This window comes from Cucurbita pepo, chromosome LG11 (assembly GCF_002806865.2).
Source record: "Cucurbita pepo subsp. pepo cultivar mu-cu-16 chromosome LG11, ASM280686v2, whole genome shotgun sequence".
NCBI classification, from domain to species: domain Eukaryota; kingdom Viridiplantae; phylum Streptophyta; class Magnoliopsida; order Cucurbitales; family Cucurbitaceae; genus Cucurbita; species Cucurbita pepo.
The window spans coordinates 5,801,017-5,861,964 of NC_036648.1; the positions used below are offsets into that span (position 1 = coordinate 5,801,017).

Here is a 60,948-nt window from a genome sequence, read left to right on the forward strand (position 1 = left end):
TCAATCTCCCATCCAANTGTATTATCTTTAAAGTTGGAGCATAATATATGTATATATATAAATAGATATATGATAATAAAGAGCGTAAAAATGTAGTGTTACAAGTATATTCAAATCTTTCTAAAAATAAGACGACAATGAGAATAAGGTAACTTACAATTAGTTATCAGTTCAACACCTTTAATTTCAATCAGTTAGCTAAACCTTAAACCATCCTTTGTTGGCACTTTGTGTAATGCCTCAGAATGGACTAATCAAGAAAAAAAAAATCCATAAGCAGCAAAATTAAAAGAATGAAAACAAATTAAGACGCTCAAATTGAATTATTTTTCTAATTTCCATAATTATCTTACAAGATTCAATATACGCTTACAATATTGCTTATTCTACTAGAAATTTCACTCATATATCCCTAGAAAGCTACAAATATTTTCCTTACAAGAGGATATATCTATTTTTGTAGCAGAATAATCATTGATAGAGTAGTGTGTGTTTATCGGCTCCAAATATATATTAGTATAAGTATGTGTTTTTTCCCTCAAAATGTTGCTACTCTAGTGATGTCGAGTGGAAAGTCACCGTAACAACAAATTTCAGCAACAAAAAAAATTAAATATGGAGTATGTGTTTATATACATTAGTATGGTCATTACAGCAGCAAAAAAAACTCACTCATACACTCATACATCACTAGATTGAGAGGAAAAATTACTATAACACATTGCAGCAGCAAAAAAATTCATTCATACACTCATACATCACTAGATTGAGAGGAAAAATTACTATAACACCTCAATCTCCCATCCAAACCTCATAATACTAAACAAAATCTAAAAAAGAAGGGAGGTAGAGAGAGAGGGGGGGATGAAAACTGGCATAAGATTTTAAACCAACGGGGGATGAAAACTACATGGACATAAGATTTTAAACTAACCCATACCTAAGAACCAGTTCACGCTTGCCCAAATAGTGGGAGAGTGATTTTTGATGAGATAGTCTTGCCCAAATAGGTGGGAGAGAGTTGCAAGGTCTTACTGAAAGAAGGGAGAGAGTTGTTTGCTCCTGCCCCNAATAAGACGACAATGAGAATAAGGTAACTTACAATTAGTTATCAGTTCAACACCTTTAATTTCAATCAGTTAGCTAAACCTTAAACCATCCTTTGTTGGCACTTTGTGTAATGCCTCAGAATGGACTAATCAAGAAAAAAAAAATCCATAAGCAGCAAAATTAAAAGAATGAAAACAAATTAAGACGCTCAAATTGAATTATTTTTCTAATTTCCATAATTATCTTACAAGATTCAATATACGCTTACAATATTGCTTATTCTACTAGAAATTTCACTCATATATCCCTAGAAAGCTACAAATATTTTCCTTACAAGAGGATATATCTATTTTTGTAGCAGAATAATCATTGATAGAGTAGTGTGTGTTTATCGGCTCCAAATATATATTAGTATAAGTATGTGTTTTTTCCCTCAAAATGTTGCTACTCTAGTGATGTCGAGTGGAAAGTCACCGTAACAACAAATTTCAGCAACAAAAAAAATTAAATATGGAGTATGTGTTTATATACATTAGTATGGTCATTACAGCAGCAAAAAAAACTCACTCATACACTCATACATCACTAGATTGAGAGGAAAAATTACTATAACACATTGCAGCAGCAAAAAAATTCATTCATACACTCATACATCACTAGATTGAGAGGAAAAATTACTATAACACCTCAATCTCCCATCCAAACCTCATAATACTAAACAAAATCTAAAAAAGAAGGGAGGTAGAGAGAGAGGGGGGGATGAAAACTGGCATAAGATTTTAAACCAACGGGGGATGAAAACTACATGGACATAAGATTTTAAACTAACCCATACCTAAGAACCAGTTCACGCTTGCCCAAATAGTGGGAGAGTGATTTTTGATGAGATAGTCTTGCCCAAATAGGTGGGAGAGAGTTGCAAGGTCTTACTGAAAGAAGGGAGAGAGTTGTTTGCTCCTGCCCCAAATAGGTGGGAGAGGGAGAGACTTCTTTGCTAAAATAGTGTTGCACGCCAAGTGAGAGAGAAGGAAGATGATTTCTTTGTCAAGACAGTGTTGCCAGCAGTGAGAGAGGGTTGAGGGATGAGGTAGATGGATTCTTAGACAGTGTTGTTGAGAGAGGAGAGGGTTGAGGGAGATGGTTTCTGTGTTGCTGAGAGAGGAGAGGGTTTATTGGAGATGTTAGGGTTTTAATGGGATGGACTGGGCTTTTTCCATTTATTTTCTTTCCCTCCACTTTTTCTTTTTTTTTCTTTTTCTCATTGCATTAAATACAAAATGCTATCTTCAATTGCTATGGAAAGCCTTTATTCTTGTAGTGAGTATTTTTAGATATTTAGTTTATCATATTTATTGGTCATATTTGTGTTAGTTTCTATTTTCATTGTTATTTGTAAGCTATAAAAGCCAAGTTTAGTACTCAATAATATATCAGTTACTGTTATTCTTCTATCAAAACCTAACAACAAAGTCACCTTTGTAAAGTAGCAATTTTTTAGTGATCAATTACAGAGAATATGAGTGAAGACAACTTTAATGGAGAGAATATGAGTGAAAACAAAACTTTAATGAAGACAAAACTTTAATGAAGATCCCTCACTTTGATGGCCACTGTGATCACTAGAGTGAGCTGATAGAAAATTTGCTCAGAGCAGAGGGTCTATGGAGTGTGGTAGAGATTGGTTTCTCAGAACCGAGGAAGAAAAAATGTTGACTGAGGCACAAAAGGGTCACCTTGATGATGCTGGGCTCAAAGATCACCAAGTAAAGCATTACCTCTTTCAGGCAATTGATCGTACTGTTTTTGAACAAATCTTGAATCGTCGCACAACTAAGATTGTCTAGGACTCAATGAAGCGAAAGTTTGGTGGAAACCAAAAAGGGAAGAAATCTCTTCTTAATGCATTAAGAAGAAAATTTGAGATTCTAGAGATGAAGATTATGAAAGTATCACAGATTACTTCACAAGAGTAATGATAATCTCCAACAAGATGAGAAGTATCCAACAACATGAGAAGTAATGGAGAAGATATGTCAGATAAGAAAATTGTAGAAAAAATTATGAGTACCCTACTGAAAAAAAATTATTTATGTTGTAGTATCTATTGAGAAATCAAAAAATATTGATAACATGTCCATTGATGAATTACAAAGTTCAATAGTGGTGCATGAACAAAAATTTTGAGATCCAGTGTTAGATAAAAGCCGGTGGTTTAGTTTATTTAGGTTATTCACATTTTCCTGTGGTTTAGTTGATTTAGGTTATTCACGTTTTCATTAAAATTAGTTAGTTGAATCTTGTGTTTAGGTAATCTAAATTGACTTATACACGGGTAGGAATGAAGAATATTTTTATCTGGCCATTTGGGTTAGCTGGCCATTTGGGTCATGTTTAGGAGCAAGATTTGTTGGCCACTTCGGCCACTTTAAGAGTGTAAACAAGATTTGTTGGCCACCTCGGCCACTTTAAGAGTGTAAGCAAGATTTGTTGGCCACTTCTGCCACTTTTAGAGTGTAAGCAAGATTTGTTGTCCACTTCGGCCACTTTTAGAGTGTAATTTGTTTTAAATAGTCCAATCAAATGAAAAACATCGGACCGTGTTTCAACAACAACAAATTCCTCCGGTTATTTTCTTGCGCTTTCTGTTTTTTTTTTTCTTTTTTTTTTCTTCTTCCAACAATCATCTTTGGCTGGTTTTTCTCCGTTTAAGGATTTCCTCTCACCCGTAGGCTCAGTCCAACTAATGGAGAGGAGCAAGTTCTAAAAGTTGAAAGTCGAACGAAAATAAGTAACAGAGGGAGAGAAACTTACAGGGGCAGAGGACGAGGAAGAGGAAGGGCAGAGGACGAGGAAGAGGAAGATCAACTTTCAACAAAGCATCTGTTAAATGTTATAGGTGTCATGAGATAGGTCATTTTCAATATAAATGTCTAAAGATAAATAAGGAATAGAATTATGCAGAGCTAGAAGAAGAGTATGAAATGCTGTTAATGGCTCATATGAAAAGACATGGAGCAAAAAGTAGTGATGCTTGGTTCTTAGATTATGGCTGCTCAAACCAAATGTGTGCAAATGAAGGTATATTTTTAAGTTTAGACAAGACACTTTTCCACACTTTCAAGCTTGGAAATAATATAAGTATGAAAGTTACTTAGGGTGCATTTAAATTAACTTTGCGTGGGGTTTGTTACACTATTAGTAACGTGTATTGGGTACCTGAACTAAAAAATAATCTCTTGAGCGTTGGATAACTACAAGAAAAAGGAGTAGAAGTACTGTTCAAAGATGGTGTATGTAGCATTTATCATCCATAGAAAGAAAAAATGGCAGAGTCAATTATGAGTGCAAGTCGGTTGTTCATTTTGCTTGCTTAACCATTTGCCACAACAAATGAAGGAAGATGCCTCCAAGTTTCAAACACGAATCAGTCAACACTTTGGCACCATTGTTATGGTCATCTCGGCTACAAAGGCTTGTGCACCTTGAAACACAAAAACATGGTGAAAGACCTGCCTTAAATTGTAGCTCCAAACACCACCTGTGAGCTATGTATAAAAGACAAACAATATCGGACTTCATTTCAAAAAATAGGTAAATGGAGAGCAACAAAAAAAATTGGGCCTTGTTCATACAGATATATGTGGTCCTATTTAACCCCCTTCAAGTAGCCAAAAAAAAGTATTTGTTGTGCTTTCTAGATGATTTCTCAAGGAAGGCAAGTAGTTATTTTCTTGTAGAAAAAATCACAAACATTTTATCATTTCAAATGTTTCAAAATAATGGTGGAAAAGGAAATTGCAATGCCCTATAAAATGTTTAAGGACAGATAGAATTGGAGAATTCAACTCAGCAGAATTCATCGATTTTTGCAAACAGCATGCAGTGAAGAGACAATTGACCACAGCCTATACCCCATAGCAAAATGGAGTGGCCGAACGCAAAAATCGCACCTTGATGAACTTGGTAAGAGCTATGCTGACAGAGAAGAAAGTGCCTAAAAATTTCTTGCCTGAAACAGTCAGGTGGCATTTTGAATCGATCACCCACTCTTGCAATAAAAGACATGACACCGGAAGAGGCTTGGAGCGGAGAGAAACCATCAGTAGATTATTTAAGAGTTTTTGGATGTATGGGACATGTTCATATTCTAGATGCCAAGAGAAGCAAACTTGAAGATAAAAGTGTAACATGTATTTTATTTAGAGTCAGCGGTGAATCCAAAGGTTATAGAATGTTTGATCCAGCTACAAATAAAATTATAGCAAGTCGTAATGTAGCTTTCGAGGAACATCCTGAAGGGATAGGAAAAAATTTGAAGGTGAAAAGAAATTTGACTAGAGGAAAATATTGAAATTGATGAGAACACAACCGAAGAAAAAGAAATCACGGAGGAAACGACTGAACCGGCTGTTGAAACAATTGAACCAGTTGCTAAAAACGAAGAAGAAGAAATCACGGAGGAAACGATTGGACCGGTTACTGAAATAATTAAACCAGTTGCTGAAAGCAATTTTTAGTAGCTGTTGCACCAGATTTGACAACAAGGGAGGGGAGAAATTGACATCCACCTGTATGGTTAGCAAATTATAATTTTGGTGAAGGCTTATCTGAAGATGATGAAGAAAATATGGCATTTTTGATGATTTTAGATACTGTGAATTTTGAGGAGGTGGTCAAAAGCCTAAAATGGAGATTGGCTATGGATGAAGAAATCAAATCCATTGGGGAAAAAAAAAAATTAAACATGGAACTTGGTGGTTCTACCCGCTAGAGCAAAGAAAGTAGGAGTAAAATGGATTTATAAAACCAAGCTAAATGAGTCGGGAGAAGTTGATAGATACAAAACAAGATTGGTGGTAAAAGGCAACACACAAGAGCATGGAATTGATTATACGGAAGTGTACGCACCTGTGGCCAGAATGGATACTCTGAAAATGATCATTGCTTTTGCAGCCCAAAAATGTTGAAAACTCTATTAATTAGATGTCAAATCAACTTTTCTATGTGGCTGAGTTAAAAGAAGATAATTTTGTTAGACAACCAAAGGCTATGAGAAAAGGGATGTGAGGAGATGATGTACAAACTTCAAAATGCTCTCATACAAATTAAAACAAGCACCTAAAAACCTGGTTAGTCAAATAGAATCCTACTTCATCAACGAAAGATTCGAAAGCAGTTCTAAACACTCTTCATCAAGAGGAAGGGATGTAAAATTCTTATTGTAAGCATTTATGTTGATGATCTTTTATTTACGGGAGATGATGAAAAATTATTGGAGGAGTTTAAACGTTCCATGAATAAAGAGTTTGATATGACTGACTTAAGTTAGATGAGATTTTTCCATGGAATAGATGTAATACAAAGATTAGATGGTATTTTTAAATGTCAAAGAAAGTGTGCGGCTGAAGTTTTAAATCGATTTGGCATAGAGAATTACAATTCTGTTTGTTATCCCATTGTTCGAGGACAAAAAAAATTGGCAAAAATGAAAATGGTGTAAAAGTGGATGTAACTTTGTATAAAGAAATAGTGAGAAGTCTGATGTATCTTACAGCTACTCGTTCTGATCTCATGTTTGTTGTAAGTTTGATTAGTCGTTTTATGGCATGCCCAACATAACATACTTTTGCAGCAGCTAAAAGGGTTTTAAGGTATTTGAAAGGTACTAAAGATTATGGTGTATTTTATAAAACAAGGAGGAGTTAGTGATTTAATGGGATTTACTAATAGTGACTATGCCGGAGATATGGAAGATAGTAAGAGTACATTAGGCTATGTGTTTATGATGAGTGGAGGAGCAGTAGCTTGGTCTTCTCGTAAGCAGCCTATAGTCACCTTATCAACCACAGAAACTGAGTTTGTTGCTGCTAATGCCTATGCATGTCAAGCTATTTGGATTAGGAGGATACTCAAAGAGATTGGTCACTCGCAAATAGAAGAAACAAAGCTAATGTATGATAATACCTCAACTATTAAGCTATCCAAAAATCCAATTCTATACGGGTGTTTCGAACACATAAGAGTAAGATTTCACTTTTTTAGAGATCTTACAAAAGAAGGAACCGTTAATTTATTATTTTGTGGTACCCGAAATCAACTTGCTAATTTGTTGACAAAGCCTCTCAAATTAGAAGCATTTCAAAAGTTGAGTGAAGAATTTGGTGTGCAGAGTTTTTCTAACTTGAACTAATTCTTGAGAAACAAGAATAAGTTCAAGGGAGGGATTCTTACCAGAATTTTGATCATGTCACCACCGTTGTTAGAAGAATAAGTTAGAGTCTTTTTAGCTATTTAATACTCAATAAAATCATCACTCTAAACTTTAATTGATTAGGTTTCTGGCTTAGTCATTCTCCTTTCAAAACCTAACCATCCCTCTTCTTGTTTCCTCTCCATCACCCAATATTTTAGATCCAAAGATGAAAGCAGCAAATGATTTCATTCAAGACATCTGCAAAAATTTTAAGGGTGGAATGATCTTTGCAATTTTTTTGATGGGATGTAATCGTCATGAACATTTAAAAAGCATTGTAGGAATCAACATCTGCAAACGTAACCCTTGCTAGGACTTGGTTAGAATATTGGCACGTTGCTCTCTAGTGCATACGAACTCCACAAAGATTTTTCTCTTCTCAATACACTCACATATGAAGTAGAAGCGAGTGTCTGCGTTTGCTGCGTCCATGAAATACCGGATTCTTCATTAGTGCAATTGCAGATTTGTTATCGACGTAGAAAGTTACTGGCTTTAGTTTACTTCTAATACCTTCGCTCAACAAATTTTTCAACCACAATGCTTGGCACGACCCCGCAGTTGCTACCATGAACTCGGCATCACAGGAAGATGGTGTCATAGTTCACTACTTCTGAGATTGCCAAAAGATCAAATTTTTGTTAAGACAAATTTTTGTTAACACACTCACGGATGAAGTGGAAGCGGCAAATTTCCCTTCTCGCCATGAACAAGGCACTAATCGAGCACCAAACCCTGGACTTTACTTTAGGCTCCAGGTAGAGGGCTCTTGTTGTTCATAGACTTGGGTAGCTATTTTAGCCTATGCAAATGTAATAGTATATGATGTTGAGGCGTTACTTCAAAAAGCTCTCTATTAGGTGAGAGCCACATAGTGAGTGCTAGCCTGCTCGTCATTCCTGGAAGGTTAGCTGGCAAACCTGTCCCACAAGCCTTGTAATCACCCAAGGTTGGGGGGAGCTACCCCTTTGTACGTGCTATCTTTGCTTACTACCTGCATGATCAATGCACACCCACAACACAGATCCACCATGCAAGGTAATATAGCAAAATATCATGCCACACATCTCTAACAAATCTCACGCCTAGCTCGATTATACCATACTAGAGTGGAAAGGAAAGTGGAAGCTCCAAAGATATTGTACCAGCTGCTATCGGCCTACGTACTACCTTTGTCTACTAGAGTTGTTGTAATAGTCTTCTAGGTCTCTAGGCAATTGTAGGTGTTTCATTCTAAGTCATTGTCTAGCCAAAATAATGCTCATATACATTCTATCACCTAGAGTTATTCTATAGTAAATCATGCACACGGTCACACATACAATGTTTTGAATATGGGTGTTAGAAATGTAAACAATTATCAATTATTATAATAACACTAAAGGATGAAGGTTTATGCTGGTCAAATTTAGAGTCACATTTAAGGAAAAAATATCAATGCGAAAAGAGTTTCAATACATTATATATAGAAGTGTTTATATTCAAATATCAATACAACATATCAAACAAGAAACATTCTCAGCTCCAAAACCTAGTCAATTGGCCCTTAAGTAGAACAGCTCCAACCATACAATGACAAATGTCACCTCCTCTCAAACCCTAAACTACCACGTGGCATGCAACCTTCACGTGTCAAGCAATGCTTGGATCAAACTACTCTATAAAATCACAACGAAGAGTGTTCAGAATCAACAAATACAATTTTATTCACCAAAATCCTTTCAGGTTTCCAACTCTTTGTGTGCTTTTTGAATTCAATGGCAGACAGCTCTCAAAGTCTGAGCTACCAAATTGGAGAAGCTAAAGGCCAAGCACAGGTTCACTTTGCCTCTATTTTCTAAAATGATTCATGACTCATAATCATATGACCAAATATAAGATTAAGGAGTAATTGGTAACGTATTTATGGATGTGATTATGTAGGAGAAGGCGAGTAATTTGATGGACAAGGCAAGTGATGCAGCCCAATCAACCAAGGAATCAATACAAGAGGCAGGACAACAGATACAAGCCAAAGCGCAAGGTGCAGTTGATGCTGTCAAAGATGCCATTGACACGAAGAAATGAAACTTTTCTATTTCCGAATAAGGATTTAAATTAAATTCTCATTTGGATTATAATGTTTCACTTTTGTATTTGGTTGGTTTCTTATTTCTTCTTTTTGTTTTCGATAAAAATGCTTAAGTATTATTGTTTTGAAGTATTATTGTAGTAATATATAATCATCGATTATGATGGTGCGATTCGTCCTATTGGTAGTTGCTATGATTAGAGTATTGTATAAGGTTATTATAATATAAAGGCTTTAAAAATAAATTGTTGTTCGTTTTCATTTTGATTTTTATTTAGACAAAAATACACTAGTTAGAATTTTTTTATTTTATTTAATTTATATTTTTATTCATATTTTTAACAATTCAATTGGGCACGTGTGGGCGACCTCCAACCACGCGTGAGGTGCATGAGCAATCTTTGTTTGACTATTTTTCGTTTCGATTTCAATACGGACATTAATATGACTTGAATTATGACCTACTATAGAAATTTAAAAAAATTTAGAGCTCATAACACATAGAAAAGATAGCTCGGGAAAGCACGTGCTATCTATAAGTAGCCTTTCAATTCATAATCTTGCTTAGATGTTAGAATATTCATGGTTAAAACTCAGAATGGATAATTAGGATGAGATTGACATACATGTTATGGATAATTATCGATTTTAATGATTATTGTTGTGTGAAAATGGAGGATGAAAAATTGTGGTATGTAATTCGAGTGATTGATAGATAATATCTCCCTATTGAGTTTGTATTTATGCATGATATAGTATGTTTAGCTCCAAGCTTGTAAAACGTGTTTGCGGCACAAAACAAAGACGAGGTGCTAAAGTCAGCCTAACTAGATGATGACCTAAGTCAAGACGCCTCTAGTAGACTTAGCACCTTAAGATCGTGAATAGTAATCAAGGGGTCTAGACCCTAGTGCTCCCAGACTAAGAAATACTAGAGGAGTCGGAACAAAGGACGTTAAATTCGAAAGTCTATGTCAAGCCACTTATCTGCCTTAAGGACCTAGTAGATCTCCTCGGCACCTAAGGATGACTTAGGTGATTTGTTAGAGGTGTTCCAGAAATGTCTGCGATCGAGAAATCGAAATTCTTGATCAATGGAGAAAGTACTCCCCAATTTGACCCCACCTTATGAGGTATGGACCAATAAAAAAATGATTTTTATATTCGAAACCCCTTCCCTTTTTGGCCGGTTGTGGGCGAGCCGGCTATCGGAATCGAACCGATGGGACGATGAAAGAAATAACTANGCTAGACAGACTAATCTCATCCCTTCCCAATGTCTGAAAGATCAAGGATGTATACACCTTCTTTCTAAACGTCTGGTTTATTTGCCTGAAAAGAAGAGAAAGAGTTTGTGATGGTCTCAATGGCAAACTAATTCAGTCCCTTTACATGAGATATATGGTAATCAAAGATTCGCTATGTCATGTGATATAGTTCTTCAACTATACTATAGGTAGATAGGATTGCTATAATTTATGGTTGGAAAGATTCCCTAATCAGCAGCTTGGGTTACTTCAGCATCAGATCGGGATACTTTAGTTTGGATTTAGGGAGTATACACTAAATTCTATTATACCTCATAAGGTGGGGTCAAATTGTAGAATATGTTTTAGGTTCTTTTGGTAATCGATAGGAATCTCTCCCTACTAAAACATGCTTGAGAAAACCAAGTTAAGATTAGGGTGCTAGAGCCAGAGCAGTTTACATGCTGACCTATGTTAATATGTTTTTAGTAGACCGTGCACCCTAGGATTGTGAACGGTCATCAGAGGTTTAGACTTGAGTGCACCAAGAGATTTGATTAGCACGAGGAGATCATCTTGAGCGTCAAGAAAATGCGAGAAGAGATTTAGATGGCTTATATAAACCTAGTAAACCTCAATGACAAAGACGCCTAAGAAAGCTCGACAGGCCTGGTAGATGTGTGATGGTATCATAGAGTCTTCACCTCTTATCTTCTCTGGTACACCCTTTCGTGTTCCTTACCAAGAAATAGTACTTCAGGTACCATTAAGTTGAAGTCTAGATCAAATTATGTAGTGGGTTAAGGAAACAAGGTCCCACTATCGAGTAGGGGTCTCTTAAACAAGACTTTTGCGCAATAAACCTATCTTGAGAGAGGATGTAGGACCAAGTAGATAACTTAGTAGTTGGTTGAGAGATGAGGGTTGCTCCCTCAAGATTCAAAGTGACTCCATCATCTCGTGGAAGGGTTGTCAACTAAGTCAACTAACTTTTAATGGATGAAGATGATGTTCAAACCAGCTAGATGTCCTATTGTCTTAACTGATTTTTTGTTGGAAATAAAATGAGGGAGAGAGAAAAAGAAGAAAGTAACTATTAATTTTTTTTTTAAATTAGGTCAAAAGCCATACTAATGTAAGAAAAAAGTGGCTTATGGGTGACAAAAATTATGGGGCAGTTAGGGTCAATTTTGGCCTTATAAAAAGGCTATACCTATGGATGTAATAGCAGAGAACAGGAGAAAACAATAGAGAGAACAAAAAGAGTTTAAAAAAAAAAAAAAAAGGCAGAATAGAAAGTGTAATTTTAAAAGGTTTTGAGAATTTCTTTGTCTCCTTGTCTCTCCCCTCTCGACACCCCCCTTTAAAGTTTTGTGAGAGTTATCTAAACGACTTAGTTTCAGAGCGAGCACCTATTTTCTACAAGTTGGTATCGGAGCGGCTTTATTTTCTACAAATTGGTATCAGAGCAAATTTATTTTCTACAAATTGGTATCAGAGCCGATGGCGAACATGGTGGGACAAATGCCGCTACCACGATTGAAGAAGACGAACTACGAGAATTGGAGCATCCAAATGAAATCTCTTCTCAGTTTGCAAGACGCATGGGAGGTGGTTGAAGACGGTTTGGAAGAACCGAAGGATACCACGGGTTATACGGCAGCGCAAAACAAGGCGCTAAAGGAAGCACGTTCAAAGGATAAGGCAGCATTATACATGCTTTCCGGGCTATTGACGAGTCGGGCTTTGAGAAGATTGCAAGGGCAACTATTTCAAAAGAAGCGTGGGAAACTCTAGAAAAGGTGTTCAAAGGCNTAAAGGAAGCACGTTCAAAGGATAAGGCAGCATTATACATGCTTTCCGGGCTATTGACGAGTCGGGCTTTGAGAAGATTGCAAGGGCAACTATTTCAAAAGAAGCGTGGGAAACTCTAGAAAAGGTGTTCAAAGGCACCGACCGAGTCAAGCAGGTGCGTTTCCAGACTCTGCGTGGCGAGTTGGAGAGCATGAAGATGAAGGAGTCAGAAAATGTATCTGACTATATTACACGTATACAGACCGTGGCGAATCAGCTCAATCGAAACGGAGAAATGTTACCCGAGACGCGGGTTGTGGAAAAAATCTTGAGGTCGTTAACAGACAACTTCAAGAATGTCGTATGTGCCATAGAAGAGTCAAAGGACCTGACGAAGTTCACAGTCAATGAGCTTGTCGATTCTCTCGAGGCACACGAGCAACGCAATAAAAAGAAGAAGGAGCCACTCAATCAAGCACTTCAGACGAAGGCAACAATAAAGGATGGAAAAGTTCTCTACTCACAAAATTTTCGAGGTAGAGATCGTGGAAGCCGTGGAAATGGTTGAGGTAGTCAAGGCAATAGTTACGAAGAAAACTACCAGGAGAAGAGACTGTCGAGCCAAGCAAATTGGCGTGGAAGAGGACGCAATCAAGAACGCGGTCAAGGATACAATTCCAACATCCAGTGCTTTAAATGTCAGAAATATGATCACTATGCGAATAGTTGTAACTCCGACAGATGTTACAATTGTGGCAGAATGGGTCAATTTGCGAAAGATTGTCGAGCTGAAGAGAAAGTGGAAGAAACCATCAACCTAGCCTTGGATGACGCAACAAGTGGAGGCATCCTCTTGATGGCTCAAAACGAAGAGTTGAACACAAAAGGAGACGGCGGCGCGAAAGATGATGGCGGTAGTCTTGAGGTGGTAGAAACTGTTAGAAATGAAGTGATACGCAGCGGATTTGGTGAAATCGTGGTAGCGGATTTGGTGAAATCGTGGTATTGGAGACGAAAAAATTGAATAAAGATGAACAACCGAAGAACAGAGAGCCTGAGCTCAAAGAGAGAGAGCTCTAATGGCCGGAAAAGCAATTCGAGGAAGAAAGAAGAAAGAGGATGAAAATTGAAGAAGAAAAGAAAGAGCTGGAAACAAAAGTTGAAAGGTTAGAGAAGAAAATTGCTGAGCTGAATGAGAGTTTCGCCTATCTCAAATAGGAGAAGGAAGAGAATGGGCAGGTAATCTCTAAACTTGCGAAGAAAGTTGAAGAAGGTGTGAAGAAAGAGAATGACCTGTTAATGGAGATCGAGGGTCTAGTGGACGAGCTAGTGAAGGAGAAGAAAGATATAGAGATACTGACTCAACAAAGAAACTCACTCGACGCGAACCTGAATCAAGTCCAATAGGAGACAGTGAATTTACGACACACTCATGATAAAACCAAGATATAAAGATACTGACTCAACAGAGAAACTCACTCGACGCGAACCTGAATCAAGTCCAACAGGAAACAGTGAATTTACGACACACTCGTGATAAAACCAAACTGGAGGAAACAAGAATGCTAGCTGTAAAATTCGCTGTGGACTTACANCGCGAAAGATGATGGCGGTAGTCTTGAGGTGGTAGAAACTGTTAGAAATGAAGTGATACGCAGCGGATTTGGTGAAATCGTGGTAGCGGATTTGGTGAAATCGTGGTATTGGAGACGAAAAAATTGAATAAAGATGAACAACCGAAGAACAGAGAGCCTGAGCTCAAAGAGAGAGAGCTCTAATGGCCGGAAAAGCAATTCGAGGAAGAAAGAAGAAAGAGGATGAAAATTGAAGAAGAAAAGAAAGAGCTGGAAACAAAAGTTGAAAGGTTAGAGAAGAAAATTGCTGAGCTGAATGAGAGTTTCGCCTATCTCAAATAGGAGAAGGAAGAGAATGGGCAGGTAATCTCTAAACTTGCGAAGAAAGTTGAAGAAGGTGTGAAGAAAGAGAATGACCTGTTAATGGAGATCGAGGGTCTAGTGGACGAGCTAGTGAAGGAGAAGAAAGATATAGAGATACTGACTCAACAAAGAAACTCACTCGACGCGAACCTGAATCAAGTCCAATAGGAGACAGTGAATTTACGACACACTCATGATAAAACCAAGATATAAAGATACTGACTCAACAGAGAAACTCACTCGACGCGAACCTGAATCAAGTCCAACAGGAAACAGTGAATTTACGACACACTCGTGATAAAACCAAACTGGAGGAAACAAGAATGCTAGCTGTAAAATTCGCTGTGGACTTACAAAGGAAATTGAGTAAACTGAACGAAGCCGTGATGTCTAAGTCAAGCGTCTTAAACGAACACGACTCTCCACAATGATATGATATTGTCCACTTTGAGTATAAACTCTCATGGCTTTGTTTTGGGCTTCCCCAAAAGGCCTCATACCAATGGAGTTAGTATTCCTCACTTATAAACCCATGATCATTCCCTAAATTAGCTGATGTGGGACTTCCATCATCCAACACCTCCTCTCGAACAAAGTGCGCCTCCCCTTAATCGAGGCTCGACTCCTTTGGAGTCTTAGTCATTTTTTACTGCATTTGAGGAGGCTTGGCTCCTTTTCTTTTGGAGTTCTTTATTCGATATTTGAGAATTTACCAATCTATTGGCACGACTAAGTTTAGGGCATGACTCTGATACCATGATAGACGAACACGACTCTCCATAATGGTATGATATTGTCCACTTTGAGCATAAGCTCTCATGGCCTCACACCATGATATTGTAAAAAATGACTAAGACTCCAAAGGATTCGAGCCTCGATTAAGGGGAGGCGCACTTTGTTCGAGGGGAGGTGTTGGATGATGATGTTGACTATGGCAATCCGGAAGAAAATGTCGACGAAAAACTGGCCGAAGGTTTCTTCGAAAGAAAAAATAGCGGAAGTAAAAGGAGAGAGGGAGAGAGATTCGCTGAGATTTGCTGAAGACTCGATGTTTTATTTTTCTTCAGTTGGATTGTTTAAAAAACAAATTTAATTACAAAAATAGAAAAACTAATTACACAAAAATAGAAAAGTGGGCGAAGACTTCTCCCAAGTTGGCCAAAAAATGGCAGATAGAATTTCCATTGGCCTGAATTCAGAAGTTTTAAGAGTCAAAACAACCTAACTAAGTAAGGAACATCGCTTTTATTTAACAATCTCCTCCTAAAAGTGTACCTTATTATTTGAACTCCCATCTTTGAGCGTAGTTCTTCAAATTTTACCCGCGCTAGGGACTTGGTGAAAATGTCTCCAAGTTGTTCCTCTGTTCGGATGAAATCAATCTTGAGGAGCCCTCGATCTGCACATTCTCGAATGTAGTGGAACCTGATTTCTATGTGCTTGCTCCGGTCGTGCAAAACTGGATTTTTGATCAGGGAGATCGTAGCTTTGTTGTCTAGTATAGCATTGGTGGATCGCTTTCTCTCCCGATGAGTTCTTCCATTAGTCGCGCAAGCTAGACCCCTTGTGTTGCTGCCATCGAAGCAGCGATGTATTCTTCTTCGCAGGAAGACAAAGCAACTACCTTCTGTTTTGTTGATTGCCAGCAGATCGCGCCGCCTGAGAGGAAGTAGATCATTCCGCTGGTGCTGTTACGATCATCAACGTCACCTACCATGTCACTATCACTGTAGCCGACCAGCTTGAGTTTCTCCTTTCCACTCCCTGTGCAGGATGCACTTGACAGCCACTAGATGCTTCCATAAACCTGCTCACATATCCAACAGAATAAGCAAGATCAGAACGAGAGTTTACCAGATAGCGCAGACTCCCGACAATGCTGCGGTAATTGGTGGAGTCGACTGTCGACGTAGTGCCGGCCTTCCTTAGTTGGAGTCGGGCCTCCATTGACGTCCTTGTAGGATTACTATCCACAAGCCCAGTTGTGTCCAGCAGCTTCTTCGCGTATGCACTTTGGCAGATGGAGATGCCGGGAGAACCAAATCAGGACCTGATCCGCTACCCACTTCGAATTGAACCGACTGTTCTGACTCAAACTACCGGTGCTTCGCTCGATTTAACATAGAAGCTCCAGTCAATGAATGCCTAGACTGTGTTTGTATGTGCACCTAAACTGTGTGTCATGATCGTACATTTTTAACCATGTGGCATTATGATCTTGACACGCTCATGACAATCCTTAAAGAGAATTCAACCCTCATAATCACTTTCGCCCATCTTTGTGGCTTCGTCGAACCTTAGACGAGGTTTGCCTTTACCAACTCAACACAATTCATGTTGAATCTAAGCTTGTTTGGCCACACATGCCACCCATGCATGCATGTTCTATCATCTGCAACTTTATCTAACTTGCCTCTATACTAAGTCAATTTGTCTGGCTTGACCTTGTCTCTACTCGAGGCCAAGGTCTCTCATGCACAACTTCGTATCTTATACTCTCATCTTGGTTCCTAATTAAAATCGCCCACATTTCTTTATTTGATCCCAAGTCCTAGGATCTCATCAACCATCATAGCTCCTCGATTATATCCATCAATAATGGGCCCATGTTTCATTTATATTTTCAGGGCCTCCCAAACATCCATCATTCGGGTTCTATCGAGGCATTGGACCATTTTGTGTCCATGTCATATCATTTACGGATTCCATATCGGAAAGCGGGTGCATATACTAACCTCCAACACATGGGCGAAGGCACAATGTCGGTACACCCATGTCGTCTAACACTGTCTTTTAAAGACCCATTTCAAAGGAAGTCGCCTGAGACACTCGTTTCGTAACACTTGCTCTACTTGTGACACATGTATGTGCCACAAGGTAGCTCACTTAGGTCATAGGGCCCTAAGTGGTGGAGAGTTGACATCATGCCTCCCTTTAAGGTACATTTTAAGGCGTTCCTAATATTTATGGAGTACATATGATTTTTGTGAATGGTCACCCAGTCTTGTATGCATTTCCAATCTTTCTAGAGTACATGTAATTTTTGCAAATGAACTTTGTTTGTGCTTCACTGATGGTTAGAACACCCCTCATTAGTGTGTCACAACTGTTCTATCAAAACTTGCTCTCTTGACGCACTTGTGATGCATTCATTTGACCCTTGATTTTTTTTTTTTTTTTTTTTTTTTTGNCCAGAAACTGAGTAGCTACCATATTGGTATGAATCCACCCACATACAAATTTTATTGTTCTTCATAGCTTGTTTTATGGGGAAAGCATATGACTTAACACAAGTTGATATTTGTTTTGATTGCTTAAACACACAATGATCTAATCATGCAACTAATACAAAATTAGGACATTAATCATTAAACATGTGCCTCACATGCCCACCACACCTATTCAAAATAGTCAAACCCATACCATTTTTTTTTTTTTCATTTTCTTCCTTTTTTTTTTTTTTTTTTTTTTTTTTTTTGGGCTCGGTCTATCTTGTCTAACTAGACCACAAAGTGTGACTCTAATACCAACTATCACGGTCGTAAATTTTCGATCGTGTCATGCCGTGTCATGATTTTAACATGTTCATGTCAAGCTTTAAGGAAAAACCAAGTCCATATTCACTTTTTACCCATCTTTGTGGCTTCGTCGGACCTTAGGGGAGGTTTTTCTTCATCAACCAAACACAACCCATGTTGAGTCTAAGCTTGTTATGCCACATGCATTGTCTGTGCGTGCATGTTCAATCATCTTCGACTCTATCAAACTTGCCTCTACACTAAGCCAATTCATCTGTCTCGACCTTGTCCCTACTCGGGGCTAAGGTCTCTCATGTGCAACGTTGCAGCTCATATCCTCAACGTTGTTCCCAATTAACACAACCCACATGGCTTAGTGTCATCGGCCATCATAGCTCACTCGGTTATATCCATTGAGAATGGACCCACATGTCGTTCATATTCTATGAGCCTCCTAAACATCCATCCATTTAGGTTTTATCGAGGCACTAGACGCTCCTGTGTCCATGTCATATCATTTATGGATTCCATATCTGATAGCGGATGCATATACCATCCTTTGACACATGGGAGGGGGCAAAATATTGGCACACCTGTGCCATCCGACACTGTCTTTGAAAGACCCATTTCAAAGGTAGTCACTTGAGAAACTCGTCATGTAATACTTAACCTCATAGTGACACATGTATGTGCCACAAAGTAGCTTGGTTAGGTTACAAGACCAAGGGATGGTAGAGAGTTGGCACCATTCCTCCCCCTAAGGTACATTTTAAGGCATTTCAATCTTTCTAGAGTAGGCGAGATTTTGGTGAACAGTTACACGGTCTCGTGGAGAATCAATTTGGTGTTCGCTCGACTCCAAATTTGACGAGAATGCATATTTCCTATGGACGGATATAACTCCAAAGCCCAATGCTCAAACTCCTTCCGACCTGACTTTCGAGGCTGAGGCTTAGGGCCTTACCCGACCCTTTATCAAGCCTATCTTTGTCCCTCTTGTCTACTTGTGGTCTTCATCTTGCTTATTCTCATCTTGGCTTCAATGCCCATCTCTTTGTTTTGTTAGATGATGCATTGTTCTCCTCAATCGCATCATTGCACTTGTCTATCTAGGTTCTCAAGTGGCCATGGGCGCCACTTGAGCGTCGCCGCCTTCTATGTCTGCATGTGAAGGTCCCAACCTATTCTCTTCTTAGTATTGTTGTGAAACTCTCCCCCACTTGAAATAATCATTGTTCTTAATGAATTTCTCAAGAACACAATCGCTCGATGGATTGTGACACTACGCATGCGGGTGACCTCTAGTTGCGAATGGAGGTATGTGAACTAGGTATTTTGCCCCGTTTGACTTGAACTACGACCTACTAAAAAAAAATTAAAAATTTTAAAAATTTTGGAACTCTTAACACACGGGAGAGCTAGTTTGAGAAAGTAAACGTCATCCATGTAAGTAGCAATTCAAACTTTTTTCAAGAAATAATTGTACGAATGGCTACAACGTGCTAGCATGCGAGTATATAATCAAATTGTTATGCATGTTATAAAAAAATTATGAAAATGTCCCATAGGATGAGAATATACTATGCATATCGATTTTATGTTTTTTGTTATGTTAGAATGGAGGATGAAAATTTGTAGTCTATTCTCCTAACGATTGATGGATGTTATCTCGCAGTTGAGCTTATCTATATTCATGATATAGTGTGTTTAGCTCTAGGTCAATAATTGTGTGTTCTCCTTATAGAGTGTGTTTATCTTCACAAAGCTAGGATTAGGGCGCTAGAGCCAAGGGCTAGACGATGACCTAGGTCATGACGTCTTCAGTTGACTAAGCACCTTAGTATCTTGAGTGACAACCAGGGGATCTACACCCTAGTGCTCACAGATTAAGAAAGACTAGAGGAGTCATAATAGAGTACTTTAGAGTCGAAAATCTGTGTCAAGCCACCTAGCCACTCTATGAATCTAGTAAATCTCCTCTGCATCCGGCATAAGTGATATTTAAAATATGTTTTCATGCTTTAAGTGATCTAAGTGATCGATAAGAATATCTCCCTAACAAAACATGCATGAGTGAACTAAGTTAAGATTAGGATGCTAGAGCAAGAGTGATTTATACGTTGATCTAGGTCAGTATGTTTACATTACACCATTCACCTCAAGATCGTGAGCGACTGATCATAAGTTTAGACGTGTGTGTACCGTTAAAATTAATTAAATAATAAAATGTAATTAATAGTAGAGTTATTTTACCTTTATTGAATAATTTAATTATCGAAAAAACAAAATAGAGGTGAAAAATATATGTAATTAATATTCAATAAACATTGCTCTAGTTGGTAATTAGATAAAGTAAATAAAATGTTAATAAATTTGATGATTAACGTTATACTTAAATTACTTGTTTGAAATAAAATTGAAAAAATAATTGATAATAAGGCATTTCTAAAATAGTATATACATGGTAAGCTAATAATGATACATGCAAATGCTAACAATTTTAAATTGACTTTTCTTCGCCTTTTCATTGAATATATATATATATGGTAAGGTAATAATAATACGCCAAATTCTAACCTATGTAACAAAATTCAAAANGGAGTGGGGCCCACTGCAGGCCCATGAGATGGCAGGACAACAGTGCTTCATGAAATGCCAGGACAACATTTGTGGGGACCACTCGATTTCACTTTTTTTTTCCAAAGATATTTTTGTATTTTTTTTTTTTAATGTATGATTATAACTTTTCAATATAAATTTTATTTAAAAAAAAACATATATATCATAATAAATTTAATAATATTTCATAACTAAAAATATAATACAATTTCTAAAAACTCAAATTTTGATATATATACATATACATACCTATACGTATACATATATGTATATATATACGTATATATATATAGTATACATATTCATAAATAAAAAAGTGATCTAGGCAGGAATTTTGGTTGGGTCAAGGGTAGGAATGGGATGAGAAATATAATCTCGGTCTCCAACCAGTGTAGTTAATCGAGAGAAATTTCTCCCCACTCCCTTTTAAACCGGGATTTACCATCCAATTTAAGGTGAGTCTCTCGAAGTTTTAAATGGACCGACAAAAAAATAATAATAAGGAAAGGTTATCAGCCACTCAAAAAGGCTTACATAGAAAGTTTATATACATGGTAAGGTGATGTTTAAAGGTGATAAAGATGAACAATATTTTATATTCTTCATTACAAATCAAATGAGTAAATGTTTGATTACTTTACTTGTAATCACGTAGGTGTAAACATATATACATATATATATATATATATATATATATATATATATATATATATATATATATATATATATATATAGCATGTGTGTATATGTACTAGTGTTCTTCATAGTAGAAGATTGATGCGAGAGAGATCAATATGAATAAATCATTTGTTATTGTCTTAGTCATTGTTCTTGTTTCCTCAGCAAGCGCCAATCTCTTAGATCCAAAGATGAAAGCGCCAAATGATTTCATTCAAGACACTTGCAACAAGACCGAAGATTTTAAAGATCTTTGCATTTCCGTGATAGACTCTGATTCTCGTGAAGATTTAAAGTCAAATTCAATGGGCTTTCTCGTCATTTTCATCAATCGAACGCTTCAGGTTATCATCGATGACCATTCGTATCTTTTGAATCAAACGCTAAATGAAGAATTGGATAATCGAACAAGACAAATCTTTATGGGTTGCATGACGCTATACCAAATGAGCAAACATTCTTTACGAGTTTTATTGAATGAGGAATTGCTAAAGCGACGTAATGCAGATTTGAATATGAAATTGCAACAAATCGATGGCTATTTAGATCTTTGTCAAAATGATTTTGAAGGATTTACACCAGCACCCTCAGCTTGGACGTCCCGATACGATTATGTGATCTCCCTCTTGATTCTTTCGTTTCGGATGATGAATCTCATTAAATGTAATCGTATACGTGCTTGCTAGATATGTCCACTATTTTTTAATTTATGTATTTTCATGTATTATAACCGCTCAAGCCCACCACAAGTAGATATTGTCTTTGGGCTTTTCTTTTCAAGTTTCTCCTCAAGGCTTTAAAACGCCTCTCGTAGGGGAAGGTTTCCATATCGTTATAAATGGAGTTTTGTTCTCCTCCCAACGACATCACATATATGATTGTACCCTTTTGTATTCCTTTTGTATTACAATTCAATACAATTCATCAATATAATAAATTGTTTGTAGTTATTGTAATTGTTCTTCCATTTAGTATCTATTTGGAATGACGGTATCGAAAAACGTTATTCCAAATAAGCTACCTTCAATTATTTGTACTCCGCATGAAACTTGTTTAATGGTATTCTCGAACACCTCGACCATCATTTAGGTAGAGCCATGTCCTCAAGAAATGAATCAATGAAAACGACCATTGAATAAATTTATCATGACGGTAAAAAAAAAACTCGTTTTACCTTAGCCCTACCTGATGCTATCGCCTGCGACAAGGTCACATTGAAGTCATTTTTAGATTATCTAAATTTGCTTTCGACTGTGCCATCTTTGTACTTAGGATACCAAATTCTCGAGCGTATATATTACCGTCTTGAAATACGACAAGCCCATTTTACAAAATGAAGTCGACGCTTCCGTATATATCGTACCCTTTGACGAATTGTGCGTGGCCCTCGTTTGGTCCAGCAGAGATTTGAAGAGTCAAGAACACCATATACAGCTGCAAAATGAAACATGTCTTGGTATTAACACAAATTTAAGTGGTTGGTGGAGAATTGAAGCATACTAAGAGGTGTCGAAGTTGGTGCGGAGAAAATTGAAGAGCAGCAACTAGCAAATAGACTATAAAGAGCACAGCTTTGAAAATAGGAGAAACCTTGTATTTATAGGAGGGTGGGCATGCCATTGTTTTGGTTTAATAAGCAAAATAATTCTCTTTTGTTTACCATGTATATAATATCTATCCAAGAAAACAAAAAGAGATATATAAGAGAAAAGTTAAAATCTAACTTATGCGGAATATTCATTTAAGACAGTTTTATAAAACGACATAGACTTATACGTTTGCATAAGAATTTTAAAGTAAAACAACGAAAATGTACCATGCAAAATAAANAAAAAAAAAAAAAAAAAAAAAAAAAAAAAAAAAAAAAAAAAAAAACGATGCCCTAGACTAACCTAAGATCTACAAAATAAAATGCAACTACTCGACGCGACCGTCAAGTGTATAGGGTGTCTTGCCTCTATCTGAATTATAAGAATAACACATGGTCTGAGTATTCAAAGAAATATTCAGTAAGTTACCCCACTATTGGGTAAGGGAATGCAAACACATGCAACATCAATGAGATCTATCATTTAAAACTGTATTCTATTAGTTGGCCTTCTAGTTAGGGTCATCGGATATGTATTTACTACTCTACACATGGCTCATACGCACGAATATGGACCCACCAGACGGTTTGCACACCCCCTAATTCTCGTGTTGGTCGGGCTAGCATCTCTAGTGTTGTTGCCAAACACCCGAAAGGAATAGCTACCGTTGTAGAATCATGATAAACATGATGATCATTTTTCTTTTCATAACGTACATGTCCGTACTCATCATAAAGAGAAATATCCCGATGCAAGTGAACATACATTTATTCATGAGATCTCAACAATTTTTTATGGTACACAAATCATGCAAGACAACCCCTTTCAATTTCATTTCATTCCTAGCATAACTTTTAAAACATATCTTGGTTGAGATGGTACATCATAGATCTCCTTGTCTCAAACATTTCATTGCATGTCATATATATTATGACCAATGTATGTCACATTATGTTATGGCATTTCATAGCATATTGTAATTGATGATGACATAATATGATATCCATTCATTTTCTAATGTTATTTGGTATATCTGGACACATTTTATTACAAACTATATCATATCTTCACAACATATCATATTATTGAGACATATCATATCATCACAATATATCATATCTTTGAAACATATCATATTATAATACATAACAAGCATATCATATGAAACGTGTAGGGCCACTGAGCACGTGTGATCGTACATAAGACAACTTTTCCAACTATACCGATAGTAGAGCCACTTACTTGGTTGGCCTAAGCTGAAGCTACTACGACCCCTTTATGCTAGCTTTGCTGTTCTCTAAAATTTAATTCTACCCAAGGAATGCCCCAATCATAAATTAGAATTCTAATGTGTGAAATTGACTCACCTAATTTTGGATAAAATAATTTAAACTTACTCCTCATCACTTAAACGAACTAAACCTAATTTTGCATAAAATAATTTAAACTTAGACTCCAAATAATTTAAACTCCTTAAACCTAATTTTACATAAAACAATTTAAACTTAGACTCCAAAAATTTAAACTAGTTACAAGATAGTCATACTAATCTTAAACCCTTCCGAAAAGTTGAAATTAGGAGGGAAGGGTCCGAGCGTATCATACCCAAGTTAGATAGCCGAAATGCCAGCCTAAAGTCGTTAGAAAAATATATTCTTCGACCAGCTTCGAACCGTTGAAGTGGGATGAAAAAAAGGAAGACCAAGGGACCTCCTTTTTATAGTGGAGTCCAACTCACCACTTTCCGAACATATATGATGTGGGACGACTTTCTTCTTCTTCCTTCCTTCTTTATTTTTTTTATTTTTTATTTTTTTTTTTTATTTTTTTTTTTTGGTTATTACAAATGGATAGGAAAAGAACACAAATCCTTTCGCTTGAAAACTTTTGGCTGCACTCTACTTTTTTCAACTGTGCGGTGTCATGATTTTGACATGCTCGTGACAAGCCATAAGGGAAACTGAAGTCTCATTCACATTTTTTGTCCGGCTTTGTAGCTTCTTTAAACTTTAGGTGAGACTTGCCTTCACCAACCGAACATAACCACACACCAACCGTGCGTGTGTGTTCAATCGTCTGTGGTCTTAACCGACTTGTTTCATCCATAGGTCAAGCCCTCGGCTCGACCTTACCTCCACTTTAGGTCAAGGTCTCTCATATGCAAGTCAAATCTCATCTCATCATCTAAGTTCCCAATAACACGACCCAATATCATGATACCATCTCAAGTCCTAAGATATCAATTGCTATCATAATTTGCTCGGGCATGTCTATATACAGCCAGCCCATGTGTCAATATCATTGAGGCATCCCCGATTAGCCATCCATTTAGGGTCTGTCGAGGAATGAACTCTCCAGTGTCCATGTAATTTCATTTACGAATTTTGTATCGGTTATTAGGTGCATATATCAACCTCTGACACAATGGCTGTGGCGCAACGTCAGCACTCCCATGCCATCTAACACTAATCTTGACAAACCTATTTCAAAGGAAGTCAACCAAGACACTCATCTTACAATGATTGTCCACATTGTGACACACGTACCTATCATAGGATAGCTCACTTAGGCCATAGGGCTGGGTGGTGGAGTGCTAACATCATGTCTTCCCTATAGTACATTTTGAGGCATATTTGGTCTAGTAAGAGTAGACATGATTTTAACAAACAGTCGTATGGTCACATGGAGTGTCCATCAACGGTCCGATCAACACCAAATTTAGCAAGCACTCATATTTTGTTAGAGAATTTGCACCTTGAAAAAATTGATGTACAAATAATGTGTTTTGATGGAGACCTAGATGAGGAGATCTACATTTAGCAACTGGAAGGGTTTATAGTTCCAAGCAAGGAACACATGGTGTAAAAGCTTAACCGGAGTTTGTATACATTAAAATAGACACTGAGACAATGATATAAAAAGTTTGACACTTTCATGTGCAAGAGTGATCTCCATAGTAGTGAAAAGAATCAATGTTATTACTTTAAGAAATATACTAGTTCTCATGTATCTCTGCTCTCCATAGCATAGGAGTGAAAAGAATCAATGTTGTTACTTTAAGAAATATACTAGTTCTCATGTATCTCTGCTCTTATATTTGGATGATATATTGATGGCATAATTGAGAAAGAGGAAAATAAACAACTTGAAGGCAAGCATGTCTTAAATATTTGAAAGAAAAGATTTGGGTGCAGTGAAACACATTCTTGGGATGAGAATTTTTCCAAATAGATACGTTGGCCCATTAAATCTATACAGAAAGAGTACATTGAGAACGTGTTGTCCAAATTCAGGATGAATGATGTTAAACTCAGGACTATCTTTTTTGAAAATTGTGTTAAATTTTCTAAGGGGCAATCTCACAAGACAACTAAGAAGCATGGACACATGATATTAGTTCCATGTGCTTCTGTAGTGGGTATTGTTAGTAGCTACGATCGCCCTCAATATGACACACGTATGTGTCACAGGATAGCTCACTTAGGTCACAGGGTCCAGGGGTTGTGGAGAGCTGACACCATGTGTCCCCCTATAGTATACTTTGATGAATTTTCAATGTTTCTCAGGTAGATGCATTTTGGTGAACGGTCATACGGTGTCGTGGAGCATCCGTCTTGTGTTCGATTGATACCAAATTTGGGAATCTTTCATATTTCATATGAATAGACTTGACTCTAGAACTACATGTCTAAATTTCTTTCGAAACTCCAACTTTCAAGGTTAAGACTCAAAGCCCTGCCTGACCCTTCAATAAGCGTATCTCTGACACTCAAGTCGACGTCGTCGCCTCTGCTATGCCTATGCCTTAGCTTATCTTTCATGTGCATCTTTGTTGTGTTTTAGAGGATACACCGTTCTCCTCGGTTGCATTATGGCACTCGTCTAAGCCTTCGCATGACTAGATGGGTGCCACTTGAGGGTCGCAGATTTGCTTGCCGCAATGTGAGGGTCACAACCTACTCTTTTCATATTATGGTTGTGACATGTAGCTACAAACGCGTAATCTTCCTTCCAGCTTTATGGGAGCGCATGGGATTTTTCTTTTTTTCTTGCTCGACCTTCGCTTGATTATTTTTTTACTCCGATTTAAATACTCATCCTCATTATGACTTGAATTAAGACCTACCGCAAAAATTATAGAAATTTTGGAGCTACTAAAACACGAAAAATTTAGCATGTTATGGCATATATCATCCATTTAAGTAGCCCTTCATATTTTTCAAAAGTAATACTTGTAGGGATTACAAAAACGTGCTAGCATGCAAGCATATCTTACTTTAGGGTGTTAGAATATGCATGTTAAGGACTACAAAAGAGAATCTTTGGATGAGAAAGTAATGTATGTTATAGAAAATTATTGAAATGCCCCTAAGATAAAAATTTAAGATGTATGTTGATTTTATTGTCTTGTGTTTGAATGAAATATTGTGATCTGTGCAATATTATCTCCTTGTTGAACTTGTATCTATGCATGTTATAATATATTTATCTTAAGGTGATTGAGTGTGTGTTCTCCCTGTGGAGAGTGTTTATTTGCATAGAGCTAGGACTAGGGCTCTAGAGTCTGATTGCCTAGACGTTGACTTAGGTTAGGACACCTTTAGTAGTCTAAGCACTTTATGATCATGAGCAGCGTTCAAGGGGTCTAGACCCTAGTACTCTCAAACTAAGAAAGACTCGAAAAGTCATAATAGAGTACCCTAGTGTTGAAAATCCACATCAAGCCACTTGTCACCCTGAACCTTGTTGATCTCCTCGACGCCTAGAGATGACCAAGGTGATATATAGTATATATATGTGTTCTGAGCTTTAGGTGATCAATAGGAATATATCCCTAACAAATTATGCATGAGTGAACCAATTACGATTAATGCCCTAGACCTAAAGCAATATATATATTGACCTAGTTCTGTACGTTTCTAGTAGACCTACACTCATGATCATGAGTGGTAATCAAGGTCTAAACTCAAGTGCACCCAGAGATTAGATTAACCTTAAAGGAGATACCTAAGAACTTAATAAACCTCCACAACATCCATAAATGACTCTAATAGCTTCATAAATGACTCTAGTAGCTTTCATATGAATGGTATCAATAGAATCTCCACCACCCTACCCCTCTAGGTGCACTTGGGATTACAACCAAATTTATTTTTTTCTATCATAAATTATTTTACTATTTCAATAATATAAAAGTTGGTGATTCAAATTTGTGTATCTTAATCAAGAGTACATATTCTATTTCAGCTAAGTAACATTTACTTTGACTATATCATAAATTAATTAAAACATATCCGAGAGTAAGGCAATAATGATACATGCATATAAAATTGCACATACAATATATACAAAAATGAAAGGTATTCATAAAAGCATATTTGGCAGGACAACTATCCAATGACACCAAAGAGAATAAGGTTGAGACATTATCATAACTTACACTCAAATTTGATTCGAAACCCTAATGGCCATTTGTTTGTTTTATAGGTTGACTTAAAAAGTCAATACAACAATATACTAAATATGTGTTTTTAGTTTCATCATGAGGCTGTGATTTATAAGGAAAGGAATGATATTACAAAAAATATTACTATTATTGCGAAGTGATTTAAATAAATTATTGTTGGTTAGTAGCTGGCATATGAAGATAGTGAAATATATACCATATTTGAAAGAAATTATCTTTAAAGAGAATTAATGCTTACTATCACTTATTTATGTTTGTTTTATAATTAGCTACATTAATATTCACCAACACAACTAGATTTGACTTCTCTCGTGCAAAAAAATGTAATAAGAAGTGCTATATTCATTGGCAAAAGTTTTGTCGATAAAAGAAATTGTGTTGGCATGAACGTCCGTCTTATACCGTTGGGAGAAAGTTTCTCCCCGTGCAAATTCAAATGTGCCTCCATGCAAGGCCTTGTGTCGACATTTGTGATTTGCGTTAGGAGAAGTGGTGTAACCATCTGACTTTCTTAAACACTCATATAGTTTTAGAAAACTAAATAAACATACTCTAGGTTTGGAGGTGGTGGTTCACCCTTACTGGGTGTTGCGGATCTGCGGAGTGATAAGTCCTATCTTTGGGATGAACTACCTTCATGTTCTTTGACTTAGAGTAGCTTGTTGTACTTATGCAGTGAATCAATGACATCCTGGAATGAGGCATTGTCTCATAAAGATGCTAATGGGACAGTATGGTGTGAGCTAATATAAACATGATCTATGAAAAGTTAGTTGATGGACCCTCCCACACGACCATAAAATCACTAAAGGTTTGGGGGTGTAATCCCACGTGTGCCAGTTGTAACAACCATATTATGAAAAGAGTAGGTTGTGACCCTCATGTCGAGACATGCAAAGCGGCGACCCTCAAGAGGTGCCCATTCGGCCACGTGTGGACCAATATTGAAGAATGCCATGAGTTGATCGAGGAGGACGGTGAATCATCCAACACACCATATAACGTGTGCACTGAAGAGGAAATGAGACATAAGCAAGATAGGGACAATGAGTAGATATGAACATCACATATGAGGTTGTTGAAGGTTCGGTAGGGTCCCGGACCTTAACCTAGAAAGTCGAGGTTTCGGAAGGAATTTGGACTTGTGATTCTAGAGTTAAATCTGTCCATATAAAATATGAAGGCTCGCCAAATTTTGTGTCAATCAGACATCGAACGGATACTCCATGACACCGTATGACCGTTCGCCAAAATCATGTCTATACATGGAGTATTGAAAATAGCTCAAAATGTATTAGGGGAGGCATGGTGTCATCTCTCCACCACTCCAGGGCCCTATGGCCTAAGCAAGCTACCATGTGGCACATGTGTGTGCCACAGTGAGGGCGAGCATGCTGAGACAAGTGTCTGGGGCAACTTCCTTTGAAATGAGTTTTTTAAGGATCGTACCGAGCAGCACGAGTGTGCCGATATGCCTCAGCTCGAGTGTCGGAGGTTGCATTACACACCCGCTATCTGGTACAGTATCTGTAAATGACATGACATGGGCACGGAAGGATCGATGCCTCGATAGAACCCAGATGGATGGACGTTTGGGATGTCTCGATGAGATGAGCGACACGAGGACCCATTCTCGATTGCATGAGAGAGTGAATTGTGATGGCCGACGACATCCCGAGACTTAGGATGACATCCAAACATATCAGCCATGTCGATTGGGAACCAAAATGACAAGATGAGATGCAATGTTGCATTGAGAGACTTTGACCTGACTAGAGGCAAGGTCGAATCGATAGCTAGGTCTAATGTAGAGGCAAGTCGGTTGTATTGCAGACGATTGAACATGCTTGGATTTTACACAAGCGATGTTCGGTTGCCGAAGACAAACCTCATCTAAGGTCTAATAAAGCTACAAAGTCGGGGCAAACATATATATGGGGCTTGGTTCTCCTTAAGGCTGGTCGTGAGCATATTAAGATAACGACGCCGCACGATTGAAAAAGTAGGACAGTGATAGTTGGTATTAGAGCCACACTTTGTTTGTCTAGTCGAACAAGACAATCAGAGAAATGAGTCTGAGGGTCGAACGAAAGGCATCACAATTGCGTCAAGTGTCGGTGTCAACAACACAATTGTGCTAACAAAACATTAGTGACAGTATTGGGCCAAAGCCAGGACCCCTCCAAGCTCAAGAGTGTCGATTAAGACACATTAACTAGGGGATATGCGTACCCATCAAAGCAAGAACCAAGCTCGTTTGCCAAGGGTTTAGGGTTCGTATAATAGGTAAAACAAATGAAACAAAAGGTGCACTAGGTCAATGTCTTCCAAAGAGTCATTCGCATGAGAGGAATAATGGCAATGGTTGCAAGCAAAGAAGTCGGGGTCAAATACAGCATGCGTCAGCCAAGTGCCGAATGTACACAATGCAAGTTCTTATGAGGGGAAGACATTGCTACAAGAGAGGTAGTCAGTATTGAGTGGATGAGAGCCCGTAAGAATGGGTTGCTCACCCCGAGAGAATGATCCGAGAAGTGAGCACAAGTGAATTCCTTGAGTCATCCCCTCCTACCTAAGATGGATAACTTCACATGAGGATCAAGACCAGCATCAGCTGAAGAGGTGAGCATCAATTCGATGAAGGCAACAAAAGAACAAAGCTGCAAGAAGACCAAGAGAAGGTTTTGACTTTGCTTCAATAGGAAGTGGCCTCGATGAGTAAATGTCATAGTTTGCTTCAAAACAATATGCATCTCGAAATTTTATTCTAGAGGCATACAATAATTTTTTATATCATACAAATAAAGCATTCTTATTTAAAATTATCCTTCAGTACTTCTAAACATGATTATTCTAACCACCTAATATAAGAAATGCTCACATGTTTGAACGTCTTAGCTATCCCTACAAATATTACTTGTCTAAAGTTTGAACGGCTACTTACAAGAATGAAGAAAAAGCTCTGAGACCAAATGATAAGGAATCAACCCAGAAAAAATTATAATATCAATTGAAAAATAATCAACTAAAAAAAAGTTTTGATACTAGATGATAACGAAACACTACAATGCGTAGATGCGCAGATGCATATGAGAATTATTCCCTAAGTTTAATCCACTCTTTATCCCTTCTTAACTATGCTCTTCAAATCAACTCATTTGTAACCATTTAAAACTTGCATAATTTAGACAATAAATTGGATTAAAACTTTAGGTTTCGTTAATAATAAAAATACTCTTTTAACTTTTGGCCTTGAGACTTACCCAATCTAATAAACTACCCTTCTTACAGTGGCCGTGAGAGCTTGAAGGCCCAAAATTAGAGGATGGTTTTTTTGCGTTCCCTTTAGTTTAGGCGTTACTTTTAATTTGCTCTTCTCCCTGCAAACAGCTATAGGTTCCTCATTGTGGCAAGGAGAGGCTAAACTAATAAAGAAAAAATTGTGAACAACATGGCCATTACAAGCCACAACAGAAGACTTATTTTAACTGGAATCATTGGAGAAATAGGAAGTAGCTAAGATGAAGGTCTCGGTGGACTTGTTGATGCTCAAGAGATGATCCATTCAGCATTGCATAACTGGAAGGATATAGGACCTGTACGAGTTCAAATAGAACTGTGAAAAGCATAAAGACCAGGGGGAAAGTCATTGAGAACAGATATCAACATTTCCTCATCATCACCTACAGCACTAATATTAGCAAGACAATCTGTTAACTCTTTAGCATGCTAAATATAAGAATCTACAGACATCAGATTTCTTAGGAAGAGGTGGCAGCCAAGCAAAGAGGGTACCTGGACCAAAAGGGTGGGGTTCATCATAAGCACAGAATTGCGGGATCTCGAGCAACCCAATCGATCTGGAACGATATAGATTCCATCGACGAACCCAACAAGTTTGTGATCTGTAGGCGTATGTCACGTAGGCTCTGATATCATATAACAACGTAATGGCAGAGTATTCTCTAAGTATTCTTGATGATTTACAAAGCTAAAGGAAGCTCACTTCAATAGATGAGCCATGGGAAATAACAAAAAGGAACTACTCTGCAACTTACATAACACAAATAATTACAATAGCTCATAACCAAAAGATCTAACCGAGCTTACTAATTTACAGCAATGCTAACATAATTTAATAGAAGGCAGAAACAAGTTGCTCATTGATTTACAGTTATAATGATTCTGCAGGCAAGCAACTGCTACATATAGTTATTGCCTTCGTCAACGATGCAACGAACTCAAACCAATCGAATATAAATATTAGATGGATTGGCATTCCGTTTGAGGATCGCACAATTTTACAGACCAAATTCACCCGACACAACTCAACCAACGAACTTCAAAAACTCTCAACTGTCATAAACTCCAAATTTCTTTCTAAACAAAACCTTTCCTGAAAGATATGTGATTCCAACTACTTCAACATGATAAATCTCATGCTTGTCAGGAATTTTACATGACATAACAATACACTCGATGGAGGCAAGAGACATCGCTGTTGTTGCGTCTTTTATCAGCCTATTTGCTGCAGCATAACCAAATTGAACAAAAGAATTAAGACTTTTTAGTTATTACAGTCAATGAACCAGGAATTCGGAAGAGGGGATGAGTTATACTAAGACCAAAATATAAGTATCACAAATCCATACAAGGGACCTAGCTGAACTAGTTGGATTTGTATAAATCACCCAGAAAATGAAGTTTATGCTTTGTAATCACATCTCACATGAGTTTTTGGTTAAAGTTCTTACGTTATTAATTTCAGAGAGTATCCACTCCAATTAGTTCCCTTCTTTTGAAGCCACGGCTGATTTTTTTCCATATCTTGAGTACACGTCAGTTAAGACAGCCTTCTCCTTTATCCTTAGCCTGCGCTAACATAGAAAGCACATTAAGTTAGTTTTTCAAAGCATAAAATGTAAAACCATATTATAAACAATCACTTGATGCAGCAAGACCTTTTCGCAGATCCTGGAATAACTAGCGATGATTTCTTCTCTCCTTTTTCCTTAGGTTGCTTCTTCTTTGAAACCTTAGTTTTCATATTGATAGGTGGAGCTTCTCTATGAACTTCCTCTCTTCCTTGAGGAGGAATTTCTTCTAGTTCGTGGATTTTATCTAGTTCCTTTTCCGATGGTGGCAGAATTTTGGACTCTGTTCTTGATTCGACACCATTATCGTCCTCATCATCCGAGTGTAATTCACTAACATATGCTAAATTGTCTTCAATATCCTCCACCCTTGTTCTTTCGACTTCACCGGCTAAATCCATGTCCATATCAGCAACCTGCCCTGCTTCCTCTTCAAGAATACTTAGTCGAGAACGATTGGTACTAACCACCGAAATTTCACGAGCCGAATTGGAAGTTTGTTGATTCATTATTTCACATTTTATTTGCTTCTGAACCCTTCCAAACGTAAGATATTGTCCAGAAAATGATTGCAAGAAACTGAAGAACCAATGAATAACACACTTTTTACCAATTTATTAAGGAATATAGATGCATAAAATGTTGTGCCATGTTTATATGAAACCTAGAAACTATTCAAGTTCATAAACATAATGCCAAGACATGTAAAGCTGTGATGGTTTCAGCATGTACAAATTTATATAGCTAGCACCTGATGATCTCAGAATGCACAATTGTAAATAGGCATCACATTTTTATTTTAGGAAAACTAAATTTTATGAAGAAGATAAAAGAACGAAGTACAAAGAGGCACACAAACGTAGGTCTCCATACCTAGGTGAAGGAACCAATGGTTGAAGTAAAGACAAAAGAAACTGTGATATGAATCAAGGCATCAATCATGCAATATAAACTTTAAAAAAGATGTGAAGAAAATGTTGTTCAAATTATCACAAGATGTTGCAATTCATGCCACATTAAGGAAGAATCAAGCTTCATTTATTCTTAGATGGACAAATTTTGGGTGAATGTTAATCTAGAGTTATTGTGTTTCTTTAATGTATTTTAAGGCTTTTATTTACTTTAAGATAAAATTTACCGAGTGGCTAATTATAGCCATAAAATTTACATAGTGGTTAATTATAGCCATAAAATATGAAAGTTACAACTCTTGAAATAACTCATGAAAGGCTAAGAGTTTTCATTTTGAGGCTACATAAAGTCATTTATGTTATCTTTGTAGAGAAACTTGGAAAATGTAGTAAAATGAGCGTTTTTGCTTTCCTTTAGCCAATAGCAAAATTTCTTTTCTTTGTACTTCTATGTAGTTTAGGTTGCATTTTCAGAATCATTCAAGCTTGACATGATCAATCTTGATTGTGGAGTGATTCAAATCTCAAACAAGTGCTCTTACCTTGAGATATTCGATCAACAAGGTAATCCAAATCTTACTTTCCATTATAGTGATTCCTTATCATTTGGTATCAACTTTCCCTTGGGTTGATTCCTTATCAAACTGACTTCTTAGTCTCTCAGAGCCCAACGAAACCGAAAATCAAAGGAGTTTGTTCCAACTTGTGAACAATACAAGACTGTAAATTTTTTAGATAGAGGCAGAGATCAAAGAAGTGGAGCTGTAAAGAGAGAGATCCAAAACAAAAGCCAAATATCCTACCACAACTCTACCGCCATTCTTACTGAAAAGGTGGTGAAAGAAGAAAATCTGGAAGGCAAAGAGAGATCGCTTCCCATAGGTTCGTAAAGGTGCCTTCAGAAGCTACCATTAGCAATTTCCTTTAGAAGAACCCTTTAATAGTGAAAGAAGAACCAGCCAAAAACCATTCAAGAGTTTTGGCAATAAGAATGTCTTCACAAATTTTATTGCGGCAGTGCTACCTTTCTTGACTAAATAAGTTTGGTATTTTGAAGCTAACTTATGAAAAAGATAAGAGAAAAATTGTAATTGGTTCTATAGTTTCTTATTATCCAAAAACATACCTGATGGCGTCTCCTTCAGACTTGCAATCAACAAATGCAAAACCCTTGCAGATTGGATCCCTAGTCTTTTTGTTTCCAATGACTGCAGGAGTTATATTGACTATTCCAGGGAACCCTTTGAAAGCCAACATCAGATCCCTGTGAATGTTCCTTTTTTTAGGAAGGTTGATAACGCGTACACGAACTCCAGTATTAGCAATTTCTGGAGCTGAAGAAATGCATGATACTCGAGGTTAGATCAATTTAAGAATTAGAATGACAAAAGTTCATTCATAATTAGCCATTATAGAAGTCCAGAGTAGATTTCGTGCAACAGTCTGGCTAAAAATCAGACAGGACGTTATTCATTTTTTCACAATTATATCAGGGTAATAATAAGACTCTAATACTATGACTTGTGGCAGTTTTATTTTTTGGAAAATTCAATTTTGACACATGAATTTTTCAATGTATACCAATTTACCCTAAACTTTAAATTCATAAAATTGCACCTTAAATTTGGAGACTCAGCATGTTCTACTCAATACGGGCCTCCAATGAAAACGACAATAGAACTGTTTTTCTTTTCTTTTTTAATATGTGAATTTTGGTAGAGCTACAATGGTTGATTTTGTGCATTAATGAGAATAAGTTATGTTCAAAACATGATTCTAACTGAAATTAGATAACTCTTGGAGATTTCACATTACTATTTATTGGTTTCTTTGATGATACATCTTAATCTACGGCAACAAATTGGAGTAATACACAGGCCATCTACGCTTGGAGTTAGAAGACTTATCAATGCATAATTTTTTACGCCAACGTGAAAAAACGTGTTCTACCCAGCCCAGCCCAAATCATTCTGGCAAGAGGTGGTAGAAAGCCCTTCTAAGCTATACATTGAATTGATCAACCCCAAGATCTTCAAAGAACTAAAACAGTTCCTTGGTTTAACAAGGTTAAAGTGGACCCGCAACTTAAGAAAAATCAATCGGTTGGAATAAGGAAGCTGATGCGACATAACAACTAAACTGACCATGATTGATCCCTCATTTTAGCATAGCTTAACTTTCATAAACCATATATGACAGAATGCAAGAAGTCAAGGATAGGCATCGTGGCAAATATTATGCAAGAAATTGGCTTCTGCACATTCACTAATAGAGCAAAACAACTTTTGGGGATAATTGTATCTCAATTGAAGAAAACTGCAATGCACATAGCTCAAAGCATTTTGGCTAGCTAGGGAAACTTCGACCTGTAAAGGGCAGACTGTCATCCAACTACCACACCATGAATACCCTACCAGCCCCATCATGGTGCCTTAATATTTTTCAATGCTTGTAGGCTGGCTTTTTATTGATAAGATTGGGACAAATGTATGCTTTTTTATGGGTGACTATGAACTAGAGAATATGTAGAGAATATGTAGTGAAACAGCTCAAAGATACCATGCCAAACGGCCCGAGAAAAATCACAACTCTAAAGAATATGATCAAGGTCCTCAGCTGCCTTCCTACAATGAATATGACAATGCAGCCCAACGCGCCATAAGAGCACCTCTAGCTGAGAGCCAATCTAAGGTGTTAACTCTTATGTGTAAAACCTGCCACACAACTAACTTAACCTTCTCGGAAATTTTCACCTTTCAAATCAGGAAAAACATAACTGCTAGTAGGGGAAAGATGGGACAAGCAATGGAAGATAGAGCTACAAGAAAAGCCTTTCGAAGGACAAGGAATGCAAAGGCGAATATCTCACCTATCAGGCTTAAACCAAAAACATCCCTATTGGTCAACCAACGACATAAATCCGAGGAAGGAGAAGGTTGAGACTTCAATATGGAAAATATCGACAAAACTGAGATTCTTCGAAGAGGACAATTAAAATAAGCGAGAAAATAAAGACTAGATGCATCTATCCCCCCTATTATCCTCCCAAAAATAAATATCCCTCTGATCCCCTACCACATTATGAACAAACTGGGAAAACAAAGGAAAACTAGACGCGATATCTTTCCTAGGATTTCTATCGGTGCCTTAGACCCCACCGTCGATCCAATCCCAGACATGAGGCGCATACTTACTAACAATAACCTTGTGTTGTAAGGAATCAGCTTCATGATAGAATCGCCAGAGCCATTTAGCTAAAAGGGTCATGTTTCTCACCCTCAGGATACCAATGTCAAACCCCTTAGCCACGAGCTAAGGACTCCAAATCAGGAAAGAAAATAGGTAGGAATGTCACTCAGAACCAACTGAATAAGGGTTAGTCTCCCACCTTTTGGGAAAAGACTCTAGTCTAATATGAAGTTGTCCACCCATAACTGATTATGAAATTGACCAATGTCACAACTTTATCACTCTCCTGAGCTGAGTTTTGTCACTAATTCTCTTGTCCAATAATAGAAGGCATATCCCACTAATGAGAAGGATAAGCACACTATAATCCTTTGTGACACCTATTCACTGGCATCAAATTCTTCATTAGTCAATCTTGGAGGCAAAATTATTCAAAGAAGCTTAAACAATGTGGTTGGTAATTTATATTGTTCGATGTAGGAGAGAAACCTAAAATTACATAGAGATTAGAGGAAGCAACCTAATCTAGCAGCCAAGTGATGTAGTTTTCGCTAGTGGAGGTATTGGTTACACACACACGGATTAGTAACTTGAAACAAAGCACTGCCTATTATCCACAGGACATGAGGATAAAGAGTTACAAAATTGAGGGAGAATGAGACTGACCTTCTTTATCTGCGACATTTCTACCAGAGTTGGGGTTGGAAGGAGGCTGACTCTTGAGCTTATTGATATTTGCAGCCTGAGCTTTCCTACTCTGCTCGATTTCTTGTAGCAATTTCTCTTCAATCGAAGTGTCATACTCCTTCCCCTCTCCGAATCCACGAGGCCTCGCCGCAAGCCACTCTCTCATGTTCGCTAACGGCAAAAGCATCTCATCTCCGTCCAAGTCCTCGTCCCCGTCGAATTCATTGTCGGAATCACTCTGGTCAGTTAGGGAAACGCCGCCTTTTCCACGCTTTTTCAGTGCGGAAACAGGAAAACACATTGGTCTTGGGCCATGAACAAGAGATAAACTGAAATGGAGTGACCGGAATTTTGTGGAATTGGAATTACAAGGTTGGAGATTGTAGAGAGCGGTGTAAGGCGTTGGGAGAAGAAGGGAGTTGTTAGGGCGACTGTGTGGCACTGACGGCCAAGTCGTGATGAAACGGCAGTGAAGGGGCGGCGAATCGAGCATCTCTGCTCTGATAAACGATTATTCCACTGAAGAAGAAGATAGAGGCCGTTTTGCAAGGCAGTTTATCATATTATCCAATTTTCTGAAGATATCATCTTATACGTCAAGGAAGGTCCTTGGTTCGAATCCTGCAACGCTATGATTTATTTTCTTTTTCTGACTTTTTAATTTTTCTTAGGAAAAGAATTTTACCACACTTGATTGTTTGTTGTAAAATATTTTTAAATAAAAATAAAATTTTTGCGAACATTCTTATTTTTATATTATAATTTTTTTTTTCTCAATATTTTTATGGTACTAGTAGAAAATTAGGTAATTTGTGTACAATCGTACTCAAAAGAAAGTAGGTTGTGATCCCATGTGTCGTTAGTTAGAAGGCAACACACAATAATGACAAGAGTGTCAGAGACAAGCTCGAACGGAGTTGGGTAGGGTCCACCCATAAACTCAAAAGTCGGAGTTTCGACGTGAGTTTGGACATGCGGCTCTGGAGTTAAGTCCATATATGTGAAGATGAAAGTTTTCTAAACTTGGTGATTGGATAAAAAACAAACGCTCCACAAGATCATATGATTGTTCGCAAAAATCACGTCTACTCCTACTGTATTATGAGAGGAGACATGATGTTAGCTCTCCACCACCCTTAGACCCTATGACCCAAGTGAGCTGCCCTATAGCACATGTGTGTCATACTGTAAGTGAGTGTTGCAAGATGAGTGTCTAAGGCGTCTTCCTTTGCAAAACAGTGTGTGCTAAATCATATTATCCAACCTTTGGTAGATTTTGGTTTTCACCATATTTCCTTGTTTTATTTTTATTTGTTTTCACTTTTGTCTTTTTTAGTCTCGATCCGGGTTTTGAAGTCTTGAAAATCGGGATGTGACAGCTCTGACAAATTTTCTAAATATTATTTCCTTCTACCTTAACTTGAATATTCAGCCTCTAAGGCACTCATTAAATTCCTAAAGTTCTGACTTAATAGGAAAAAATTGAAAAACTAATTAATGTTGAGACTCGAGTGTTACCATCGTACTTAAATTCTTTAGATGAAATAAACTCTTTTTTATTTTGGATTAAAATTTAATAGTTGCCTGTATTTTGTGATAATACTATGATATTAATCTGATAAAGAATCCTATTTATTGTTCTAGAACTAAGCATATTAATATTGGATAGCATATGGAAAGTGAGCATATTATTCTTGATTTTGTCAATATTTTCGCTAAGTCAATGAATGAAGAAAATATTTGCGTAAATAGGCTTGAGCTTAGTATTATTTGTTGGGATATACCGGAAGAAATATATTCTTAATTTATTATTATTATTATTTTTTCTTATTTTAGGGTTTACTAATTACTTTATTATAATTTTATTCCATAGTTTATTTAGGAGGTGGTTTGGATTTTTGACCTTTCATCTTCAATTAATTAATTTTATTTAATTAATGTTGACATTATAAATAAATTAAATACCGACACATGGAGGTTGGAAGACTAATACTTGTGGTGTTTTGATTGCTTTGAAATTTTGAAAATTAAAATGAAAATCATTGCATATGACATATTACCGTTAACAGTAATTATTAAAAAAAAAATTATTATTATAAAATAAATATTTTCAAAATACTGCCATCTATATGTATTATTATTATTATTATTATTATTATTATTATTATTTAAATAAAATTGATATTGATGAGTACAGATGCGTACATTACGATATCGATATTTCGCCATGATATTATGCAGGCTCTATTCTTTGGTAGTTTCGATAGTGTGAGCATGCACTAACTAAAGGGTAAGCTTAAGGATGTACACTTCTATATGGTGGATCAATGCACGCGTGCGTGGACCATGTGTAGAGAAGTACTGTACATCTAAATTTCCCAAACTGGGTAGTAGAGTCTAAAATTATGAAATGTTTTTATAAAAAGATAGGTCTCACTATAAATGCTTGTGTTTGTATTTCTCGACCTCAACAACAGAGTTACTTATTAAGTATTTTTAAATATTCAAGTCACGTGTTATTTTATTTTTAGGTAAATGTAAGACACGATTGTACGAATGACAACAAAATAAAGTGTTTTCGTTATTTCTTTGTAGATTACCTTAATTTGAAATAGATTTTTTGAACGTTTAAGTTCATGACATCGTTTATGAAATACTTTAAATAAAATTTTTTTTGTGCATATTAGACATATCATATATGTCGTGACGGTAAAATATGATTTTTAATTTTAAAAATATTATACGATAAAATTTGATTGGTTTTGACATGGAAGAGGAAGAAAACACAGAGAAACCGAGTACGGTTCCAGGTGGCAATAGAATGTAAGGAGACTTCACCTACAATTATACCTGCAGGTGAGGTTATCAAAGCCCCTTCATTACAGAGCTGAACAATAAAACGGAATACTGCCTAGACTGGTCCATTGAATCAAATTTTCTTTTTAATTTTTGCAAGAAACAATTATTTTTTCGCTTTAAATTATTTATATATAAAAATAAAAAGTGTATTACGGACAACGACTCTGAATAAAGAGAAGTCTTTTTCGTTCCAGTCTCCAAGCTCCTACGGTTCTGTCCCCAACGGAATTTGTAAATTTTCCCGTTACAATTTGTATATATACACCTCAATTCCCTTCTTCAATCCCCATCCAAATCCATCTCCATCTCATCGTCTTCCTCACTACTCATACCCACCGCTTTTTAACTTTTTTTTCTGTTTCACTTGAAGTCTCCGGCGGTGTTTCCGGCGGCCTTTCGGAATCCGATGAGGATGACAGTGGCTGGAAGAGGATGAAGGATACTCGGTTCCTGTCATGTCGATCTCTTCTTCCGATGACTGCTTTATTGACTCTCAATTACTCTGTGACGAGGACTCCTCCGATATTTTGTCCGGAGAGTCGCCAGAGTACTCCTCGGACCTTGAATCGCCTGCCAGTAGTGAGGATTCTATTGCTAGTTTCATAGAGGACGAGAGGCACTTCGTTCCTGGGATTGATTACTTGTCGCGCTTTCACTCTCAATCGCTCGATTCCTCCGCAAGAGCTGACTCTGTTGCATGGATTCTCAAGGTATTCGATTCGATTCGATTCGTTTTATTCTCTCTTCGCTGATCGGATTTTGTAATTTCATTCGTTTTTCTGCTATTACGCCTCGGTAAGTCGTCGGCGATGTTTGAGGCTTGGATCTAGGTTAATTTTCTTTGAGCAGAACCTAACGCTTGAAGGTAATCGAGCGATTCGGATTCGGATTCGGATTCTGATTCCATGGAGGCTTTTGATTCTCTCTAATCCACAATCAATAATTAACCATCTCTGTTGTGAAATACTGTATTTAATTTCTTGAAATCGTAATGAATTTGTGTTGTTTGTTGTTGTTGTTCCAGGTTCAAGCATATTACGGTTTTCAACCACTCACTGCATACCTTTCCGTCAATTACTTGGATCGATTCCTTTATTCTCGCCGCTTGCCGGTAAAAGTCACTTTCGCTTTATTGAAAATCAGTGTCAAATCTCATCATGATTATGTTCTTCAGTAAAGTTCAGTATTATCCTGATTAGTCATCTCTTCGATCATAACGAGTAATTTTCTTTTATCTGCACTGGTCTGAGTGTGATTCTTGAGAAATCTGTTCGTAATTCGTTAATCAACAATCCAGATTTAACATATACGAATTGTTAATGACATTGATTTGTGGCTGTGTTTAATTGAAACGATGTTTCCAGGAAACAAACGGGTGGCCATTGCAGCTTCTATCAGTGGCTTGTTTGTCACTTGCAGCTAAAATGGAGGAACCACTTGTTCCTTCGTTCCTGGATCTCCAGGTAACTCTTGTTTACATTTCCACTGCTGTGGTGTCTGAGAAATCCTTCCACTCTGATTTTGGAAGAAAATTAAAATGGATTATGATTGATGATCATAGATCGAAGGAGCAAAATATATATTTGAACCTAGAACAATACGTAGGATGGAGCTTCTTGTGCTTACAACATTGGATTGGCGGCTCCGATCCGTAACCCCCTTCAGCTTCATCGGATTCTTCGCCTACAAAGTCGATCCCACCGGAACATTTTCCAGTTTTCTCATCTCACGCTCCACAGAAATCATTCTCTCCAATATTCGAGGTGGTAATTAATCAATCAATCAACTCCCATTATTAGCTTAGCTGGGATTAGGAATGGGCGCATTTAATTTAGAGTACTCTAACAATGGTAATTATTATTATCACAGACGCAAGCTTTCTTGAGTACTGGCCTTCCTGCATTGCTGCCGCAGCCTTACTTTGTGCGGCAAATGAAATACCCAATTTGACCCTTCTCAATCCTGAACATGCAGAGTCTTGGTGCAATGGGCTCAGCAAAGTGAGCACACTCCCTTGTCATCAAATACACCATTTCAAACCATACCATGTGAATTTACCTAAACGTTCTTGTTTCTTATAGGATAAAATCGTCGGGTGTTATCGACTAATGCAGCCATTAACATCGGAGAGTAGTCGTAGAAAGCCCCCAAAAGTGATACCGCAACTCCGAGTGAGAATCCGAGCTGGGTTGAGGTACAACAACTCGTCGTCGTCATCGTCATCGTCGACATCAACAAGGTTAGGTTATAAAAGGAGGAAGTTGAATAATTGCTTGTGGGTAGAAGAAGATGACAAAGAAAATTCCAAGTTTAGAGCAGAGGAATAAATTTAAAAAGAAAGAAAAAGGTTTTGATGGGTTTTGTGGTGGTGGTGGTGGTGGTGGTCCAAACTTTATCTTCCAAACCAAAAAAAAAAAAAAAAAANATATATATATATATATATATATATATATATATAATTAATAATATAAGTGAAATATATGTTTTTTTTTTAATTGGGTAAAAAAATAAAAATAAAGGAAGGAATTTGTTGGTGGGGACAGAGGGCAGTGGCATCTGCAGATTCCCAAGGAAGCAGCAAGGAGTTTTGGTTATTGTTTGTTGTAGATATTATTTTTGTGTGAGGAAAAAAAAAAAAAGAAAAAAAAGAAAAAAAAGGGAAAAATAGAAGTGGTGGGGGGTTGAATTCAGAGGCAGCATTTATTAGTGATTTGAAAGAATATAGAGACGACGGGCCCCACCGGAGAGGGAAGAAAAAGGAAATATATAATTTAAATGAAATGAGTTGGCACGTGCGAATGAGGCGTGTGTGTTTATTAAGTTGTTTTTGTAATTTTGGTGTTTCAATGTTATGTATTAAATATATAGTATGGAATTTGTTATGACACGTAGGATAATTTAGATTTTGTTTTAAATAAATAAAGAAATTGCATGCGTGTTGTTAGTTGTCACTGAATAAACAAATATGATAAAATAATTATGTGGAGATTTTAGTTTTCCAACTCTGTGATGCGTTGCACGTGATTCTTACCTGATACTTTTGTTCTCTTCTACTTAAAAAATAAAAATCTTGTACATATTAATTAATTAATTAATTTAATTTTACATATAAAACAAACACAAAATTAATTATCTTGTTTTATTTTGTGGGTTCCATGCTATCTTTTGTTTTTTTTTTTTTCATTATCTTTAAATGAATATTGTTAAGACAAATAAAGAATTAAGATAAATATATGTATATATATATATTTAATTTAATGGTCAAAATATTAATAAAAGTTAAATGTTTGATTTTTATTTTTTTTCAAAATGAAAATAAAGATAAAAAAAGGAAAATGAAATTGCGAGTGAGGAAGGGGCAAAGGCTTAATTTTAGGTCCCCACCAACCAACTCCCACCGTCTTCTTTTAATCTATTTATAGGCAGGCCAATACTGTGTCCCCTTTCCCCTAATTCAATTCTTCCATTTTTTTTTTTATAATTTTATTTTTTAATATATTCTAACCAAAATCATTCTTTACAAAATCTAATTTTGATTTTGTTCATTGTTTAATATTTAGTACGATTTTCAATGTTTCTTTTTTATTAACACCAATTCAGAAGAGATTACGAGTCATACTGTACAAACTACTTGTACTTGTGCTTTGAATTTCTTTTGGGGTGAAAACCTAGGTAAGGTGGAGGGTATTACTGGACTAATATATTCTTAGAATATCTTAATATTTTCCCTAAAATATGTGGGTATCTTTATTTGAAAATACCTAATTAATTTTCTAAAAATAAATCTACGAGCTCGTACAATTATTGAACTGGACCCTATTGAGCCAATGATGTATTTTAACACTCTACCTTAGCATTAGTTCTCATTAGCTACACCATGTTGAGCTGACAGCGGAAGCTCTCATGTTAGCCATTTTGTAAGCAAGTTAGTCACTTGGTCTTCTGTCTTGATCGACTGCATCTCAATTTCTTTTTTTAGGATTTTCTCTCTAATGAAATGGTAGTGCACCTTCACATGTTTTGTTCTAGCATGAAACTCTGGATTTTTTTTACGAGGAGAATCGTAGATTGGTTGTCACAATGAAGTGGTATTGGATAATCAATTTCAGGTGCTAATCTTCCATCAATAGTTTCAGCCATGTACTTTCTTGATCTGCTCTAGCTACTGCTCTGTACTTGTGTTGGAAGAACCTATACGATAGTGATCTTCATTACTGGACTAAACGTTTCATCATAGTCTAGTCCATATTGCTGAGAGAACCCTTGAGCTACAGGTGAGTCTTGTATCTCTCGATTGATCCATCCGAGAGACACATTATTTCGTAAGCCCACTTGCAAGAGATGAGTTTGATATCTATTGGTCTTGACACTAGTTCTCAAGTTTGATTTTGCTCAAGTTATAATTTCTTTCTCCATTGCTTGCTGACAAGTAGTATTGTGTGAGTCACTACTAGGCTTTGAGAGTAGCCATTTTTGAGTGATCGCTTTGTAGAGTAGCAATATTTTAGTGATCAAATACAAAGAGTATGAGTGAAGACAAAGCTTTAATGAAGATCCCTCACTTTGATGGTCACTATGATCACTAAAGTGAGCTGATGGAAAATTTGCTCATAGCAAGGGTCTATGGAGTATGGTAGATATTTTTTTCTCAGAACTAGTGGAAGAAACAATGCTAACTGAGGCACAAAAGGGTCATCTTGATGATACTAGACTCAAAGATCACCAAGTAAAGCATTACCTTTTCTAGGCAATTGATCATATTGTCTTTGAAAAAATCTTGGATCGTCGCATAGCCAAGATTGTCTGGGACTCAATGAAGCGAAAGTTTTGTGAAAACCAAAAAGTGAAGAAATCTCTTAATGCATTAAGGAGAGAATTTGAGATCCTAGAGATGAAGAATGATGAAAGTATCACAGATTATTTTGTAAGAGTGATGATAATCTCCAATAGGATGAGAAGCAATGGAGAAGATATGACAGACAAGAAAATTGTAGAAAAAATTCTGCATACCCTAACTGAAAAATTTTAAAAGTTCATTAGTGGTGCATGGACAATTTTTTTTGAAGATCCAGCATTAATGGAGAGGAGCAAGTTCTAAAAGTCGAAGGTCGAATGAACATAAGTAACAGAGGAAGAGGAACTTACATGAACAAAAAGAAACTGTTGAATGTTATTGGTGTCATGACTTAGATCATTTTCAATATAAATGTCCAAAGATGAATAAGGAATTGAATTATATAGAGTTGGAAGAAGAGGATGGAATGATGTTAATGACTCATATGGAAAGACATGAAGCAAAAAGTAGTGATGCTTGGTTGTTAGATTCTGATTACTCAAACCATATGTGTGCAAATGAAGGAATGTTTTCAAGCTTAGACAAGATCTTTTCTCACACCGTCGAGTTTGAAAATAATACAAGTATGGAAGTTATTAGAAAGAGCGCAGTGAAATTAACTTTTCATGAGGTTCGTTACACTATTAGTAATGTATATTGGGTACCTGAACTCAAAAATAATCTCTTGAGCGTTGGAGAACTACAAGAAATAGTTGTAACAGTGTTGTTCAAAGATGGTGTATGTAGCATTTATATCGACCGTTCATTTTGCTTGTTGAACCATCTGCCACAACAAATGAAAGAAGATGCCTCCAAGTTTCAAATACGAACCAATCAACACTTTGACACCATCATTATGGTCATCTCGGCTACAAAGACTTGTGCACCTTGAAACGTAAAAATATGGTGAAAGGCCTGCCGCAAATTGTAGTTCCAAACATCACCTGTGAGACGTGTATGAAAGACAAGCAACATCGGCTCCATTGGCTCCATTTCCAAAAATGGGTAAATGGAGAGCAACTGAAAATTTGGCCTTGTTCATGCAGATTTATATGTTCCAATTTCACTAGCTTCAAGTAGCGAGTAAAAGTATTTGTTGTGCTTTATAGATGATTATGAAGTTATTTTCTTGTAAAAAAATCAGAAACATTTTATCATTTCAAATGTTTCAAAATAATGGTGGAAAAGGAGATTGGAATACTTATAAAATGTTTAAGAACAAATAGAGGAGGAGAATTCAACGACTTTTGCGAACATGGAATGAAGAGACAATTGACCACAACATATACCTCACAACAAAATGAAGTGGTTAAATGCAAAAATCGCACCATGATTTAATTCGTAAGAGTTATGCCGATAGAGAAGAAAGTGTCTAAAAATTTATAGCCTGAAGTAGTCAAGTGAACGATTCACATTTTAAATTGATCACCCACTCTTACCGTAAAAGACATGACACTAGAAGAGGCTTGGAGCAAAGAGAAACCATCAGTAGATTATTTTATAGTTTTTGGATGTATGAGACATGTCATATTCCAGATGCCTAGAGAAGAAAACTTGAAGATAAAAGTGTAACATGTGTTTTTGGAGTCAGCAGCGAATCCAAAGGTTATAAAATATTTGATCCAGCTACAAATAAAATTGTAGTAAGTCGTAATGTAGTTTTCGAGGAAGATCATGAATGAGATTGATTTTTTTTTAAGGTGAAACAAAATTGGATTGGAAAAAAATATTGAAATTGACGAGAACACAGCCGAAAAAGGAGAAATCGCAGAAAAAACGATTGAACCGGTTGCGGAATCAATTGAACTAGTTGCTAAAAACAATTGAACCAGTTACTAAAAACAATTTTCCAGTAGCTATTGCACTAGATTTGACAATAAGAGAGGAGAGAAATCGACATCCACCAATATGGTTAGAAGATTATAATTCCGACAAAGGCTTTTCTGAAAAGGATGAAGAAAATATGAAATTCTTGATGATTTCAGATCCTGTGAATTTTGAGGAAGATGTCAAAATCCCAAAATGAAGATTAGCTATGGATGAAGAAATCAAATTCATTGAAAAAAAAAAAAAATCAAACATGGAACTTGGTGGTTCTACCGACCGGAGCAATGAAAATAGGAGTGAAATGAATTTATAAGACCAAGCTAAATGAACCTAGAGAAGTTGATAAATACAAAAACAAGATTTAGTGGTAAAAGGCTACACACAAGAGCATGGAATTGTACAGAAGGTATGCACCTGTTGCCAGAATGGGTACTATAAGAATGATCATTGCTTTTGCGGTCTAAAAAGGTTGGAAATTCTATCAGTTAGATGTCAAATCGATTTTTCTATAAGGCGAGTTAAAAGAAGATATTTTTGTTGAACAACCAAAAGGCTATGAGACAAAGGAAAGTGATGAGATGGTGTACAAACTCCAAAAGGTCTCTACGGATTAACACAAGCACCTAGAACATGATTTAGTGAATAGAATCCTACTTCATCAAGGAAGGATTCAAAAGCAATTTTTAGTGAGCAAACACTTTTCATCAAGAGGAAGGGGAGTAAAATTCTTATTGTAAGCAGTTATGTTGATGATATTTTATTTATTGGAGATGATGAAAAATTATTGGAGGAGTTTAAACGTTCCATAAAGGAAGAATTTGATATGACTGACTTAGGTCAGATGAGATTTTTCCTTGGAATAGAGGTATTGCAAAGATTAAATATTTTTATATGTCAAAGAAAGCATGCTATTGAAGTTTTAAATCGACTTGACATAGAGAATTACAATTCTATTTATAATCTCATTGTTTTAGGACAGAAAATTGGCAAAGATGAAAATTGTGCAAAAGTAGATGTAACTTTGTATAAAAAAATAGTGGGAAGCCTGATGTATCTCATAGCTACTCGTCCTGATCTTATGTTTGTTATAAGTTTGATTAGTCGTTTATGACATGTCCAACACAACAACATTTTGCAGCAGCTAAAAGAGTTGGTACTTGAAAGGTACAGTAGATTATGGTGTATTTTATAGAAAGGGAGGAGTTAGTGATTTAATTGGATTTACTGATAGTGACTATACCGGAGACATGGAAGGTAGCAAGAGTACTTCAAGCTATGTGTTTATAATGAGTGGAGGAGCAATAGCTTGGTTTTCTCGTACGCAGCCTATAGTCACCTTATCAACCACAGAAGCTGAGTTTGTTGCTGCTAGTGCTTGTGCATGTCAAGCTGGTTGGATGAGGAGGATACTCAAAGAGATTGGTCACTTTCAAATAAAAGGAACAAAGCTAATGTGTGATAATACTTCAACCATTAAGCTATTAAAAAATTCAGTTCTACATGGATGTTCCAAGCATATAAGAGATCTTACACAAGAAGAAACTGTTAATTTATTATTTTGTGGTACCCGAAATCAACTTGCTGATTTGTTGACAAAGTCTCTCAAATTAGAAGCATTTCAGAAGTTGCATGAAGAACTTGGTGGGTAGAATTTTTCTGACTTGAACTAATTCTTGACAAAGAAGAATAAGTTCAAGTGACCGATTGTTAGAAGAGTTTGATTATTTCAAATACTCTTAAATAAAGATCTTTTTTTGGAATAGTTAAAGTATTTTTAGCTATTTAGATTAACTACTTTGCAATATTTATGGTTTGTTTCTATTTCTCTGCTTATTTGTAAGACTATAAAAATCAAGTTTCAGTATTCAATAGTATCATCACTTGAAACTCCAATGGTTTATGTTTCTGGCTTAGTCATTCTTCTGTCTAAACCTTACACTTTTCACTAGGTTCGCTTGGTTGAGTCACTTCTTGTTCACCAACATCATTGCACTTGGAACTTCAGACGCACCAACACTTAAACAAATGTGTACAATTTCTCTCCTGTCTTCTGTTTCTTCCAATGGTGTCAAAGCCGGGTAATACTTCCCTCTTTGAGGGTCACCCCGCTTCCATTGCACCACTCTGATCGCCAGCCATGTTGTTTGAGCATCCTGATTCAATGATCCAGTCGTCCTCGTAATCGATATGCTCTCCCATCTTCGCCATGAGCACTAACTCGTCTTCTTCTATCGGACATAGTACCTTTGCATCCCATTCATCGTCCATCTTCTTTTTGGAGGTTGCCACATTGCTTTCAACCGATTTTTTTTTTTTTTTTTTACCAACAAACCTTGAACATTTAACACTTCTTCCTGCAATTGTAGCAAATGCCTTCAAACCTTTTCTATTGAGAGCTCTTGTTGCTGTTCTTCTGAGCTCTCCCTGGTCGTGCAATTCCTTGGTGGCTTCTTCCTTTGTCAGTATTTTTGAATCCACGTTTGGTAGACTGCTTATTGTTGCTTCGACTTTCACTTGTCTAGAGTGCTTCTTCTTTGCCCTTTAATGTGATGCCTCCCATTTGTTTAGTCATGACTTCTTGGCTAGCTAAAAAACTTTCAAACTCTACAATTGATGGTTGAGCGAGCCATCCTAGAAGTTTCTATATTCTAGTCGTAATTCGTGGATAATGATCCTCTTTGTTGACTCTGGCAAATTGGAAGACAGTGTCGACGAAAAATTGGCCGAAGGTTTCTTCGAAGGAAAAATTAGCGGAAGTAAAAGGAGAGAGAGTGAGAGATTTGCTGATATTGCTGAAGACTCGATGATTTTATTTTACTTCAGTTGAACGGTTTAAATAACAAATCTAATTATAAAAATAGAAAAACCAATTATACAAAAATAGAAGAAGTGGACGAAGACTTCGCCCAAATTGCCAAAACAATGGCTCCTATAATCACGCTCCTCCATTCGCGTGAATTCAGATGTTTTACAAACCTAACTAAATAAGGCATGGCTTTTATTTAACAATCTCCTCCTAAAAGCTGTACCTTATTATTTGAACTCCGATCTTTGAGCGTAGTTCTTCGAATTTCACCCGCGCCAGGGACTTGGTGAAAATGTCTCCAAGTTGTTCCTCTGTTCGGATGAAATCAATCTTGATGAGCCCTCGATCTGCACATTCTCGAATATAGTGGAATCTGATTTCTATGTGCTTGCTCCGGTCGTGCAAAACTGGATTTTTGATCAGGGAGATCGTAGCTTTGTTGTCTACGTATAGCATTGGTGGATCGCTTTCTCTCCCGATGAGTTCTTCCATTAGTCGTGCAAGCCAGATCCCTTGTGTTGCTGCCATCGAAGCGGCGATGTATTCTGCTTCGCAGGAAGACAAAGCAACCACCTTCTGTTTTGTTGATTGCCAGCAGATCGCGCCGCCTGAGAGAAAGTAGATCATTCCGCTGGTGCTCTTACGATCATCGACGTCACCGGCCATGTCACTATCACTGTAGCCGACCAGCTTGAGTTTCTCCTTTCCGCTCCCTGCACAATATCTTACACCCCAGCCTCTGGTTCCGGCTACATAGCGCAGGATGCGCTTGACAGCCACTAGATGCTCCTCCCTAGGTGCTTCCATAAACCTGCTCACATAGCCAACAGAATAAGCAAGATCAGGACGAGAGTTTACCAGATAGCGCAGACTCCCGACAATGCTGCGGTAATTGGTGGAGTCGACTGTCGTCGTAGTGCCGGCCTTCCTTAGTTGAAGTCGGGCCTCCATTGGCGTCCTGGTAGGATTACTGTCCACAAGCCCAGTTGTGTCCAGCAGCTTCCTCGCGTATGCACTTTGGCAGATGGAGATGCCGGAAGAGTTCTGTTGCACTTCGATGCCGAGGTAGTAGCTGAGCACACCGAGATCGCTCATCTCAAAGTTTTTCGACATCTCCTTCTTGAACCTTCCGAGGACTCCCACGTCGCCTCCAGTGATTATGAGGTCGTCGACGTACACTCCCACGATCAGTCGCTTTTTGCCGTGGCCGTATGTGTACATGCCATGCTCAGAGGCACAACGTTTGAAGTTCAGTGACAGTAGGGTACTGTCGAGCTTCGCGTTCCAGGCTCGTGGGGCTTGTCGAAGCCCGTAGAGTGCTTTGTGCAGGCGCAGAACCTTATTAGGGTTGTCGATATCCAGGAAGCCAGGTGGTTGCCGAACATAGACGGTCTCCTTCAACTCTCCGTTAAGGAAAGCAGACTTTACGTCCATATGGTGAACCTCCCAAGAGTGATGTGCTGCAATTGCCAGCAAGAAACGAACCGATTCTAACCTTGCTACTGGCGCAAATACCTCTTCGAAGTCCACTCCTTGCTTCTGGACGTAGCCCTTCGCCACCAGACGAGCCTTGTGCTTCACAACTTCTCCTTTTTCGTTGCGCTTCAGTTTGAAGACCCATTTGAGCCCTATGGCTCGGTGTCCCGGTGGCATATCCTCCAGACTCCACGTCTGGTTCTCATTGATGGATGTCATCTCCTCCTGCATTGCCTTCCGCCAGCACGGGTTCTTTTCTGCTTCGGCGAAGGTGTTTGGTTCATCTGCACTGACGGCATGTAGTTCGGCCACTTCTTCGAGCTCGCGCGCTGCTAGTCCAGGTGGTTCACCTCCTCCCACTAGGTCATCCATCCTCCGGTACCTAGCCTCCAGATCAGTATCGTGATCGGCATCCAGCGTCGAATCCGCAGTCCGTGGTGTTGCGAATTCCACTGGTTCAGGTGGTGCACCTGCTGGCGGCGGTGACGTCTCCTGATGCTGGGCTCCTCCTTCTTCAGGCTCGGTGACGAGGTACTCCACCGTGAATTGATTTGGATTACGGTCTGCCTCGATCACGTCATTCCACTGCCAGAAGGTGCTTTCGTCAAAGACGACGTCGCGAGACACGTGAGCTCGCCCCCCTACAGGATCATAGAGTCTGTACGCCTTGCTCCCGGGTTCGTAGCCGATGAAGACGACCTTCAGCCCCCTGGGATCGAGCTTGGCGAGATGGGGACGTGTTACCTTCATGTATGCGACGCAGCCGAACACGCGAAAATGATGTACTGTTGGTTTTTTGTTGTACCAGGCCTCATATGGCGTCTTCCCGTCGAGGCTCCGGGTTGGTGACCGATTGAGGAGATAGACAGCCGTCATTACTGCCTCTCCCCAGAATCTCCCAGGCATCCCGGCCGTCACCAACAATGACCTTGCTGTCCCGACAATGGTCTGATTTCGGCGCTCTACCACTCCGTTCTGTTGGGGGGAGTAGGGCGCCGTTAGGTGCCGTTGTATGCCGATCTCGTCGCAGTACTTACTGAAACTTGCCGAGGTGAATTCTCCGCCTCGGTCTGTGCGCAGCACTCGCATCTTCTTCTCACATTCGGCCTCCGCTCGCGCTTTAATGCGCTTAACCGCCTCTGCCGCCTCACTTTTCGCTTGCAGCAGAGTCAGCCACATGAAGCGGCTTTTGTCATCGACTAACAGGAGGAAGAGACTCTTACCGCCTGGGGTCGCCGGCTTGATGGGCCCGCAGATATCGCCGTGTACAAGCTCCAACGGCTCATCGGCTCGGTATGCTGTTCGAGACGGAAAGGGTGTGCGCCTCTGTTTGCCGATGAGGCACCCGTCGCACAGCTTGTTCACGCCTTTGATTTCTGGCAAGCCGTGCACCAACTCCTTCTTCTGCAGCTTTTCTAGGGCAGGAAAGTTTAAGTGTCCGTACCTTGCGTGCCACCTCCAAGATACCTCTTCGGTCTTGGCCGAGAGGCTGACGGGTTGGTCTATCTCTAACTCCAGGATGTAAAGACGGTTTGTCGTGCGCCTTGCCTGCGTGAGCAACCGTCGTTGATTATCGCAGATTTTGAGTAGTCCGCGCTCGATGGAAATGAAGCAACCTGTCTCATCGAGTTGACCCAGGCTCACAAGGTTAGCCTTGAGCCTCGGGATGAAGTAGACGTCGGTCAGCTTGCGATGCTCGCCTCCCTTACTGACGAACAGGATGGTGCCGCGCCCTTCGATCTCGACGACGGAGCCGTCGCCGAATTTCACCGTCCCACGGATCCCCGAGTCGAGCTCGGAGAACGCAGATCTAGCCCCGGTCATATGGTTTGTTGCCCCTGTGTCAAGGATCCATTGCCGGTGCTCGTGTTGCTCGTCCCTCTCGCCGATCTGAGCGAACACTCGCTCCTCCTCCAGTTGAATTGGCTCCCCAGCTGGTGCCATCTTTGCTACGCCCAACTGGAGCTCTTTCTTGGGTTCAACATCGTCGTCGGATTTGGAATCGAAACTGGGGACGCATGCAGTTACCATGAAGAGAGCTGGCTCGTCCTCCTCGGATTGAGCCACATGGGCCTTTTCGGCCTTCTCCTTATTCCTGAGCTTGCTCCAGCAATTTCTGCTCAGGTGTCCTCTCTTCCCACAGTTCGAGCATTGGATCGGCCTGCCATTGGTCGACTCCTTCTTTTGATTCCCATCTTTCCCGCGCGTGCGCCCGTGAGACATCCATGGCTTCTTACCCCCTTTGCGGCTGGAGGAGGACCCGTTGCTCTCGCCGGTGTTGTCGCGGAGCTTTAGGCGTGCAAGCCATTCCTCCTCCGTGAGGAGTAGACGGCCCTCCTTGTCAACAGCTAAAGTGGTATTCTTCTTCCGCTGCTCAACGTTACGTAGTCTTCCAGTCACCTCTTCCACTGTTAGGTCGTTCACGTCAAGCAATGTCTCAATTGAAATCGCGACTTGCTCAAGGTGATTTGATTCCTTCCAAGGCCGATTGTGCGGTGCGCTTGGTGGAAAGAGAAGCCAGCATCTCTGGGGGCACAGATCGTAATATGGCGACGAACGCCAGCCGATCCTCCCGGTACTCGATCGTTTCTTCTTCCTCTGGCTCGACAGCGTGCCATAACCCTTGCGCCTGTAGGTTGACGCGCATCAACAAGGCCCACTCGTTGTTGTTGGACCTTGTCAACATCGGGTACTGAACCTACACTCAACGACAACTCGACGCCCGTCATCACGGCGTCGGCCTCTTCGTGGTGGTGATGGAGATGCCTGCACTTGACGGCGGCGTGGAGGGGTGAGCAAGCCTACTACTCTACTCGGGATGGACCCCACGATGTACTTATTTTCGCCCTTTGCATTTTCTTCTACTCGAACCTGAGACCTGTGTGTTGTTAGGTCGACACTCTAACCACTTGAGCTATTCAACTTGATTGTTGATAGGTTGGCTCTTCTGTGATGGTATACTACCGATCGCTTCAACGAGGCTCTGATACCACTTGTTGACTCTGGCAAATTGGAAGACAGTGTCGACGAAAAATTGGCCGAAGGTTTCTTCGAAGGAAAAATTAGCGGAAGTAAAAGGAGAGAGAGTGAGAGATTTGCTGATATTGCTGAAGACTCGATGATTTTATTGTACTTCAGTTGAACGGTTTAAATAACAAATCTAATTATAAAAATAGAAAAACCAATTATACAAAAATAGAAGAAGTGGACGAAGACTTCGCCCAAATTGCCAAAACAATGGCTCCTATAATCACGCTCCTCCATTCGCGTGAATTCAGATGTTTTACAAACCTAACTAAATAAGGCATGGCTTTTATTTAACAATCTTCATTCAAGCTTCTCCAATAGGAGACTTCGGATCTAATTCAGTAATCTCCTAGAAGATCGACTTGACTTTGTGGAAGTACTAAGCAATCAGCATGTCACTTTGTGAAATTGATAACAGCTCGTTCTCCAGAAGTTGTAGCCTTGTATCGTTTTTCTTTGTGAACAACATCGCGAACGTGTCTCATGCTTCTTTCAGTGTCTTGTCATCCGAAATATTCTCTAGCATCTTTTCTTCGATTGTGGTTTCCAAGAAAAATTGTGTAAAGTGATATATGAAATATTATATATGAAGTGATTGTAGTTTTCAAGGCGAACTCTAGCATCTAATTGTAAAGTGATATATGAAATGTTATAAGTCCTATATGAATTCGTTGTATGATTTGAGTTATGTAGCAGAGATCTTCAATTATGTTAACATTCTAGGGCGTTAAAGAGTGAACATTAACCCTATAAGACGATGTTGGATTCGAGTTATAATATTTAGATATTGAGATGAGGCCGAAATGGGTCACGAGATAAAAAACTAGCTTTAGGAAGACAGAGTTGACGTCGTAGAGAGGAAGATGTCCAACCCATAGATTTAGATCTGAGATACCTTAAGGCCTAATACCAGATCAAGAAGTACCTACGACCTAGCCTTTTGTGACTATAACTCTAGATGCTAAGCATGCCTCCGTTGGAAATCACATTTGTAGGTCCAGAAAAAACTATTCACTCAGGGAATGGCAACACCATAGAAATTATACACCCCACGAGCGGACGACTATCCTTAGGGAGTTTTGGATAAGTTGGCATATTAAGACATAAAATCCACCAACCTTGAAGAGGAGATATGGGGTTCATGATTGCAAGGTGTTGGTTGGAGTCTTTAGAGACTAAGTTCAAGTTATGGACTTCTAGGAGCACGATGGGAAGCATTATGCCAATTATGAGCGATGGCGTGATAAACATTCCCCGTGAAAGATAGCCCAAGAAATGACAATTTGCTATGGATCTTGGAGGAGAGGTTCAAGCTTACTATATGGACATGATTATCAAGCTTATGTGACCGCGTTCTAAGCCATTCTCGACTAGATAAGCATACTCACAAAAATAGAATGTGGAATCGTCATGGTAAATTGGAGTCGAGGATAACATAAAAAGGGGTCAAAGTTATGGCCCACGCTACTAGCGTTTGGAGAAAGGAAGAACCATACACCATGATAATAGGAACCTATCCTTAAATAGGTTATCTAGAGTACGAAGAGTTGAACTTCAATTCCACACACGATTGCATACGAGATACTTGTGAAGCATAGGTAAAGGTAGAGCCTATAGATCACATGACTTAGGGACTACCTCAATGGTGGTAGTGTTCATGGTTAGCAAACAAGTGAGGGCAACAGGACACATAGTATGTTATATGTTAAGATCACACAATAATGCACACATTTCATTTAGATGAACACAAAAAACAGGAGAGAAAAAATACAATGAAGAATATTCGCTAAAAGTTTTGTCTTTGATGACTTCAGGTATGTACACTAAGAGATAATACAAACAAGAAAAAAAAGTTCATCTTCGAAGCACTGTCTAAGGTGGTATATATATATAGTTTCAATTTACTATATATAGCTTTAACAGATGTAGCCACCTTCTATATATATATATATAAATCTCTACCCGCTTTTACTATGAATAAGCATTAGACTCCTTATTCCAACAATTCTAACACGTGGAGACTGATCTAGTCAACCAACAATTTTATTCTCAAATGACTATCAGCGTCATCACTACACCATACCAATTGAGGCTTTGCACAACCTCAATGTTCCAAATCAACACATTTTGTCAACATGTTTGCTAGATTCTTTGCACCTTCTATCTTCTCCAAACACATCATCATCATCTTCCACTAACCTGCGAGTGAAATGGTGTTGCCTTCTGTGTTTTTTCTTTGAATGATAGACTGAGTTTCTCACCAACTGTTTGACACTCTAACTATCTGTATAAAGAATCTTCTCGTGCTGCTTCTTGCCCAATTCTTCTAGATAGTCTGTGATCCATATCTTCTCCTTTCCAGCTTCAACTATTGCCACGTACTCAGTCTCAATAGATGAAATAGCAATGCATTTATGAAGCCTAGAAATCCCATCATCCATGGCTTGCTTTCACTTGGTTGTATCCTCCAACTGTAGAGCTTCACCAAAGGGCTCTGGTTCCCATTCATTAGTCAACAACAAATAGTGTAATGAAGGTACATAACTATCTGGTATTCTACTAGCTCTGGATGATCTTTTCAACACTTGCTCAGGTGTCACTAACTCCACCTCTGGTTCTTCAGCAACAACCTCAGGAGTTTTTTGAGTATCTGTTACAACATCACTAACTGAATTTTTCCGCAACTCAACCTCAACTCTCACTTGCTTCGCTGTCTTGGAATCTTTCTTCTCTTTGTTCTTATACAAAACATTTTCATCAAAATTCACATGACAGTGTCTCAGAACTTTTGGTTCTTGTAATCCCAAAACTTGTACTCGAACATGTCAGAACCATAGCGTATGAAATAGCACTTCACAGGCTCAGCACCAAGCTTGTCACTCTTCTCTGGATCAACATGAACATACGCAGTACAACCAAAAGTTCTCAAGTGAGAATACTTGAGTTCTTTTTCTGTCCATACTTCTTCTAGCAACTTGAACTCCAAGGGTATTGACGACCCTCTATTGATGAAGTAGGTTGCTACATTCACAACATCGACCCATAATATTCAGAATCTCATACTCTTTGCTTGCTCATTCAATGTTATTTTTATCATTTCAGCAACACCATTTTTGTCTTGCTTTACCAAGAACTATAATCATTAATCGAATTACCTTAGCTGTACAAAATACTTTGAATTCTGACTTGTCATACTCTCCTCTATTGTCAGACTTCAGAAATTTGATCTTCAAGACGGTCTAATTTTTAACTTCAGTTTTCCATTTCTTGAAGGTAGCAAACACAAGTCACCATTTCTTAAAGGTAGCAAACACATTTGACTTGTGTTTCAGGAAATAAATATTAGAATAAACTTAAATGCTGAAGGTTTGTTTTTGTTTTAAATAAAGTTAATGTAACTTTAGTAAATTTGTCACGTTAGGAAAACTAATTTGGAAAAGCCGAAAGAAAAAGATCTAGAGTTCTTTGAATGATGATAGGGGTTATGAAAGTTTCTCTCACCCTATTATTAGTAATAGGAAAGGTATAAATACCTAATCCCTTTCGTGTAAAGTTAGAGCAAAAAAAAAATAGAGAGCAAAGAAATACATAGCAATAGAAAAGTGTTTTTGATAAAATCAGTGTTCTTTGTCTCCTTGTCTCTTCTTTTTCGACATCTCCTTCACAAGTATGCGAGTAGTACTATCGTTAGTGTATGTGAGATTACTTCACAAATTAGTGAGTTTTATTTTAACCAATAAATCCACACCTTCCTATGTGAGATTACTTCACAAATTAGTGAGTTTTATTTTAACAATAAATCCACACCTTCATACTGAAATCATCGATGAAGGTGACGTAGAACTTTGATAAGCCAAGTGATGAAATTGGAGATGGTTTCCAAATGTCTGTATGAACCATTTCCAACTATACTTTCTTCAATTCTCTGGCAGTCTTTGTGAAGCTAACTCGTTTATGTTTTGCTCATAATGTAGGTCTCACAAGGACCCATATCAATAGATTTCAGACCTTCCAAAACTCCTTTTGCAGCCAACATCTTCATTCATTTGACGCTCATATGTCCAAGTCTATTGTGCCATAGACTTGAATTTGAAGCACTCTTAGCAACAACAACCATGCCCATACACCTGCATTGGTCTATAAGGTTCTAGATTTTGTGTCACGTGCTACCACCATAGCACCCTTCACAATTTTCCACGAACTCTTCTCAAACTCTGTTGCATAACATATGTTATCCAACTCACCAATAGAGATCAGGGTCTTCTTGAGACTAGGAATATATATGACATCTTATAATGTTCACTAGTTTCCTGCGGGAGTTTTTATGCAGACATCCCAAGGCTTTGTTGTCGGCAAGATACACATTCTCGAAATTTTTAGACTTGAAATTCTGGAACAACTCTTTATTTGGAGACAAATGAAAAGATGCACATGAATCTAAAATTCAAGATTCAATCAGATTGTCCACATTGAGGATTAAAGCATTCCAAGTATCTTCTATTGAATTTATAGAATCATCGTCATCCTCTGATTTGTGATTCTGCTTCCTCTTTGTTCTTGTATAATCTGTTCGAAAGTGACGTTTTTCTCCACAATTTTAACACGTTACGTTTGGTCTGTTTAGAATTTTTTTGCGATTCTTTGATTTTGATCGACCTTTGGTTGGGCCCTTCAATTTACTTCTTCCCCTTTGGTCAACATTGAGAGCACCACGAGATGAATCTCCAATCTCTCATTTGCAAATACTTTCATTGAGAACTACATCTCGAATTTAATCGAACTTTAATTTCCCAGATCCTCAAGAACTGCTAATCGCGGCAACGTTATCCCATGACTCGGGTAAAGATGACATCAAAATCATTGCTTTATTTTCATCTTCGTAATTAACATCCACCGACCTCAGTTGACTTATAATCATATTGAATTCATTTATATGATTTGCAACAGATCCACCTTCAGACATTTGTAGATTAATAATCTCCTCATCAAGTACACCCTGTTTATAACTGACGATTTTTCTTACATATTCGATAGTGTCTTCAACAGATCTGACGTTGTCTACTCATTGATTATGTTGAACGCCACGTCTCTAGATAGGGTCAACCAGATCAATCCTAAGGTCTATCGATCTTTGAGATTCCATTGCTCCGTGGTCATGGTATTCGGCTTCAACCCCAACAGGGGTTTGTGAAGATATTTATGGTACAAATAATATAGCTTTGACAGATATAACCACCTATTGTACGTCAATCTTAACCCAATGTATCTCTACCAACTTTTTACTATAAATAGACATCAGACTCTAATCCTACCATTATAAAAAAGGTAAGGATTGTCAAGGCTGTCACATGCAAAATCTGAATAATGAATCCTAATTCGAAACTTGGATACATGTCGTTACACCTATTTGCAGAGAGAGTATATAAGAGCTTAAGGAAAAGCTAGCAGTGAATTATGCATACATCAATTGCCAAGTACGGTGGTCCTTTCTCAGCTACTATTTCTATAAAGCTTCAAATTCCTTTGCACCAAGTCTCAGGGCATGTCCAAGATAATACTTGTAGTGAAAGCATAGAGATTAATGAACCAAGGAGCATGTGGGTTGTGGGCTAGTGTGGAAGATGTCATATATATGAATGAAGCATAACAACGGTCCTAATCATAAATGATTTTTTAAATTTATTTCTTGAAGAGTTTTAAGGACTATTTCCAAAGAGGGAGGTCAACTTTCGCATTGAACTAGAGCCCAAGATGAACGCCAATCTCAATGGCTTTTTGCTGAATGTCCCTAGTAGAATTAAAGGAACCGAAAGATCAGTGGTAGGAATTTTTGAACCAAATCTTCTTCTGCTCGAGCATATCACCTTGAGAAGCCCCAGTGATCTTTGTAAAGAAAAATGATGAGTCTAGGCACCTGTGCATAAACTAGAGAGAACTAAATAGAGTCACAACGAAGAACAAATAGCCGTTGCCACGAATAGATGACCTATTTGACCAATTGGAGGAGTTGCAATATTTTCAAAGATTGACCAGTATTCTAAATACCATTAGTTGAGAACCAGAGAAGAAAATATACTTAATGTTAGATAAAAGCCTGCAGTTTTACTTATTTAGTTTATTCACATTTTTACTCATATTAGTTAGTTGAGACAATTCGACATATTCGTCGAAAGATTAGCATATTTTTAGCTGGCCATTTCGGCCATGTTTAGTGGCTCAGGTTTAGTTGGTCACT

The 60,948-nt window shown here is 37.9% G+C and overlaps 3 protein-coding genes across 5 annotated transcripts; 2 read left to right on the plus strand and 1 right to left on the minus strand.

The window, feature by feature from the left end:
• Positions 1-9,044: 9,044 nt before the first annotated feature.
• On the plus strand, positions 9,045-9,489 carry LOC111806089 (stress-induced protein KIN2-like). The gene is made up of 2 exons (XM_023691443.1): positions 9,045-9,120; positions 9,227-9,489. Exons 1-2 carry the CDS (start codon positions 9,061-9,063, stop codon positions 9,368-9,370), a joined length of 204 nt encoding a protein of 67 aa, XP_023547211.1. The 5' UTR covers positions 9,045-9,060; the 3' UTR covers positions 9,371-9,489.
• A 22,868-nt stretch (positions 9,490-32,357) lies between these two features.
• Positions 32,358-38,438, minus strand: LOC111806104. Of its 2 annotated transcripts, none has more exons than XM_023691459.1 (5): positions 37,864-38,438; positions 35,135-35,342; positions 33,185-33,676; positions 32,978-33,095; positions 32,358-32,751 (listed from the first exon to the last, which is right to left on the minus strand). In XM_023691459.1, exons 1-4 carry the CDS (start codon positions 38,375-38,377, stop codon positions 33,008-33,010), a joined length of 1,302 nt encoding a protein of 433 aa, XP_023547227.1. In that variant the 5' UTR covers positions 38,378-38,438; the 3' UTR covers positions 32,358-32,751; positions 32,978-33,007. The 2 variants fall into 2 exon arrangements, with proteins under 2 accessions (XP_023547227.1, XP_023547228.1); XM_023691460.1 differs by having other exon boundaries at positions 32,358-32,767.
• A 2,461-nt stretch (positions 38,439-40,899) lies between these two features.
• On the plus strand, positions 40,900-43,147 carry LOC111804799 (cyclin-D1-1-like). 2 transcript variants are annotated; one of them, XM_023689590.1, is made up of 6 exons: positions 40,900-41,453; positions 41,768-41,854; positions 42,108-42,206; positions 42,305-42,509; positions 42,613-42,743; positions 42,825-43,147. In XM_023689590.1, the coding sequence occupies exons 1-6, from the start codon at positions 41,199-41,201 to the stop codon at positions 43,068-43,070; spliced, it is 1,023 nt and encodes a 340-aa protein (XP_023545358.1). In that variant the 5' UTR covers positions 40,900-41,198; the 3' UTR covers positions 43,071-43,147. The 2 variants fall into 2 exon arrangements, with proteins under 2 accessions (XP_023545358.1, XP_023545359.1); XM_023689591.1 differs by having other exon boundaries at positions 40,902-41,453; positions 42,305-42,506.
• Positions 43,148-60,948: the final 17,801 nt, after the last annotated feature.

Bases quoted from the DNA above. Each gene is read 5' to 3' on its own strand.
- LOC111806089 (XM_023691443.1), top strand. From the start codon at position 9,061: ATGGCAGACAGCTCTCAAAGTCTGAGCTACCAAATTGGAGAAGCTAAA. The intron at 9,121-9,226 runs GTTCACTTTGCC...GTGATTATGTAG, and splicing joins AAGCTAAAGGCCAAGCACAG to GAGAAGGCGAGTAATTTGAT.
- LOC111806104 (XM_023691459.1), bottom strand. From the start codon at position 38,377: ATGCTCGATTCGCCGCCCCTTCACTGCCGTTTCATCACGACTTGGCCG. The intron at 33,677-35,134 runs GTATGTTTTTGG...TTGGTTCTTCAG, and splicing joins TCTGAAGGAGACGCCATCAG to TTTCTTGCAATCATTTTCTG. The intron at 33,096-33,184 runs GTCTTGCTGCAT...ATGTTAGCGCAG, and splicing joins ATTCCAGGATCTGCGAAAAG to GCTAAGGATAAAGGAGAAGG.
- LOC111804799 (XM_023689590.1), top strand. From the start codon at position 41,199: ATGTCGATCTCTTCTTCCGATGACTGCTTTATTGACTCTCAATTACTC. The intron at 41,454-41,767 runs GTATTCGATTCG...TTGTTGTTCCAG, and splicing joins CTGTTGCATGGATTCTCAAG to GTTCAAGCATATTACGGTTT. The intron at 42,207-42,304 runs GTAACTCTTGTT...TGATGATCATAG, and splicing joins CTTCGTTCCTGGATCTCCAG to ATCGAAGGAGCAAAATATAT.